This window comes from Eptatretus burgeri, chromosome 8 (assembly GCF_056783735.1).
Source record: "Eptatretus burgeri isolate ZD-2024b chromosome 8, Ebu_testis_v1, whole genome shotgun sequence".
NCBI lineage: Eukaryota > Metazoa > Chordata > Myxini > Myxiniformes > Myxinidae > Eptatretus > Eptatretus burgeri.
Window position 1 is genome coordinate 62607305 of NC_140968.1, and position 72089 is coordinate 62679393.

The 72089-nt window shown below is 42.6% G+C and overlaps 1 long non-coding RNA gene across 4 annotated transcripts; it reads right to left on the reverse strand.

Annotated features, from left to right (window-relative positions):
* Positions 1-11762: 11762 nt before the first annotated feature.
* On the reverse strand, positions 11763-37390 carry LOC147021870 (uncharacterized). Of its 4 annotated transcripts, none has more exons than XR_015060975.1 (6): positions 36856-37390; positions 35896-36030; positions 28914-29020; positions 17374-17454; positions 16921-17017; positions 11763-16519 (listed from the first exon to the last, which is right to left on the reverse strand). It is a non-coding gene; the product is annotated as an uncharacterized LOC147021870 (long non-coding RNA). The 4 variants fall into 4 exon arrangements; XR_015060972.1 differs by having other exon boundaries at positions 36852-37390; XR_015060973.1 differs by having other exon boundaries at positions 16917-17017; positions 36852-37390.
* Positions 37391-72089: the final 34699 nt, after the last annotated feature.

Below are 72089 nucleotides of genomic sequence, written 5' to 3' on the forward strand. Positions count from 1 at the left end.
TTGCTGGTTGCTTGTGACGGTTTTCCTTTGTTAAACTTAAACTTCTCTTATTTTGCTTTAAGCTATGGCAAACGGACGTTTGCACAATAGTGTGTACGAGTCACTCACTCGGAAAACTGGAGTCACAATTACTCCACCTGATGGAGTTAGTGTTGAGAACGTGGTGATGGCTCTGGGAGAGCTCGTAGGAATCGAGAATGTTCTCGCCGCTTCGAAAATGAGCCAACATGTCGTGGTTTTCTTGTTGGAGGAGCGACACGTGGCTCAGGCGGTCGAAACCGGTCTATCCGTTCCGCCGGACGTCTTCGTTAACGTTAGTTATCTCGATACGATGGCGGTAAAATTAACACTGTCCAACATCCCGCCCTTCTTCTCGAGTGAGGAGATTGTCGCTGCATTAAGCGTTTTTGGCACAGTTGTATCACGAATCTCCATGATTCCACTTCGTCTCCGCTCTGACGCTTCGGTTCGCCACATTATGTCGTTCCGACGTCATTGCTATATCATTCTAAAAAACAACGCTCAATCGCTCAATGCAGTTATGACTTTAAAAAATAAAAACCGCAATTACCAGATTTATATTGCAACGGAGACCACAACTTGTTTTATCTGTGGTGAATCGGGACATCTAAAAAGCGATTGCCCCAAGAATATATTAAGTGGAATATCTAGTGTGGTCGAACCCATTGAGACGAATAGTGGTATATCTAGAGTTGGGCACGTTGGTGACGCTTCAAACTCGAACAATCTGCCTGGGCCGTCGAGAGTCGAGGTAAATCCCCCCCTGACAGATGACGAAAGCTTCACCGTTGTTCCTTCAAAAAGGAAACATAAATTGAAGCATCTAAATGATAACAATAGTCAAGATGTGACGGCGAGCTGTGCAAAAAAGATGGCGCCGGCTGCCGAGAATAATGACTCGTGTTTGGAAGCAACAATAGATGCTCTTTTTAAAACGAAAAATCGATTTGATGTAATTGCTCCAGAGGATGATGACTTTTTTGTCGGTGGGGTTAGTGAACATGAGCAGGAGATTGGTTTTGTGCAGCAGGGAGCACACGTGACCACTCCCATAGTCACAGGCACCTTGGATATTAACACCGAACCCACTGTAACCCCCCTCCCTGAAAAGACCAACAGTGAAATGTGTACCGTTTCTAAGTCACCAATAACTCCAAACCTGGTTGAATCAGGGTGTAAAGCTTCAACTAGTGAAACACCAGGTTCATCTCAAGCGGAATATAACGTTCCTTCCATTAGTATTCTTCCTCCTCCCCGTTTTCTTCACCCTCCCACTCCTCCTCCTCCTCCCCTCCCACTTCTAATCTTCTTCCTCTTCCCACCCCTCCACCTCCCCTATTCCACCTCCCCCACTCCACCTCCCCCTACTCCACCTCCCCCCACTCCTCCTCCCCCCACTCCTCCTCCCTCCACTCTTCCTTCCCCGACTCCTCCGACTCCTTCTCCCCCTTTGGAAGCGGAATGTGAGGCTTCCCTTATTAAACCATCAGCTCCATCTTTGGAGCATAACGATAATGTAATGGACACCAATCAGTACTCGGATTATGATTCAGACGGGGACTCATCACTTGCTTCTTGTGGCAGTGCTGAAGCATGGAATGATCCAGTTTCCCAAGATTCGGAGAGTGTTACCAGTATTCCACCTGCTGATATCATAAAGTTTCTTCATGACACCTTTCGCAAGAAACATGTTAAAATTAAAAACTTTTTCCCTGACTTATCCGGCTTTATAATCTCTGCGAAGCTTTTGCTCCTCAAAGCCGGACAGCTTGGTGTGACGGAATCACAAGTGTATCGACTCCGGAAATGCATCCTCAAAGCAAAGAATGAGCTGCAGACACAGAGAGACTAAGTTTTTGACACACCCTAACTCTATGTTAGCCTATGGCCTTCTCTATAGCGAGTTTAAATATTAATGGGGGACGCTCCTCCATCCGTAAAGCAGAAGTTAAACAGTTTGTTGAGACAAATCACATTGATGTTTTGCTTTTTGCAAGAAACAAGATGCAGCTCCTCTTGTGCAAGTGAATGGCAAAGAATAATGAGGGGAAAATGGTTTTTTAGTAGTCTGGAACACCCAAGGGCTGGGGTGGCTGTTTATATACAACCTTCCTTTTGCAGTCCAGTGTTGTTTTTAATGAGATTATCAAAGGGTATTTGATTTCACTCACCTTCACACACAATGGCTTTAAACACACCGTACTGAATGTCTACGCACCGAGCGATAGCACGGAGAGACTCGCCTTTTACACACACTTAGAAACGTCTCTTGTACACATTGATTTTGATGGACTTGTCTGCTTGGGTGGAGATTTTAACTGCACGATGGACCCCACCATTGACCGTAATGGAGAGGAGCCACACCCAGCAAGCGCAGCGCCTTTGTTGAGAGCCTTGTCCAAGTTTTCCCTGGTTGATGTGTGGAGAATCCGCAATCTTTCTCTCCGCCAATACACGTGGAGTCGGTGTTCAAAAGGCCACCTATCACTTGCAAGATTGGACCGTTTCTACATCAACAGTACCTTTTTAAATGTTGTGAGCAATATGAACATTATTCCAAGTGGCTTCTCAGACCATCACATGGTCGCACTTCGGATTCACCAACCAGTTCGGAATCGTGGTGCTGCCTACTGGACCTTCAACGCAAGCCTTTTGGATGACCAACTGTTTGTCGATGCCTTTGGTGTGTTCTGGAGAGCCTTGCTCCAACGTAAAACTTCCTTCCCCTGCCTTGGAAAATGGTGGGACAACGTCAAAGTGCAAATAAGATCCTTTTGCCAACAATATGGAGCCTACCACACCAAATATGACTCTGCCCTTCAATCCTTGCTTGCCAAAGAAATATTATATTTGCAGATCAACCTCTTGGCCTCAAATCATGAAAGAACCAACCTCTTGCTGGCGAAGAAAAAAGCTCTTCTTGCTGGACTTTGTGCAAAGCAAGCCAGAGGAGCGCTGATTCGTCTCCGACTGGAGAATTTGTGCTACCTGGACACCTCCTCGAAGTTCTTTTTTGGACTGGAAGATCAAACAAAGAGAAGTCAGCAGATAACTTCAGTAAGGACAAAGGAAGGAAGAATAACACACAATCAAAAAGATGTCAGAGCCTCACTCAGACACTACTTTACTGAACTTTATCATGCTCCGAAAATCGACAACAAAATGGTAACAGTGCTGACTTCTTCCTTACCTACCTTGTCAAAATCTGCAGTTCTACAAATGGACAAGGAAGTAACTTTGGAGGAACTCCAAGCTGCTCTTCAAACTCTACCCTCGGGTAAGGCCTCCGGCCTGGATGGAATTCCTGCGGAATTTTATAAAACCTTTTGGGACCTCCTCGGACCAGAACTACTTGAGGTTATAATCGACGGTCGACGATCAGGCTCACTGCCATTAAGCTGCCGGAGGGCTGTCCTCGCCCTTATCCCCAAAAAAGGAGACCTTCAGCAACCACACGACTGGCGTCCCATCTCATCACTCTGTGCAGACTACAAAATATTTTCCAAGGCCCTTGCCAACCGCCTTAAAGCCATAATTAAATCGAGGAGATCGTACACCCAGATCAGTCTTACTGTGTCCCGAAGAGGACAATTCATGACAGTATCTTCATTGTGCGTGATATAATTGACATCTGTTCTCTTGAGCAAAGAAATGTCGGGTTGGTGTTCTGAGATCAAGAAAAGGCCTTTGATACCATTGATCATTTTTATCTTTTCTCTGTTTTACGGGGGTTTGGTTTTGGGGAAAATTTTATCTCTCATGTGCAGTTACTGTATAACAACACTTTTAGTCTCTTAAAGGTTAACAACATTTTATGTCCCCCTTTCCCGGTTAATAGAGGCATTCGTCAAGGGTGCCCTCTTTCTGGCCTCCTGTACTCTCTTGCGATTGAGCCTTTACTCGTTCGGTTCCGTGCACGTCTTCTTGGTTTCCTTCCTCAACCAATGGCGAACCCGTTTAAAGTGATTGCTTATGCAGATGATCTTTGTGCAATCGTTCGCTCGAATGAGGACGTCTCAGCCTTGGTCCGTTGCATTCATGAATTTGGTTTGGCAAGTTCCACAAAAGTGAACTGGGGAAAAAGCAGAGCTCTCCATCTTGGTCCACAAAATGGCGCCATTCCTCCGACTCTTCCCGAGAAACTTAAATGGGAAAGGGATGGAATTCTTTACCTCGGCGTCTTTCTTGGAACTGAGAACTTCATTTTAAAAAACTGGGAATCTCTAATAATTAAAACTGAGAGACGTTTACGAAAGTGGAAGGGCTTACTTTGTCAACTCTCCTATCGGGGCCGAACCCTCATTATAAACAACCTTGCAGCATCAATGCTTTGGCACGTTTTTATAGCACTGCAGCCCCCAGATTTGTTTCTTAAAAAATTACAATCAATTCTTATTGACTTCTTTTGGGGAGGAAAGCATTGGCTCCAACCTGGTGTGTTAAACCTGCCTGTTTCTGAAGGAGGACAGGGGCTGATTGCTATTACCAGCAAGGTGATGGCTTTTCGCCTCCTTTCGCTTCGCAGACTGCTGTACACGGACGTTTCGTGGAAGGCCTTGGCTCACTGCCTGCTTCGGCAGGCGGGGAAACTCGGCTACGATCAGCAACTGTTCCTTATTGACACCAAGAAAGTTGATATAGCATCAGTCCCCCTGTTTTATAGAAGCATGCTGAAGGCATGGCAGGCAGTCACTGTTCACCGAAATAACAATGACTACTCCCTGGAAATGTTCTTAAATGAGCCTATCTTTTTAAACCCCATTTTTGAAGGAGTCTGCAGCAATTATATTCTTGTGCAGAAGTTTATTGATGCTGGATGTACGAAGGTAAAAGATCTCAGAACTCCTTCTCCTTATAAGTGGAAGCCAGCTGCTGACGTCGCTGTGGCCACTGGAGTGAGGTCCATTCGAATTATTGGGAGAATCTTTTCTGTGATTCTGCGCCTTTTCAAGCAAACCAATCTGAAATGGATTCCACAGGTAGAAGCTAACCTTTCTTCATCCCAACATCCCTTTCCAGAGCTTTTGCTTCATTTTCAAGGTTTCACCTCCTTTAAATTGATGGAAAAATCTTCTGTTTACGCTTTGTGTGTTAAAACCCTTGTTCCCGATAGACCTGCGGAACCACAAGCACATTGGGGGAGAATGCTTCAGACCACTCATTCTACTTCGATCAACTGGCATGTTATGTACAAGGCACCCACTGCCAAGCGCTCCGGAGATTTGCAGTGGCGACTGGCACATTACATTTTACCATCCAATGTTTTATCTCATCGTATATCTCCCGATAACACAGAATTGTGTCCCTTCTGCGGTGCCACAGAAACTATTTTTCACATTTTTATTGATTGCTCAAGGTTGGCACCCCTTTTTACATTCTTATCACGTGCTATCCGGGGACTCGGCCTAACTTTTACTTGTTGTGGTTTTGTTTACGGTTTTAGCATCTTCCACCAGCGTAAATACGAGTGCCTGTTAGCAAATTATTTGTCCTCTGAAGCGAAGCTTGCTATATACATGTCAAGGAAACGCAAAATTCAAGATGTTTGTGATTCTGTTTCCGATGTTGTTTACCTCTTTAAAACCTTGGTCACAGCACGAGTGCACCTTGAAATTCATTCCAGTGATTGTACACTGTTCTCACAACAGTGGTGTGTGAACACATCCTTATGTGAACTTGTTGATGGTGTACCTACCTTGAAGTTTTAATTTACCTTGTTTCTTTGTTGGGCAATGCTCAGGCATTTGCTTGTACTGGTATAACTTCTCTTGTCACATCATGATCCCAAACAATCAAGAGGGCAAAAGTGTCTGTGTGTGTCTCTCTCTCTCTCTCTCTCTCTCTCTCTCTCTCTCTCTCTCTCTCTCTCTCTCTCTCTCTCTCTCTCTCTCTCTCTCTCTCTCTCTCTCTCTGTCTCTCTGTCTCTCTGTCTCTCTGTCTCTCTGTCTCTCTGTCTCTCTGTCTCTCTGTCTCTCTGTCTCTCTGTCTCTCTGTCTCTCTGTCTCTCTGTCTCTCTGTCTCTCTGTCTCTCTGTCTCTCTGTCTCTCTGTCTCTCTGTCTCTCTGTCTCTCTGTCTCTCTGTCTCTCTATCTCTATCTCTGTATCTCTGTGTGTCTCTGTCTCTGTCTCTGTCTCTGTCTCTATCTCTGTCTCTATCTTTGTCTCTCTCTTTGTCTCTCTCTCTGTCTGTCTCTCTCTCTGTGCGTCTCTCTCTCTCTCTCTCTCTCTCTCTCTCTCTCTCTCTCTCTCTCTCTCTCTCTCTCTCTCTCTCTCTCTCTCTCTCTCTCTCTCTCTCTCTCTCTCTCTCTCTCTCTCTCTGTATCTCTGTATCTCTGTATCTCTGTATCTCTGTATCTCTGTATCTCTGTGTCTCTGTGTCTCTGTGTCTCTGTGTCTCTGTCTCTGTCTCTGTCTCTGTCTCTGTCTCTGTCTCTGTCTCTATCTTTGTCTCTCTCTTTGTCTCTCTCTCTGTCTGTCTCTCTCTCTGTGCATCTCTCTCTCTCTCTCTCTCTCTCTCTCTCTCTCTCTCTCTCTCTCTCTCTCTCTCTCTCTCTCTCTCTCTCTCTCTCTCTCTCTCTCTCTCTCTCTCTCTCTCTCTCTCTCTCTCTCTCTCTCTCTCTCTCTCGATTTTGGAGTGTCTTAAGCAAACTCCAACTGAGATGCTGTATTTTAACACAAATTGACTTAAACCAATTATCATGGTGATGTTTGTGCCCAATGTGTCCACAAACCTTTTGTCCAGATTAATTCGATAGCTTTTTGTAGTTGGGGTTTTTTTCCCTTGTTTTTGTCCCTCCCCCACCCCAACCCCCTAATCTTTGACTGCTGTGACCTGGTTCTTGGACCTGCATCTACCAGAATTTAACTCACCAGTTTCATTACAAGTGGTGTAGTAGAAACAAGTTCACTACTTCCTATTTAGATTAGATTACATAAAATTTGACCATTAAGCTGTGACCTTGACTTTTGCTTTGGACCTAAACTAAAAGCAATTTCATAGCTGCATGATAAGGATTGCATTGGGTGTTTTGCCCTTGCTTTTCCAGTAGTAGTCAGGGCAGGAATTTTGCCAGCTCGTTGGAGACAGTGTGCCAACTCTTCGTGAGGACGCTGATATTTTACATGGACAACTAATACCACCAGATGGGATGCCTATTTTAAAGTCCATCTAAAAGATAATGCAGACATTGAATTTCCCTACCTGCCAAATATCAGGATGACAGTTTATAGCTGGGCTTGTATTTGAACTCAGAGGTTTGTTTGTTTACCTTTCGATGCTGTCCTGCCAAGTTGACCATGAAACGTATGCAGGCCATAATTGAATGGTTTTACTCTTGGCTGTAGGCTGGCAGGATTGCCTAGGCTCAAGAGGTATGCACATTCTCCTCTGAGCTGTCTAAACTGGGTTCAAATCCTGGCCCAGCTGTAAACGTTTACTCTTGTGTTTTGTATGCTTAGGCGATTAGATCACTGTGTGCATCCTCCCTCAGATGGACATTAAACTGAGTGTCCCATTTAGCATAAGCAGGTGGACGTTAGATCACACGGTGTCTTTCATTAAGATCAGGCGAGCTATCGCTGGCAGCCTGGCGAGATTCCAAATTCCTACTCCTACAGGTTACACTGCATTGTCAACACCATTTCCCTGTGCAACCGCGATTCACATGCAAGTAACTTTTCTGAGAATTGTTACCTGCATTGATTGAATGAACGTATCAAACATCAGGCATTTTCAATCGATGGCAAAATACCAGTCTTTAATAAGAACATAATATTTTACCAAATAAGTGTGAAAATGCAGGGTTAAAAAATTAGGTTGAGACAATCGTGACACATACGAATGAACATCGATTCCTATTACTATTCGTTGTTTTGTCATTGGCTTATCCGCCTCCATCTGGTTGAGGGTCATGTTCCATTATCTTTTGTCATCCAGCTCTTCCATGAGCCTTCAAGAGTGGCAGAATCCTGCTGAGAAAGGAAGGTGGATGTGGAGAAAGTGGGTTGGGGGTGGGAGTGGAGGGATAGATTGTGTGTGTCTGTGTGCATGTGCACGCGCAAGTGTGCCAATAGAACTACAATATGAATATTAACTCATTCCGACAACTCTGAGGGTCATGAATAATACTTTATTAGTCATTGACCAATTGCTTAACAAACGTGTTCGTTAAACACGTTACCCCATGCATCGTTCAAACATACACTTCAATTTAAATAAAATAATTATTTTAAAGATAGTTTAAAAATTCCTGAAGTTTAGCACTATTGATGCAGTGTCTCAAACACCACCTTATTTAACATGTCCAAGCACTGCTAAACTGAAAGGTTTTGAAATTGCAAAGAAGGCAATTTGTTTTCTCATGTTCAAGTATATAGCTTAATTTAATAAAAAATAAATATTGTAAAAGTCATATAAATAAATTGATTCCGGCATTTACAGACGTTGATGCGGTGTCTTATACACCAGCCTATCTAACAAAGTTACATTAGTTCTTCGTGCCTCTTGTTTGTGTCCTTTATGATGTCCTTAAAAACAGTAAGTTTCTTGTTTGGAATGATTTTCAATTTCGTTTCACTGTCAGGCAGGCAGACTAAAAAAAATTATCTCACTCCTTTGTGTGCTTGTGCAATTGGAAGAATTCAGAGACAAATTCCTGCGAAACTGCATGGTTATTTTCCGACTTGTGTTCAAAATATAACACTCAATTTAAATTAAGCTGTTCCTTTATCATAAACTGGCATTTACAGGTGGATGCACAGACATGAACCAAATGCTTAACCCCGCATTTCGCTTCACGTCCGTGGGGTAATTACATCTCTATGTATGGGAAGGTTCATTTTTTTTCTCTCCACTTTGTCAATCCCCTTCTCTGCTTGTTATTTTAAAATGTCATTATTCTTTAGCTCCACCACCTAAAGTGGATGGAAGTTATGTTTTCACTCCTGTCCTTGTTTTGTCTGTGAGCACGATTTATAAAAAGTTACAGATGGATTCGGACGAAATTTGGGGGACACGTTGAGCGTGTGACAAGGACGAATTGATTAACTTGAAGATGCGAAACCGGATCCGGTCCGATAATAATTTTTGAAGTGATTCTTTACAATTGAGAGATCGGGTTAAACTGATTTAAAGCATGATATCTCAAAAAATTGTGGGCGAGTTGTGGTAAAACTTGGACGGTTTAGTTAGGTGATGAGAACAAGCTGATTAGATTCTGGTTCAAATCCAGATCCATCCTATCAGTGGATACAAAACGTAAACTGTTCAGTCCAGTGGAGGTATACATTTTTGCGAGTGCTGTTCGAGTTCTCTCTCGTGTTTTTCCTGAATGTAGCTTCAGTCCTGCCAAAGCAGCTTCGTGGCAAGCATTGCACGAGGTGGTTTCCCTTTGCCATCCCACTGGTACTGGAAGTACCTCACATACTCTTTGTGAAAAACATTGTAGTGGCTTTAATATCCATAAACCAATGCCGGAACATGGGATGCCCAGTTTAACGTCCATCCGAGGGAGAGCACACACATTGATGAATCACCCTACCTGTGAAACTCCAGGGTGAGAGTTTATAGCTGGGTCGAGATTTAGACCTAGGATAGACAGCATAGAGGTGAATGTGCATACCTCTAGGTCTTCCTGTCAGCCTAAAGGAGAGATACGTAGTCGTAGTAAAGGAGTGTAAGCAAACAAATGAGGAAATAGTGAGGTTGTCCATGAAATTCCGTAGGAATTTGATGCCCAAATTAAGTTAGGGGTGGATATCGCGTCTTTAGGATATAAGAAACACAAAAATGGAAGGTGACAATTTTTTTGACCCTGTTGAGGGAGTCATGTGACCCCTTTATGACCTTGACCACAGCTATATTGATGTGGAAAATGGACATATTACAGCAAGGCATTATCTGATTGAGAAGATCTAAGAAAGTAAACTTCAAGTTTTGAGGATGCCAAATTGATTGAGACATGTTCCAAGGCAATATGAATTCAAGGTCATGCCTGAAGGTCAAGGTCAAACCCAAAAACAGTTGTTTGTTTTTTTCAACATATTACAGCAATGCATGCTCTGAGAATGCCTAGGCATGTAAACCTACAGTTTTTAGCATGCCCAATCAATTGAGGCAGGCCTTCCGAGGTCAAGGTCACCCATTTATGTCAAGGTCAAATATATCGGGTGTATCCCAGCAATGGATACTCTGAAATGATCTAAATATGTGAACTGATAGTTTTTAGTGTGGTCAATGCATTTAGACATGTTCCAAAGCCTTTTAAGGTCAAGGTCAATATACATATGTAGATATATATATATATATATCCAAGTGAATATCTCTAGTACACTGAGTCAAGACCACTGCCTTCAATGAACTTTGCCAGGGTATGCAGAGCAGCTGAGAATATCTACAACTCACCAATAAGGACCACCCAATTGGTCTTGCCTATGGACTGCTGTATCTTGTGAGCACACTCATAGAGGTCAACATGCAGAGTGATGACAGTCTTCCTGGGTGAGCATAAGAACCGTATACAGAGTAGCAAAGTCTGTTGGCGACTGCTCAAATAAAGGAGCAGTCACTTTACTTTTTCTTTTTTCATTTTAGTCCCTCTTGCAGTATGGATAAAGGAGTTTGTTGCAGCCCATGTTGGCATCACATCTTGCTTTTCGGTCTATTCTGACTTTTTGCGATATTTTCACACTTTCAGAATACAATCCCTCTGGCCATTACATGGAGCACCACTTTTCTGACCATCTTTGAATGGAGAAAGATCTAAAGCTGCATGGACTCATTTGGATGAGAATGAGAATAGAGGCATCAAGCGCTGTATTGTTAGAGAGCATTTGGTCATTATCCGGGACCTGGTTCGCGAGAGTTGTGGATTGTTTTTTCTGGTTTTTGAGTTTGCACATTGCCGAGGTAGTTTACTAGTGCCCATATGTGGTCTTTATGTATATACAGTCAACAAATCTGCTCTCGTCCATGATATAGGTATCAACCATAACTAGTAGTGGAGAGCTGATGGGCTCATCATGGGATACTTCTTCAATGCAAAGCATGGTTGTGGCTTCAAGGTTAAATTGGCTGGCTTAAGCTCTTAGGGTCTTGAGTTTGAGCCCCTGTCATTCCTTTGAAATAACACCAGATCGGTTGACTCAACCTGTCATCCTTCTGAGGTCGGCAAAATGAGTACCAGCTTACTGGTGATGGTGTAATATTACCGGGAACCAGTTGGAGCATCTTCCATGGTCAGCTGCACAGCTGTGCTTCCAGAAAATGATGCAACCAGCAGCCACAGGCTGCATATGAAACAACAACTTCAATGCATACTGGTGATGGCTCATCCGGAATGCCAGTCTGTCGTTGAGAGGCTCTCCATCCTCGTTCTCCTCTTGGTTGATCACAACCAGACTTCCATGAGGGTGTTCTGCCAATATTCAGTGTCTTACATTAAGTCGATGTTGTCAATGGTGAAATATAAGGACTTCGTCTTCTTTAGGAATTGAGGCAGAACATAACAACCTGTCACCTTCATTCTCTTTACAACAACATTCCACCCTCTTTTCAAGATGCAACACAGTCATAATAGATACATAAGCGCAGGTCAGACAAAAAGGTAAATAGACGCTTATCAAAAAATTTATTGGGAATAGTAAGAGGTAGACCCAATGACACACGTGTTTCAGCTCTTTGAACAAATCCTGTATCATTCTTTGGCTTGTGCTTGACTTGACGGTTCGTCTTCACATTGTGTAAAAAAAAAAAAAAAAAAAAACCTGAGATAAAAGATCAACGGTTTTGCAGGGATCATCATTCCGTTGACCTGTAATACCTGTTGGCATAAGGACCAAACAACACCTGCTTTAGAAGAAATTGGAGTATCGGAGGACTATCAAAATCATCAAGCTTGACTTTGAACGTCCATTTGTCTCTATACTCAAGTTGTTCATTTCGCAATGTACAAGAATATTTCACAATATCATCAATTATGGCATTGGTATCCTGCTTTATGGCATAATCAACAGCATCTCCAACAGAATGGGAAAGCATCACATTTTACTGTCATTGTGACGGGGAGGCTGCACCAACTCCACGTTTGGTATGTGCTTCACTGTAAGAGTCATCAGTTATTTCTTCTGATTATCAGATTTGTTGATTTTATTTTCACACAAGATTGCAGCATGATCATTGTTTATATCAGTCATGCTCAGCACAGCCCTGTCCTCAGAGAGGGAAGATTTGACACACATGAGTCGCTGAATGTCGAGATACACTGCCTGATTTCAAGATCAGTTTGGGTCTCATCTTCCCCAGAAAGTGCACGTCATCGCATCTTGCACACAGCTCGAGTGATACCATTTTCCTGTGCTGAAGCATCACCGGGGTCATTCAAACGACACAAACCTGCTCTAATACAGTCATCTGGTGTTTTAAGCTTTTATCTAAGAATGTTTGTCCTCTATTTTCACTTTTCATGAAGTGACGGTCCTTTTTACCCTCATATAGACAAGGGGGAAAAAAAAAGCCAATTTTTATCTTGCCAAAACGAAGTTTTGCAAGATGTTAGTCAGTTTGTATGTTTTTTTTTGTTTTTTTTTTGTTTGTCTGTAATCACGTATAAAAAATTCTGCAGAGCACAGTTATCATCGGAAATTTTTGTAACTTTGCATATCAGAGGCCTATAGAGGTCCCTTTCAGTGCACAAAATTTTGAAGGTCAAAGGTCAAGGTCACTTTGGCGCAAATCAGGGGAGTCGACGAAACCCTTATTTTTTGAGTAATTTTGATCGGATCGTCTTCAAACTTCATGGGAATATAGTTCATGGTCTGGTGCTCAGATGATTAACTTTTGGTGGTGATTGGCCTTGACCTTCATGGTTAGCGCCTGAGGTCAAACATATTTAACCCCAAGGTCAAATTTTCAAGTTTTAAGAACCATATCGTGTAGTACCTCAAATTGAACACCTCGATGAGTGCTTTCTAGATATGTCAAGCTTGAGACATTATGACGTCATTTGGTGACGTTATGAGGAAAACGCATATTTTTCATGGTTACTCTGTAGAACGATACTCATCGGAATCTCTCGTAGGCAGATATTCCTCAAGGAGTCGCTCCTCGCGGATAGCAGCTCTGTTCACCTCAGTGTGACCTTAAAGAAGTCACACGTGGTCACCTTTCAGCAAGATACAGGTCACCCTGCGGGTGACATTGGTTTATTTTTTATCTTGGGTTTCACACCACAAACACGCTGTGGATGACCACAATCGTGAGAAACAGATGGCCAACCAACTTTTGGTGGACTGTCATGCTAGTAGGAGAACAGAGCCTCCTTTTTTAAAATTCTCGTTCAACTAACAGCCCGTTTACCACTTGTTTCCTACAACGTCAATGATAAGTTACAAGGCTCAGCTTAGCATATGATAAGCTTGCCATATGGTCAGCAAGAACCATGCAACATATTTCTCAGCATATTCCTTGATCAGGAGTATCTTATCAAGACCAGGATCAGGCACTAGTTGGTCGGGAGATCCTTTTTCTTTACATATGAGACATATCAGTGAAATATTATTTGCCATTCTTCTTGATTTCTGTGATTTCTTCTCATATGAGATGATAGATGATTACAGAGGATTAAAGATGAGGAATCTACGAGGTTCTTTGAAGATCTGAAAGAAAATATGTATCAAATTGCAGTTATGAGAAGAAAAAAATGTCTCTCTTTGGGTTTGACATTGACCTTAACGCATGACCTTGACCCTGTAGGGCCTGACCAATTTGTGTAAAGCAGAAGATGGAGAGTTATATAGACACATCCATGTGGTGAAGGAGTAAGTGAAGAACCTCAAGGAGGTAAGGAAGCAAGCGTGTGAGAGCATGGGGGTGTTTGTGGAGTAATGGTGTGACAGTGAGTGTGTATGAGGGAGGGGGATGAGACATGCCGACGTGGACACACTTGGGATTCATTTTCTTTGAAGTTCATGATTATATTGGTTATGTGACACAGTAAGCTTGGCAAGTGTTTGAGGTTGGGCATAGTAAAGAAAAGTGGGTTTCTGAAAAGGGCTCAAACAATCTAATTAGGTCAGGTAGGTTACAAATGCTTGGCTTTGCAACTAAATTGCACCTACCTGTCAACACAGCTTTTAAAGTGTAGTTTCACAAATCTTAGTTTGCAACATCATTTGGTTTTGCTCTTGGTAACTTCTGCTTGCAAAAATTGACACAATCTCTCTAATTGTAATTGGACTGATTTGAATGTTTTTGTGTATATCTATCTATCTATCTATCAGAGAGTGCATTAGTTCTCTCTATGTAGGTAGGGATGGCATGGAAAAAATGTCGGTCCCACCCGCTATGTATACAAAACTAAAGTTGAAACATCTTGTCTAAAAAGTCCCTTTGGCTACATATGAGAGCTTATCTGGCTTGTTCAGATGAGTATTTAGGCAGAGGTCATTTTTCAGTACACAAGAGCATTGCAAAAGCAAAAAAAATCGACATCGGTCAAAACTATCATAATCATAATAATCGTTCATAATAATAACAATCTTCAGACAGCGTATTTCTGAGCTGCCTTTCTCAATGGCAATGACTATGGTACCATTTGGCAGAGTTTTACTTGGTGCAGCATCCTTTGCCATCGTAATTTTAATAGCTTGAAAGTATTCCACGAAAAGTACACAAAACTGCATTCCTTTGTAAAGGAAGAGGAATAGAACAGAGGGGTGGGTGGGACTATGACTGTCAATCTACCTGATGGGGGCAGGGCCACTAGACACATTTACCATTGGCCCAATCAGACCGATATGGATGTCGTTAATGGTGGAATATTACCGGGAAGTCGGTGTTTCTTCTCAATGTTTTGCTTCTGAATCAGTTTTGTAAAAGAGAAAAAAAAAAAGGGGGGAAGATTTTTTTTTCCATGGCAGCCTATGCCACAGTTTGGAGAGGAACTTTGGCCATGGCAAGAGTAAGACCTACTTTTTATTTTCCATGAAGCTAACAATGTTCCCTAGGTGTGTGGTAGCTTATGTACCTGATAAGTGCCACCATTATGAATTTTGTGATGGTCCGATACCGGCAGTGCGTGCAGTGAGGTGTACAGTGAGGGATACTTTCCAAGGGTGATGACGTTCATTTTATCCATTTTTAGTTTTTTGGGGGTCTGGGACATATTAACGTTATATTGCTTATATTTTGTGTTTAACGTGATAAACTAGACATTGGTGCACATTCAAACAAGACAATCCTTAACCTGACGTGTCCCTACTTACTACATTGAGATTGGCTAACTACTCATACATGGACATTGCTACTCTATACATTTGTATCTGTTCTGGGAATGTCTAACCCACCCCACAAATGTAACCCTATTTAGAACCACAAATGATACAACAGCACCTTTTGATATATATGATACAGGAACTCCTAAACTTTTGTGCACACCATCAATACACTTCAATGTGAGCTCCGTTTATCATGTGCAGGACAGCAAGTCAGTACACGAGTTCTTGCCGTGTTTGGCTCAGCATGTTTGCAACCACCAGTGCGCATGCAGCTGTAATCTGAGAATGAAGATCCTGCAGATTAGCCACCTTGGTGTTGCCGACACCATCTTTGGCAAACCTCCACAGAAAAAAAATCAAGGTTGGTTATGTCTGGTAATCGTGGGGGCAAGCGGTTGGTCCTTCTTGGCCAATCCAGCGTCCTGGAGATTTTTCATTCAGGACGGCTCAAACGGCCAATGCCCAATGAGGGGGGAGCGCTGTCCTGTTGAAAAATGATATCAGGTTGCAGGTCTTTAATCTGTGGGAAGGTGAATCCTTCCAACATGTTCATGTAAATTGTTGAGGTCACTGTATCCTCCGCAAAGGAATACGGACCCACCAAGTGGTCATGGAGAAGGCCACACCAGACGTTGACCTTTGAACTGTTGCGTATATGTTCAATGACCACGTGGAGGTTTTCAGAGCCCCAGATCCTCACATTGTGCCAACTGATCTTCCTCGATACATGAAAGCAAGCTTCCTCTGCAAACATAACTTTTTTCAGGAAATCTTCGTCATCCTCTATGCAACTGAGCATCTCCAAGGCAAATGCCTTGCGTTTGAGTCTCTCATTTGGTTGGAGTTCCTGCAGAATCTGCACCTTATAGGCATAAGCTTGTCTTTTTTTTGCAAAATCCTGTGCAAAGTGGTCTTTGTTAGTCCCAGTTCTCTGGATTCTTGTCAAATTGATTTTCTGGGACTTTGTTGAAATTATTCACACACTCGTTTAACGTCTGCTGCATCAATGCTTGGTCGACCGGTACTTTTCTGTTTCTGACAACTTCCAGTTTCCTTCAACCTCTTGTACCACTTTCTGATATGAGTCTGTGATGGCAGATTCCTTCCATACCTTGTACAGAAATTACGCTGAACTTGCTTGAAGGATCTCGTTTTGATTAACCATTCGACGCACTTTGCTTTCTCGTGTGGAGTCACCATTTTCTTTTACATTAAACCACCAGTCCTGAAAACAAAGAAAACTTTATGCATTTCTGTATCATATAAAACAAATGGTATCGTATAATTTTTTGTATGAAATATAATAACAACCAAAGTTGTCCATGTCTTTTTGGAACACCCTGTTGCAGTATATCGTTTTTGGCCCACCTCTCAATGATGAACAATCACTTAAAAAATTATAGTATCCAGATCTGGATCCTTACCAAACTTACTCTAATCATTTCATCCTTGTCACACACCCAAACTGTCCAACAAATTTCATCTGAATCCATCCATAACTTTTGAAGAAGTCCTGTTCCCAAACAGACAGACAACCAGACATCGAGACAGGGTTTAAAACATAACCACTGTCCACATTCGTTCTCCAGAATGTTTTGGAGGATGGCACAGAGGTAACGTACTTGCCTTTCAGCTCTGTATCGCTCCCAACAATGGTGCTTTTCAGGCTGGGTATTATATTGATGAGTGTGCCGTCCTTTGAAAGGACATTATGTTGGCTGTCCTGCAAAACAGTATTTGCTTGTGAGCATTGAAGATCCCAAAATATCTTTCAAAAGGAGTAGACTATTGTGTGCTGATGTCCAAGCCAAATCGAAATTCTTGCTATGAAAGGAATGTTAAGCAAGGAGCTGATACTCGAGGTCCCCCACCTTTTAGGTGGTATGAGGAATAGATCTGTGTAATCTTGAACGTTTTTTGAAATATCGAGTACACAAGCCAAATTACCGAGATGGTTGCCATGGCAACATAATTCAGCCAATCACAGCCGTGATCTAATGAGGTTGAGATAATGTCATTAGGAATAGATATCTGCAATATGAAAGCTAAATGTTGAACGGTTTTTGAAATATCACATACACAAAAGTACATAGACAGATGATCGGTCCCAGTCGGTTGGTCGGACGGACGGAGCTCATTTTAATGTCCCTCGTCTTCGACCTTGTCGGGGGGGGGGGGGGGGAAGAAAAATAAATGTAAAGCCTTGACTACCACTCGGAAAATCAATGTAAATCTCTGCTAGTGCATCTCTGCCTCATGATGATACATTAGATTTTAGAAATAGCATTGCCATGAAACTAGTGTCTGGCTACATGCTAAGGGTTTTTGTTCATGTAAATGCATAAGATAGTTCCAGAAAATTTAAAGAGGATTAGCATACACTGTGAGTGCATTATTTATTTTCCAAAAATCAATAAATAAAGAAACCAAAAATCTGCACCAACAGCCAAAGCCTGCTCTCTGTAGCACTTGTTAACCTCAACCCAAAAATATAACCTGAAGAATGAATAAAAAAATATAACCTGAAGAATGAATGAAACCTAACTGGAAGAATGAATAAAACATAACCTGAAAAATGAATTGTTAACGTTTGAAGAACCACATCCTGTTATATCTTATCGGATACACTAATTATTCCACATCATGAAGGTGATGCGGCAACACAAACCAGTAAGGGTTCTTAGCCAATAAAGATGAGAGGACCAGGATCAAAGGCCAACTTGTTGCAATACTTTCCGCAGGATTTTAACTTCATATTGCAGATAGGAGCTTAAAAGTCAGCTTAACATCCCTTCTGCCCTTGTTGACATTACACTTGCATTTGACTCAATTAGAATCACTACCAAGTCTACAACTCAAAGTGAGCATGTCATTGCAAAGTTAGCCAACCACAAATGACCGTAGCTAGTACAATTGATAAGAAAGATTTTTGAAACAGGTGAGATTTCATACTACATAAATGCTTAACCTAGACACATCTGGAAGATGGGAAAGTGGAGTCAGGGCAGGGTTTGGGGTGAGATGGAGAGGATGAAGCAAATGAAAATAAGAAGGTAAAGCCATTTGATTTTTAGAATGTCTTCAAAATTGTGAAACGTATCCCATCTGGACAATCTGCGAAGGTATCGAGTTTGGAGAGACAGAAGGGTTTGAATTACCATGAGAGAGAGAAGTCAACATTTTTCATTTTGGAAGAAGTGACAGGTGTAATTACAGGGAAGAACTGTAATAGATTTGGATCACAGACTTTCGATGTGAAAACAGAGTTAGGACACTCGTGTCCTGCTCTGGCAGTTTCAAATCTTTTGTTTTCCTTTCAAAGCAAAGGAAATATTTCAGAAATTAAGTCTCCCTGGACACTTGACAAGATAGTAACTCATCTAGATCTCGTGTAATTACCGGTTGAAGCTGATTGTTTCATTATGCATCGGAATAGTAAACGAATGTTTTCTGCTCCGATGAAATGTTTACTGTTAATATGCACTTAAGTTGTCTACTTCTAACCACGTTATGTTTATTGTCTGAAATATTCCAATAGTTGCTGCTGTCATTTTCCACATTTAATACATGGTTTTAAAAAAATTAAGATCATTTAAGTTGGATGTTGCAGCGATGCAGCTGTTCTTATAAAACGATGTCAGTTTATTCTCAGTTCCTTTTTTTTTAATGTAAACCAAGTAATTGCCAGGGGACTAAAAAGAAGGGTAAGGCTCATAGTCATTAATAATGACCTCTTGTAAACAAGAGAGGGGAATAAGAGTCAATTCTCCAATATTTCCAAACACTATATATATATATATATATATATATATATATATATATATATATATATATATATATATATATATATATATATATATATATATATATATATATATATATATATATATTGTTACGTTTGAGGGGGGGTATGCATTCAAAGGGTAATTAGGATGTTTAATTAGGTATGCCATGCTGTTCGAGTGTACCAGGATCTCGATGTAATAAGTAGCAATTCAGTGGCGATAAGTTGTCTAGTAAATGCCCATTTCTTCAAGGGGGAAATGATAATTGTCACGTAATTAGATAGGGATACGGGATAGGGTAAGTGTGTCTGCGTAAACCCCTGTTAGTATTCCCTGGAGGCTTGCCGTGACGTCACAGGACAGTGCTGCGGATGGCTCCGCCCCGTGATCACGATTGGCGGAAGGCGATGGCGGAGGGCCAATAAAATGGCTCGATTGGAAGTGACGAGCACTCGAGGATAAAAAGGCTCCGTTCGGGGAAAAGGCGAGGAGGAAGAAGATCGGGACAGAAAACCGTTCTGGAGGAGGCTGTTGTGCTGGGAGCGTGCTGTGTTGTTGCGCTGATTCGATCCTGGTTTCATCGTGTTTCGTGGCCTTGCTGTGCCTCGTGCCTCACCTCGGTTGGCTCTGGGGTACTGCTGGCTCGGAGTACGGGGTCGAACGGCGGGCGGAACTGCCTCCCTCTCCTGCTCGCAACTTGGCGCCAGAACTGTCTTCCTGGCGGCTGTGAGCGGACTTGCGCCGACACCAGGAGGTCGACAGCACCACGGTGTCTCCTGCACCAGACGAGCGCAACGCCAGCTCGTCCAACGCCAATCCAGGGACTGTTGCGTCACCACCACGGGCCAGCCTGACCACCAGGACCAGCTACGTTGTGTGTGTGTGTGTGTGTGTGTGTGTGTGTGTGTGTGTGTGTGTGTGTGTGTGTGTGTGTGTGTGTGTGTGTGTGTGTGTGTGTGTGTGTGTGTGTGTGTGTGTGTGTGTGTGTGTGTACCTGGCGCCTTAGAAGGTTTGAGATTGGTATATCCATTGGAATTGTTTGTGTTTTCCCCATGCCTGAACCCACACCACCATCCCGTCGAATCGCCCCGGATCCCTCCTCTTGCCATCTTGTTATTTCTGGTTTTTTTTTTTTTTTTTTTTGTATACCTTGGTCGAGGCTCGTATGAGAGCTAACACACAACTCACAGCAAGGAGGCATGAGACAAGAGGGGCGGGAGTGGAAGGGACAAAACAGTGGGGAACAGACACATTAGGTGAACTGTGGAAGGGAGAGGGATGGGGATGGGACGGGGAACATGGCGAAGAGAAGATGGACATTACAGGGACTTTCAGGAAGGAAAGCAGGAGAATTGAAGGAAGTGGGCTTGGGTGGATTATCGGGGGTAGAAAAGATCGAGGATTTGGATGGGGGAAGATAAGAGGTGGTGGTGAACAGCTGTTTTGAAAGCCTGGAGGGAAGAATGGGAAAGAATAGAGTGAGGAAGTTTATTCCAAAGGCGGGAAAAAGAGGAATGAAAGAGTGAAGATGAGCAGTGATTCGTGATTTTGGTAGTTTTACCAGAAGGGGGTTGTTGGCGGACCTTGAGCGCCCTGTGGAAATGTGGTTGGGACAAATCGCAGAGAGAGCAGGGGGGCAAGGCTGGAGAGGAGTCGGTAGAAGACAGAAAGACCACCGACCAACCTGCGGTGATTGAGTGAGAGGCCCAAAGACTCAGCTTCATTGCGGGAGATGCCAATGATCTTAAAAGCCCTGGTTTCGACAGCGTGAAGCCGAGAAAGGTGGGAGGCAGGAGCACCAGCCCAGAGGGGAGAGCAGTACTCCATCAGGCTACGGACAAAAGCTTTGTAAGTAGTCAGGAGCTCAAGAGGGCCGAGGAAGGACTTTGCACGACGGAGGATTCCCAGTCGGCGACTGGCTTTTGAGGCAAGGTTGGAAATGTGACTTTCCCAGGAAAGGTCATGGCAGATAGTGAGACCCAGAAGCTTGAAAGAAAAGACTTCTTCCAGAGGATTGTTGAGAAAGTGGATGGGGGGGTTTCTAAACGGTCCTTTCGAAGAGACATAGTGAGAGTGTGAGATTTGTGTGGATTGAAAGACATGTTCCACGTGTTGGACCTGTTTGTGATTTTATCCAGATCTGCAGTGAGCGAAGAAGCTGCTGCTTGCCGGTCTGAGGGATGACAGATGGTACGGCAGAGGGTGGAGTCGTCGGCAAAGAGAAATAGAGGATTTTCCAGAGAGTCCGAGAGATCATTGATGAAAACCAGAAAAAGAACAGGGCCCAGAACGCTACCTTGAGGAACTCCAGCCTGCACAGGAAGAGGGGATGAAAGAACTCCATTTAGGGCCACACGTTGACTGCGACAGGAGAGGAAGTCTGCGAGCCATGAGTGGAGATGGCCTTGAATACCATGGGAAGAGAGTTTGGTGAGTAGTGCAGGGTGCCAGACTGTGTCAAAAGCACGTGATATGTCCAGGGATACGGCTCGGATTTCCTGTCTGGCATTGAGGACCTCCATCCATTGATGGGAGAGCAGTAGCAGCATATCCAGGGTAGAGTGACCTGGTCTGAAACCAAATTGATGATTGGAAATCAAGCCATTGGAGAAGAGGAAGGATTTCATGTCTGAAGCGATGATGGATTCCATAACCTTGCTGATGATTGGGAGAAGGCTGATTGGTCTGTAGTTACAGGGATCTGTTTTTGCACCTTTTTTATGCAGGGCAGTGATGTTAGCAGATTTCCAAGTAGATGGCAGATGACCTTGGGAAAATGAGAGGGTGAATAGAACAGAGAGAGGGTGAGCAAGAGCAGAAGAGCAGGCTTTGAGGACACGTGGGCTGATGCCGTCTGGACCGGTTGCAGAATCTGACTCGAGGTTTGAAAGCAAGCTCTCCACCTTGTCAGGAGAAAAGGATACAGAGTCCAGGGACAGTTGGGTGCGACTGGGTAAAGTGGGTAGAGATAGTGATGGGTTTGGGACACAAGATTTAGCTGCAAACACCGAGTTTAGACATTCAGCTTTATCACGTGTGGAATCAGCAGTGCGGCCATTTGAGGTAAGGGAGGGGATGGGGCAGGGAACATCCACCAGAAACAGATTTGATTAAACGCCACCAGGATTTTGAGGAGGGAGAGAGGTTTGAGAGTTCAGACTTGAGATGAGAAAGATGTTGTTTTCTGGCTCTCCTGAGGGTAGATACACACTTGTTCCGAGCTTTGTGGAAAGAACTGAGATTGCCCTCAGTTGGGTTTGCTTTCCATGAGGCAAAGGCAAGTTGTTTCAGGACAACTGCCTCACCACAAGCTTCAGTAAACCAAGGGCGGGAGGAAGGGTAAGACAACTGAACACGAGAGGGGATAAATCTGTGCATGAGGGAGAGCAAGTTTCTTTGAAAGAATTCCCAGGATGAGTTGATGTTTGAGAAAGTAGTGATAGGAGACCAGTCTGTAAGTTTGATGGCTGCTCGGAGACCCTGCCAGTCGGCTTGAGTGAAATGCCAGACTCGACGGCGGTGAGGTGGTTCTCTGATAACAGCCAGAGAGATGTCCACTTTAACAAGGACGTGGTCAGAAGAACCAATTGGAGCGAAGGAAGAGCAGCAGATATTGTCAGGGAAATTTGTCAAAATCAGATCCAGAAGAGATGGAGTACCATTGGTTGAGATCCGGGTCGGGAAGTTGACCGATTGAGTCAGTCCCAATGAGTCACAGAAAGCTTTTGCTGATGTCCCATGGCAGGTGAGAGAGGTACCCACACCTAGCCAACTGGCGTGATGACAATTGAAATCGCCACATAAGAGGAAGAGAGAGTTTGGATGAGAAGATAGAAGATGGTCCATGTTTTCGGAGAGTGAGGTGTAGATGGAGTCATCACTGTTCGGTGGACGGTACAGTACACATATAAACATGAGGTGGGAGTGGAGTGGAAGCCGAAGCCAGAGGTATTCCTGGGGGTGTGGGGGAGTGAGAGTAGTGCAGGGAGAGTGAGGAATAGAGTCTTTGATGAAGAGAGCAACACCTCCACCAGGACGAGGCTCAGGTCTGTCATACCGTAAGAAGGAGTAACCAGGGAGAGATACTTGGGAGTCAGACACGTCTTGGGAGAGGAAAGTTTCTGTTAGGCAGATAATGTCTGGTTTGTCAGTGGCAACCTGTAGGGAAAGATCTGAAAGGTTTGAGCGAAGGCCCCGGATATTTGAGGTCCACACTTTTAATGAAGAGGTAGGGGAGGAGGCTTTGGGTGCAGGAGGTGGAGGGGCGGGGGAGGGTAGGACGAGGGACGAGGGGGAGGTAAGGAGGGTTGCTGAAGGAGTGTGGGGTATTGCAGAATAGCGAGGGGAGGGGGCCGAATGAGGAGGAGAAAAGGCTCTGTGGTGCTGGGAGAGAGGGGGACAAGAGACAAGGAAGATGGCAGTTGAGGATTTGAGGAGGTGGAGTGAAGAGATGGAGGTGAGAGGGCAGTGGAGGGAGGCAGGTTGTTGGATGAGAGGGGGCAACTTAGAGAAGGAAGAGTGAGGGGGATGAAAGGTGGGAGAAAGGTGAGGGGGATTTTTGAAAGAGGTGAGAGGGAGGCTTGGAGGGAGAAGAGTGGGATGGTTGCTTTGAGAGTGAGAGTGAGGGGTGAGGGGGTGAGTTGGCACTGAAGTTGGAAAAAGAATGGTTGATGGAAAGCGAGCATCCATGGCAAACTGTGGTTTTTAAAAGTTTTAGGTCAGAGATGCGATTTAACACAATTCTTGATGGATGCAATGAAGGCGAATTCAGAGCATGGAGAGAAGAAGCGCTGTAATAGTTGGATTTTTTAGGCAAGGAATGAAGGAGAGGTCGAAATGAGAGCAGTCTGTTAAAATAGCAGAAGAGTAGTGCATTGTGAAACAGTAAAGAGTACCACATGTGTGAGAGAGGAAGATGAAGCATTATGAGATCGTTTTTGTTGTTAATATTAATGTATGAGAGAGTTCAACAGATTAGGTCATGGAAGTGTAAAAAAAAAGAAATCGAGGAAGACGAGGAGGAAGTTAAGAGGAAGAAGAAGTAGCAGAATCGGGAGAAGGTGAGCGTGTTGTTGTTGTTGTTGTTGGGTATTTTTTTTTTTTTTTTTTTTTTTTTTTTTGAGATAAGAAAGAGATTAGTTGGGAGAATGGGGGATGTTTGGAAAGTGGGGAGGATGAAAATTGAAGGTAATGGGGAGGATAGAAATTGAAGGTAATGGGGAGAAAAAACAAACAACAACAAAAAAAAAACGATCGAACACCGAGTGGAACCGGTAGGCCTCAAGCCTAGGACTAGGCCTCAAACACCAAGTAAGAACGTCGACATAAATACTCACAAAATAGCACGATTTTTGAAACAAAACCGAACTAGGAACACACATTAACATGTAGGTGAGAAAATTAAACAGTTAAAACGGGACAAATAACAACCGGAACTTAACTTTGAGAACATCAGCAGGGAGCCCCGAAGGAGACCTCTTGCCGCTCAAAACCGGAACCGGAAGTCAGATTCAATGGTTATTGAATGGTTAGAGATGGTCAGATGGTTAGAGAAATAAACATCATTAACTCAGTGAAAAGCGACTCGTGCCACCTTCCTCATCCCGTTTGCGGTAGAGCGATTAGAACCGCCATCTTTGGGTTGTAAAGGATAAACTGCCTCCATCGTTTCGGCTCATTCTACGTTGGCGGGACTGTTCAAGTCCCGTGGACGTCACAATATATATATATATATATATATATATATATATATATATATATATATATATATATATATATATATATATATATATATATATATATATATCTCCTATATATCCCCTTAATGATTGGCAGATACTGATTTGCAATGGTTTGTTTCTTTTCTTGCTCAACAAACCCTAATGAGGAGAGTGGTTTTGCTGTAAGAATAAGTGATGCTACAGTTTGTACCAAGGTTACACACAGACATATATCCGTACTATAATTCAGGGACCGGTGTTTGTGTGTGTGTTTGTCATGCTACTCCTCCTACAGTTCTGGGCCAATTACACCCATATTTGCTACAGAGGATCAGCATGACCCCAGTTAATGTATCGTGCTGTTTTTATCTTTGCTGTGATCTTGGAGGGTGAGGGGGAGGGGGGGGGGACACAAATTCTCGATGTAAATGTGTATCATGTCGATCACGTGCTGTTACCTCGTCAATTAACACAGGTGGCTTTGATTATCAAATAAATTAACTCCTATCATGCTCTTCCAGCCAAAGTAAGCTGCATAAAAAAAAACCAAGAAAAGCTACACAAGGTGAGCCCTTTGCTGTTTCAAAGTCTACCGAATAGTATGTAAATGATAATCCCAATTAAATACACCCCCCCCCCTCAACTACCGCACCTGTTAAATCACTTGTTGGCAAGTAATCAGCAACAGCGGAGACAGAAACGCACATCACCTAGGCTCCCACGCATGTACTACATGCAATGTCAATAGCAGTCAACATTTAAATAACAAGACCCAATCACGCCTCTCACCCATAATTGCGGGGAATAACCAATCAGCTCTCTTCTTGGACAGGTTGGGCGTGTGACAAGGATGAATTGATTCGATTTTGCTGAAGATCCAGATGTGGATACTGAATATTTTTTTTATTTTTTAAGTGATTCTGCACCATAGAGAGAGGTAGTGCCACAACTACATAGGGCATGATACTGTGACGGTGGTTGTTCATGAATAACTCCAGACAGCACATCAAGGCTTTAAAGACCATGATCGTCTTCCATACCGTTACGTTAACCTGGAGCCAGCTTCCAGGTCCAAAGTCATGTTACTGTGACCAGTGAGGTTACTGTTCCAAATGGGCATCGTACCGGCAGTTATGTGACAGAACTTACCTGATCAGCTGAGCGTGACCACATTACATACTGCATTCTTATATAGTCCAATTACACTAGACCAATACATCATCAGCTGTTATGTGCCACCACCAAGATGAGCAGGAAAAGTCAGGACATGGATGTGTTTTATAAATGTAATCAAATCTGAAACATATTGTTACGGAAATGGCCCTTATTGGACTACTAAATATAGGATTAACTCAGATCCCTCATTAAATGCATGTTTAGCTAGGTTGTATGGTAAAATTGACGTTACATGTGTGTTGGGAGACGTAAAAGGCTGTTTTATTGTTTGTGCGGTGGTGGTGGAATGAGAGCTCCCTCTTGTTCCTTCCCCATCCCGGACGAGGCCGCGCCCAGTTGGCTGAGAGGGTGTGGCCAAAAAGAGGAAGTGAAGTTAAGGGGAGGAGTTTGTCGGCTTCGCTGAGAGAGAGTGCTCATGTGTCGAAGGAGCGAACGAGAGAGAAACGAAGGCTTCGTAAAAAGGTTGAGTTTGTGGAAAACAGTCGGGTTTTCGAGACGTGCTCGGGTGGCTTCGAAGCGAGTGAACGAAGGCTTCGTAAAAAGGTTCAGTTTGGCAGAAGTACAAAACTGCAGTCGGTTGAGAGAGTGCTCGTGTGCCGAAGGAGCGAACGAGAGAGAAACAAAGGCTTCGTAAAAAGGTTCAGTGTGTGGAAACAGTCGCTCTCGAGGCGTGCTCGTGTTTTCGAAGCGAGCGAATGAAGGAGGCACAGTGTTGGATCTGCCGGGAGAGACGCTGAACCTGCTTGCACGTCGAGTCTGCCTTTTTGGGGCAGTGGGAGAGGCGGCTGTACTCATCATGGTTTCCTTTTGAGGCGATGTTTTTATGGCCGGATGCCCTTCCTGACGATTTGTCTTGCTGTGTTCGATCGAAATCGAAAGAGAAAGAATGAAGGGAAAGGTGTATGCTTCATGTGTGAGGAGTACGATGATTTATGGGAGTGAGACATGGGTACTGAACATGGAGCAGCAACAAAGCCTGGAAAGGGTGGAAATGCGAATGGTTCGGTGGATGTGTGGAGTATCGTTGAGAGAGAGGAAGACAAATGATGACTTGCGAAAGATGATGGGAATAGAGTCTGTGATGGAGGTTGTGAAGAGAAACAGGTTGAGATGGTTGGGTCATGTGTTGAGGAAGGATGAAAGTGACTGGGTGAGAGGAGTGTTGGAAATGAGTGTAGTCGGAAGTAGAGGACGGGGAAGACCGAGAAAAACTTGGCTAAATGTGGTGGAAGAGGAAATGTGGGCAAGGGGATTAAGAAGGGGAGATGCAGAAAACAGGGTAAAGTGGAGAAGATTGTCATGGGGCCCGCAAGGCTAACCCCCGCTTTCGCGGGGAAAATGGCCTTTAAATGCTTGTGTGTGTGTGTGTGTGTGTGTGTGTGGGAGAGGCGGCCTGCACGTCGAGTCTGCATTTTTGGAAGTAAGAGAGACGGCCTGCACGTCGAGTCTGCCTTTTTGGGGCAGTGGGAGAGGCGGCCTGCACGTCGAGTCTGCCTTTTTGGGGCAGTGGGAGAGGCGGCCTGCACGTCGAGTCTGCCTTTTTGGGGCAGTGGGAGGGGCGGCCTGCACATCGAGTCTGCATTTTTGGCAGTAAGAGAGGTGGCCTGCACGTCGAGTCTGCATTTTTGGGGCAGTGGGAGGGGCGGCCTGCACATCGAGTCTGCATTTTTGGCAGTAAGAGAGGTGGCCTGCACGTCGAGTCTGCCTTTTTGTGGCAGTGGGAGAGGTGGCCTGCACGTCGAGTCTGCCTTTTTGTGGCAGTGGGAGAGGTGGCCTGCACGTCGAGTCTGCCTTTTTGGGGCAGTGGGAGAGGCGGCCTGCATGTCAAATCGGCGATCGACTCTTATGAGGAGGTGATTCTGCCGTGAGAAAGACGGCAGCCAGCTTTGAGAGGCAAGCGTGGAAAAAGAAAGAAAAGGTGATTCGACAGAGAGAGAAACTGAGAGGACGGAGTTGAGAACTCGGGCTTCGAGGTGGGAAGGCAAGAGAGGAGACGACAGAGCCTCTGATGCAACCTGCTCACACCAACGGCTCGACACGTTTGCCAATCCGCTTGCCGGAGCCCGGCACCTCGATTTGGGCCTTGTCTGGTGATCAGGCCAGGCCTGGATTTGTATGCTGGATCGAAAGAGAAATCAGCTGAGGCCCATCGTCGACCTTACGCGGGGTCAGAGCGCGCGGAGACTGCGTGCGGTGCGGAAAGGAAAGAGTGCGGCGCCGTCATCTTGCCACGTGGCGCGTTCGAGCTGGGGCTCAAATCCGTGGACATCCGCCTGTTGCGAGCGACATTCGTGCTTTTGACACTGTCCTCTCGTCCATGAAACATCACCAAGTACTCTGTCTTGTCTTGCATGCATGCTGTCTGTCTGTCTTTGTCTGCACGTGTTGTATAAGGCATATCTCGGTTTGGACCCCCTCAAGACATGTAGTCCGTAGTTCCCTAGTTAAGAATGGGTTAAAGATTGTTAATAAAAACGTTATCGTGAAAGTTTTGCTTGTGTCGTATTCTCCTTTGTAATAACTGAACGATGGATCAAAGTACAAAGTGCAGACATCTGGTGTGATATTAATTGTGTTTTTTTTTTTTTACAAGAGATCGCAGTTTCCCCTTTTTGTGCGATCTGCTTTCATTTAGGATGTTATTTCATTTCATTAGTAGCTTGGAGCGATGTTATCTTCTATATAAAAGTGAATGAGACATTTGTTTGTTTGTGACACGACTCCTCTGAGCTCCCAAGGTTAATCACCACAATACTTATTAGGATCACATTTTTTACAATGATACACCTCACTCCAGTGTGACCACTCCTTGGCTTTTTTCACAAAATCTTGGCTGTTCATTGTTCATCTTGGTATCTTGGTTTTCTATAGGCTTTCTTGGCGTATAGGTTTTCTATTATCATCGCTTTTCTGAAACCTTGTGAATTATTGGGCTCACCTTGGCATTTATGAAAATGAGGAGTGGTCACACTGCCTCACTCAGGGTTTCAAGCAGTCATTTCTTCACAATTTATAACTTGTAAACATGCAAACCACCACCTGTCGCTGGGAAGGGGTGGGAATCCAGAGGGGCGGGTGGGAGAAAAGACCCAGTGTTGCCCAGCAACGGCGGGTACCTTTGCGAGCATATACAGTAAGACCCTGACATTTACGGGGGATATGTTCACATTTATTGAATGCTGCGTATGTCAAACCTGAAAAATGCTGTGAATGTCAAATCCACAAATGTCAGGGTTCCACAGTATATAAATATACATATACAAATCGAACCCCCTAACTTGACGAGGCAGCAGGGTACATATGGAGTCCCATCACAGCGCTTGCTGCACAACCTGCCAGCAACAAGTGCCGCCTGCCATGCGAGCATATTGTCTCTGCCCTGCTGATCACCAGTCAGGAGGTTTGCAACCAGGAACATTAAATTCAGCAAAAGAAGTATGTTGACTATGATGAGATGATGACATCATGTGCATAAATTACACAAACACATCACATCCAAACTAGGAGGCATCCTCCGTATGGTCCTCAAGCTTTTGCAGACTGAGAATAAAGCCTGTGGTCATGAATAGACGAAAGCAGAGATGTCAATCTAGATTTCGCCCTTGTGGGCTCATCAGGACAACAGCGAGATGATGGTCTCACATGAGCATCACATTGACAAAATCTGTGAGATCAAGCAGTAAGTAGGTAATTGGTTAGAAAAGAAATACTTTCTATTGTAAAGGAAACAGCAAATAATTTCTCAACATGCAAAGACTTGGAAGAACAAAAGCTTTATGCCATGAAAAAAGAAAACTGAACAGCCCAACATTCCATGTCATGTATGCTCTCCTGAACATAATATCTGGGTTTTTGGAGAATATAAACAATCACATATGACGACAATCAAAAAAAATATAACATACAGCGACACGATAGACGATGTTACAATGGATATTTTGTGTTGATGCCAGCTTGCATTGGTTAGGCTAGTCCTAAAGCTATCCATCAGTGCGACGAATAGGAAACGACTTGAGATGGCAGTGAAATGCAACATTGAAGCATTTGGAGAGAAGAGTGTGATTGGACACAGGGAAACAATTCAACAGGCAGGAGAAAAGAGCAGCATCGTGCAGGTGAACAGAGAGCCCAGATTCTGGAAGATTCACAAGGAAGGGGTTGCTGAGTGAATATGTTCATTGTCTCAGGGTTGGCAGATGGCAGGAAGGGTAGGTCGTGCTCAACCAGATCAACTGATGTTTTGATGATGTTTAAATAAAATATTGGTGCTTAAATCGTGAAACCACCAAACTTTATTCCGTTGATGCGATCAATTGATGATCAACAATTGATGTTTAAATCGAGAGACCACCAAACTTTATTCCTTAAGACAGCAATAGGCCCTCCCCTTTGTTCTCTAGATGGGTGATAACAAAGATTTTCAGGGTTTGGGTTTATACAATATTCAGGAGTGAGAGGTGGGATAAATTGGGAGCACTTGTCCAAAAGGAAAAGCAAGATCCATTGTGCTTCATGCAGGGCCACCTTCGAAATGATGAACCTTTTATTTGTATTGTATGCTGGTGAGTATGTGTAATTATTAGCATCAAACATCACATCATCAATCAAGAGAATCCTTGTGGAGAGGTTATTCAGTGCCTTTTTGTTTAGTCTGCCATTGTGGAAAAAAAAAAACAGTTGAGACTACTGGATTGGACTTCAGTCAGCATTCTGAAGTCTTTATCTACATCTTAATGTTCAGATATAAAGGCATATTATAATCAATGACTTAAATGGTGTTGTAAACAGAAAGAAAGTTAGGTGTTGTTGTTCTAAAAATCGATTTGTGAAGTGGCACTGCATAGGAAAACAAATCCTCATGGAGGAGACAGCCCTCAACCTCATCTTAAAAATATGACATGAAGATGTTACATTTACTTAAATAATAAATAAATAAATAAACAAGAAAGATGTCGTGCACAGCACGATATTCACAAAATCCAAATCAACAATACTAGCCATGGAAACAGCAATTTAGCAATTTTTGAAAATTTGACATGTCAAGTGTTTTACATGTTGATTGTTACGTACAACAAATTTGGTTGATACCTTTTATAATTGAGGCCGAATAGGTGTTTTGCATGTTTCGGATGGCCTTGACCTCCGACTAAGTTTGACCAAGTTTTACTTGCATACTGTATCCTACACATATGTACAGTACAAACAAATAAATAAGCTGCGTAAGTTTAAAGTTGATATCTTGAAAAATTATTGAGGTATGGTAATAATAAATTCACAAAAAGTCCCATTTGAAAATATAATGGGGGTGAAATTGCTGTCACAGAGCTGATGCTCGCGATTACAGCCAGGAGGAATGATTAATGTTTAAATGATAAATGTGGTGATCATCGTTTAGATATTTATACGGTATGCCGTCATGATGAGGGTAAATATTCCCAAATTCAGGATGGCATTCCGTTGAAGTCATGGGGACTCACTTCGACGAAGGGCTCCAATTGTATGACCATACATTCTGGTCCTTCTGGATAGGATGTATGTGTTTGATTGACCATGTGCTTCAGCCTTTGTGCTGAGGGGCATGTGTATGCCAACGGGACAGTCTTGTTGGACCGTGTACTTTGGCCATGGGGTCAAGGTGCATGTCCAAAGCTGTTTTTATGTTTTGAGGGTTTTTTTTCACCTTTTTAGATAAAAAGGTGCCTTCATAATGAGGATAAATAACCCAGAAATCCGGATCGGTGGCACCACTTGATGTTTAACCAATGTTGACCATAAAATCTCTGTCTTTTTGACAAGTTCGCCAGGCTGAGGCCTCCGGGTTGGAGGTGACGCTTTGGTGTACGACTGTATGTCCATTGGAGATGGGGGAGCACTTCTCATGATGCATTTCAATATTATATATATGTGTATATATGTATATATTTATTGTATTGTTGCAGACACGGGATCGGGGGTGAAGACCACGAGGGGTGAACTACGTCGGGTTCCCAGCAGACTCACCGGAATTGCAGGCAATCGCACACGTATAATTTTATGATGCGGCAGGTCGCTAATTGACCGCGAACACCAATAACTTGACCACATGACTTAGGGTTCTCCATTTAATACCGTTTACCTAAAGCTAACATGATCTAATTACCGGGGTACATGCCTTCAGTACGCACTTGCTTAAACCGGATCACCTTACCAGATCAGAAGCAGCTGAGCGGAACTGCCAAGCATGAAGTGGCTGTGAAACAGGTCGTTGGGGAATAATGTCCTGGCTAAACTCAGGTGCGGGCCATGCTGGACCAATGAAAGAAAACACAAAAACGAGTTGGGGACATTTCTATACAACACATGTGTTTACAACCAAGCGAGGAATGGTATGTGGCACAGTGAATGGGGTTTTATTTTATGTACAGCAGGGGATAAGCAAGGAATTTGTGGGGTGTGGCAAAAGACAACTTACAAAAGCGGACACAGAGCAGGATCATCTTGACTATCTTCTACAATCTTACTTATGCAAAGACAGGCCACATCACACGAACACACACACACACACACACACACACACACACACACACACACACACACACACACACACACACACCGAGGAAAGTTAGATGGCAAAGAAAGAGAGAGAGAAAGGTGAGGATAAGCACCCTCAAAATACCTGGTGTGGTCGGCTGACCAACGCGGCCCAGGACACTTGAGGAGTGGTAAGTGGGAAAGATACTGGTGTCTATGATGTGGGAGTGGGAGGTGTGATGTATGCGACATGAGGGGTGCCGTGCAAGAGGAAAATGTGATTGCGTATCAGTAACGCATTCTTCTTTGTGCGTCAACAGTAGAAGGGATAGAGGAGTGTATCGTGAGGGAAGACTAGATGTGTGAGAAGGAAGATCCCTCACCTAACCATGTAAACATCTGGATATGGGGGGACGCTCCATGGGATGCTCCGCCTGAGCATTCCCACCTCGTGAGATGGCACGTTATCTCCTCCTTATTTATTCACCTGGACTCATGGCAATGTGCTCTTTGCTCTTCCGTCTGTGGCCAATGGTGAGCTCATCTGGCTTTGTGGCGGTGGCGGCAGGTCAACAGCATGGCAGGGAGTCCACTGTATGTTCTCGAAGGACGGCAGCCACACTCGAATAATGTTCTCAAAGAAGAATCTCTTTCAGGATGGCAGCCTCACACGAATAATGTTCTTGACGAAGCTCTCCCAGCGGCTCTGTGCTGCTCCCTTTTATAAGCCCTAGGGGAAGGATAGGACGAGGACCAGAAAGCAATGTGCTATGGCCCAAATCCTGCCCCTCCATTAGGCCACAGCGGCTCTAGCCATGTCCCACCAAGTTCCGGTACCGGAAACAGACTCAGATGCCCACCAGCCTCGGCAAGGTTTGGAGCTCCGGGCCTAACATGGCGAGCATGCTCCTTGAGCTGGCACCCCAGGCCCGAACGTGCACTGAGTGTAGTTCATATGTAGGATGGTAGCGGACTTTCTCCGCTACCCATGGGCTCCTTCACAAGCCACAATGCACATTCGGGACCCGAACCAAGTCCCTGGATCGCTCTTCCCGTGACCCCAACTCATTGCTTACAGTGTTGTCATGGTCTGATGACTGGATGAGAGCTGTGATAATTCTGGACACTCACCCAGAACGTTCCCGGTGAGATGAGGTGGAGAATAAAGTGTCTGTCCCATGGTCGAGCAGCACATGACATCAAGAACAATGGCCGACGCCGCATGCTGCTCAAAATAGAGTGGTGAATTGTGGAAATGCAGAGGTACAAGGGGTGCGGGAGTATTTTTCCCATGTGCAGGAGGCATTTGTGGTCACAGTGGTGAGATTTGGTGAGTGAGGTGAGGAGTAAGATGAGGTGCCGGTTGGGAATTGGCACACAGATTTGAATAGAAAATGGCGCGCAAATTCCCGAGGAAGGTTGTCTTGTGTGCAACGAGGACGATCCGGGTCACTGGAGGCATCACAGTGTGCCTATTAAAAAATTGTCCATTGAATTGTGTGTGTGCTTGCATGCTTGTTGTGTATTATGGCTAAAAGGAAAGGGTCAGAGTACGGATCAAAGAGTTATTTATTAAACCTAACTACGAGTCTCACGCAACACAATTCGTCCCGTTTACCCACTAGACATGAGTGAAGGACTAACTAAACGAATACTAATGAAATAACTGCCTGGGGATCACTGTATGTTGGGTGCCATTTCATTACAGGCATGCGGTTTTGCAGAACCGCAACAGTATGTAATCAATCAGATGCACATTGATGATTTATGACCTTGAGCTTTGACCTATTGACCTCAAAAACAATAGATTTTCAGCTTTTGACTCGCTCGATCAGTTGGTTATGTTTCATGAAGATTGGTTTGGAATTGCGACCTGGAGATGACTTACAAACAAACAAGAAGGCGACAGGCGATATCCTGACAGGTATGACGAAAATTATGCAAATGACGTCACTGTCACCTTGACCTTTGAACATGGTTGCAATTTGATATCTGTATCTTGAAGCGTTTCCGAGTAATCGTATTTTTCGTCCCTAAGAAAAACCCCTATATTTAAACATGGGTGACTTTGTTGCCATGGAAACACCAATATATGTCAACAGATTGCCACCATTTTGAAAATGCGTCATCTGTCCCCCATCCCCTGCATAAATCTTGCGTTTTAATAACGATTGGATTATCAAATCTACTTGGAATTTGTAGGTGATGTTTGCCAACTCATTTGTGTCAAGTTTGACGTCACATACCGCAAACACTTTTAGTCATATCTGTTTTATGCAAATGATGTCACTGTCACCTTGACCTTTGACACATATATATATATATATATATATATATATATATATATATATATATATATATATATATATATATATATATATATATATATATATATATATATAGTCCAAAAATATTGACATTCTCACTTTTATCCTTCAGAATCCTCTGGTAAGGTTTGACGAAGACAGCTGAAAGCGTTCAACTCACAGACAAACATACAAACAAATGAGACCGACTGACATATTGTTGTGGTTGTGTGGTTAGATAAAGGAATTTAATACTGAAAGTTAGGACTGAATCGAGTTGTTTGGTCTGTGGGCGTGTAGGAGACATCTCGATGTAATTAAGTAAGGAGACTGTGAGTTTGAGTGTTACGGGGGTGGGGGGGTGCAATGTGTGGTGTTAATTAGATAGGGATTAAGCATAAGTTCCCCTAATATTGATGTGTTGATGTGTCCATGTATTTGTCCTAGGGTTTGAGAATAAACCCCCCTGTCCAGTGCTTCACTGTGCCTCCGTCCATCCATCATACGCCCCGCCCCTTCCACGCGAGTTATAATCTCTGAGGATCAACGTGTCCACCTCCTAATAAGGAAAAAAATGCTCAATCCGGGCTGGTGGTGTTTACCGCTCGTCAACACAATTTAGGGTAGAAGGTTTAACCTGGACTGCTAGCACTGAGACAATATCATGAATTTTTCAATTTTCCTTATAACAATAACTCAGGAAATGAATATACTGTACTTATGAATCTTCAATTTCACAAGTAGTAAATATACAAGTCGTGGGGATCGTAAAGTGTACATAAATAAATAAACATTTCAGGCTGGTAAGGAGGCAGTGGAGTTGGGAAAGTATATATAAATAAATAACCGAAGGTAGCAGGGAAAAAGTATAAAAATATAATTAAAAGTGTTATTTGTCAATAGTGGAGATAACAGCTCGGTTATGGATAATTTTCTTTACATCCATTTAAGAATTGCCTCAACAGTCTGATAAGAACAAAGAAGACCATTTGATACCCCTTTAATCTGATTGTGCAACAAACATGGAGAACTTGTATCAATTGTGTGGTGCAAGTAAAATGTAAACTTTTCAGTCTCAGAATTTAATTTTCCAGTGATTCTTACAAAGGTCTGCTTGAAGCTTCTCTGTGAATTGCAGGGGTTCTTGTCCTTGTTGGGGAGGCAGCTGCTTTTTGTTGTGGCATTTTTAGACCAGACCCCGCGCCACCCTGTCTCACCACACGAGTTTTACTTCTGCACCTACGCCAGACAGCGTGGAGCCGGATAGAGTCAGGTATGATGGCCCTGTTATAACAAGCCAGGTCCCCTCAAAACATTTTTTTTTAAACTCTGACGTCACACATCCTTTACACCCTTGATTATCAGGATAAATATTGGCTTGCAAAGTTGCACGTGACAGAATAACATGCAATGGATAAAGCATGATGTGGCATCTGTCGGAGCGAAAGAAGCATCGAAGAAACCAACGTATCGGGTTGGCGTTTTGGAGATAAAGATGCATTGTGTTCGTTGTTGGAATGTGCCAATAAAAGAAGAAAAATGTGAAAAGTAAATTCTAGGGTACACTAAAGTAACATTGAATTAAGAAGTACGTGCTGCGGTGTAGAGTAAGGTGGGGAAAGGTGCCCCCTCTCCTTTTGCATAACGTGGTGTTGCATTTGGTATGCAGAGCATCCGCATCAGAGGGCTCTCTGGCTGACCTTGCAGCGGAAAATTTAACGTGGAAAAAGTGTTCAGGATACCGAACAAAATGTCTATCATCCCATCCTTTCCGACAGGGACATCTTGCACCACCTTTACTCTGCAAATGTCACAGCAGTGTCATGCTGCAGCACTCATCATATAAGTAAATGCTATTGTTTTTGTTTTTTTGTGAATCATTGAGACTGTGGACGTATAAATGGAAAAGCGATGTAATGAACAAGCACAACACTTGGAAAATTTCCAAACATCATATCACAGAGTATTCGAAGTGAGACTATATGCAGGTGTAAACGATGTTATGTGGAAGTGCCAAAGTGACATATGGTGACCGAATGGTTGCAACACGTCCAGCGTACCTGCCTCTGTGTTTGTGAATCCGTGCTTAAAGCACCGAGCGTCGAGGCCATCACGGCCCACAGCACATGGGATGCGAGAATGCTGTGCTGGAAACGTGATCTCTCGAGTGGCGTTTATGCAAAGCTGCAAAAGCCGCTAAGGTTTTGTTCACCAATCCAGGGGCTCGGACTCCTTATGCACCTTCTTGGTCTAAAAAAGCCCCTTTGAGAGACGAGTGGTGGGAGGGCCCGCTGCGAATTAGAGGATGTTGGACAGACAGCCTCCGGCCATGCCTTTCATTCTCCTTGGCCTTTTCATGTCGGTGGAGGGAACTGGAAGGATGGGTGGGTTTGGCTTTTGGGGTGCTGTTCGTAAAAGGAAGGCTGAGAGGGAGCGCGATGAGAGTAATTACAGACCAAGATGACGCTGGCTTCAGTCTGATAGGCAGGTCAAGGTTGGCAATTGCAGGGCGGCAGGTCTTCAGACGACATAGGCTTCTGCCCGCATGACCCCTTTGTGCCTGCTGTTCGCTCCAGTGTCTCTACCTGGTTCATCGTTTGAAGCTTCGCTTGTTGATGTAAAGAGAGCTCCTTGCCCCGAACGGCGAATTAAAAAAATATCAGCTTTCATCTCTTGAAAGGTCCTTTTAGCGATGGTTATCTCTGTGTTTTTAATTATCTCTTGGTGACGTCGCTGTTGAGGCACCGACCCAGCCGTTTTGGAGCCTGGAAGGAGAACCCATCTATCAGTAACATCGTGTTTTAGCCAAAACCTCTATCTCAATTTATCTTTGAACTCATGACAGATGCTTTGTAACAAGGGCATCAAAATGGCCAGCTGGGACATCCTTGTGAAGTTTGCCTTTCTTTGCGAATGGCTTGTGTTCCTTGGCAAAATGCACAATTGCGAAGCAGTTGCAAGTTATGATGATACTTTCGTTTATTAATCTGTAATTGCCATTTCATATGAGCTGCAGGATATCTTTGAAGAAAGCTACAGATCTTGCTTTGCATTTCTGTACAAGGGGCATCCAAAATGTTGATGGAACAACATACTCACAATATCCCAAGACATGACAAGGTTTTGTTTTTTTTCCCCCCGATATACATATGTATAAAAAATATATATATTTATATATTGACACCTCCCATGTTCCTCTCATCGAAGAAGTTGCATAAAGCAACCAAGAAGGCCGACACAAGGTAAGCGCTTTGCTGTTTCAAACCCTTCCCAGAGTTCCTCCACAGCTCTAAAGACATACACAAATACTGCACACATGATAATCACAATGTGCACACCCCCTCAGCTGCCGGACAGGTTTCTCCACTTATTGGCGAATCATCAGTGACAGCACAGACAGCAAAGCATAACAATGAGGCTCCCCAAGCAGGTACCACATTCAAATGTCAAAAGCAGTCATTATATAAATCATATAGACCCACCCACATCTCTTCCCTGTGAATGGAGGGAATAGCCAATCAGCTCTCACCTAATCAACAAAACCAAGGTGGCTAGGATTATCTATCTATAATTCCAGCAATGTGTGTGCATGCGTGTGTGCGTGCGTGCGTGCGTGCGTGCGTGTGTGTCTGTGACCGCTGTTTCCCAACAACCACTGGTCCGATTTAATTGAAACTTGCCAGGTATATTGCTGGGGCCAGGTATATTGCAGACAAGTGCTTCCCAAGTTATGGCCATTTATTTACCAACCAATGACAAGACACGTTGCTGCCTGGGCGTGGCCAATGGGGGAAGGGAACCTCAGCCGCGTTCCCCATTACGGGTTGCAACGTACGGACTTCCGGAGAGTGATGACTTCGTGTCTTCTAATAATTTCATTTATAGATAAACACAATGCCCCAAGTTATGATCGTTTTCATATTAGACGGTGTATAAATTTCGTCAACATCAGAGTGAGCTGGTATGCTCCGAACCAGGAAGTTAAAAAAAAAAATTTGCACAAACGTTTTTTTTTTCTTCTTCTTCTCTTCTCTTTGTGTTTTTCCTTGCGACGACATTGAAAAAGGCAAAATACGTTGGCGCTAATTGAATAATTGGCCATTAAAACGAATAATTTATCAAAACGTTGGCAGATCCAGCAGCCTCCGCATTCTTGCCCTGGACGAGGAAACAAAGAAGCGCCGTTTCCTCAGCGATGTTGTTTATGAAGAGGTGCTAACGAGATAAAGGTGTGTACAATGTACATGGAGACAATTTTTATTATTATTTATTTATTGAAGAAAAATTGTTCCGAAAATAATTTATCAAAAAAAGTGCACAAGATTTTTTTTTTGTTTCCAATTGTCAAAACGGTGTGGCCTCTGGAAGTGATAAGGAATTCAGCTCCACTCAACATGCTTGGCGCTTGCCAACGAAATACATCTCACTTTGGTGGTAAAAACGATTCACAACGACGGGTTTCCTTACTCATTGCTCTGCAATCTTCATTCTACCCCTTCATTTGTCATCTCATTGACCTCATTTCATCTATCTATAATTACAGCAGTGTGTGTGTGTGTGTGTGTGTGTGTGTGTGTGTGTGTGTGTGTGTGTGTGTGTGTGTGTGTGTGTGTGTGTGTGTGTGTGTGTGTGTGTGTGTGTGTGTGTGTGTGTGTGTGTGTGTGTGTGTGTGTGTCGTTTACGAGAGTGAAGGAACGGCCTGTGTGTTTGTTATTTCTGTCACGCGGTTTGAAAGTTTTTTTTATTTTATTTTTGCACCTACGGCCACACACGAGTATAAATAAATTGACATCTCCCATGCTCCTCCAACCGATGAAGCTACATAAAGCAACCAAGAAGGCCTACCCAAGGTAAGCGTTTGCTATTTCAAACGCTTTCCAAAGTTCCTCCACAGCTATAAAGACATTCACAAATAGTACACAAGTGAGAATCCCAATGCTACACACCCCTCAGCTGCCGGACCAGTTCATCACTTATTGGCGAATCATCAGTGACAGCACAGACAGCAATGCATACCAATGAGGCTCCCAAGCATGTACCACATACAAATGCGCATGACGTAGAATGCTGTAATTTCACATGCCAATGGACATCAAAGCCGATACTCCAAAAAAAAAAAAAATCACCGAACCATCGGAAAGTTTCCATAAATGAAAATATAAACTAGAATGCACCCGGTGGAGAGCATACCCCCGCCAGGCTGATTAGTTTGTTTTGTATTCCACCGAAAGGCTGGAACTGGATTTCGACCTGAACTAAAATTCAATCGGCTTGTTCTTCTCACCTAACCAACTTACCCACCTAGTTTGGTCCGAATCCCTCCATAACTTTTTGAAATATCGTGCAAGACATCGTTTTCGCCCTGTCACTCATTGGTGAAGAATCACTTTAAAATAATATCGGATCTGGATCCGGATTCGGATCTACACCAAAGTCGAAACAATTCTTCCTTGTTACAAATCTGACATGCCCACTAAGTTTCATCTGAATCTGTCCCCAACTTTTTATGATATCCTGCGATATGTCGATTTAGCCCAATCACTCAGTGGTGAAAAATTAATCACTCAGTGGTGAAAACTCAGTTAAAAAATTTTGCATAAAATTGTACATCTGGATCCGGATTCAGATAGTCACCAAAATCTAATCATTTCGTCCTTGTCACATACCCAAGCTCGACACAAAATATCGTCCAAATCCGTCACACAACTTTTGAGATATTTTGTTAAACAAATATACAAACAGACAGACAGACAGGGATAAACATTCGGTGGTGGAGGTAATAGATGAAAATATATACGTGCAGGTGAGCGACCCAGGACAATGGGGAAGCATACAACTCTCGTATGTATGTATATGTATATGTATATTTATATATACATATATATATGGATATGGATAAATATCTACGAATACACACGCCCAACAAGGGGACGTAACGACCCCCATAAATGTCGGTCTTCCGCTTTCTGCCAACATTCATGTGGGCTAAGGCCAAACTCGTTGGCACACTGGCGTAACCAAGAAAGTCTTGGGCGTCCTCGAGGACGGCACCAGGTTGGATCGGGTCGCTGACCATGGTAAAGATTAGTGACATATTCCAGGGAAATATGAGCCAGAACATGTTCATTTAAATGGCAGATGTGTCCAAACAGAGAATAGCGTCTCCTTGGCATATTGAATGTGATGGGGGCCTCGTCCAGTGATCTCACAAATAGTCCTGCTTGAAACTCGGTCATACCTTCGTGCCCCAAGGATGTGATGTGACGTTGACATCACATGTGGAAAGCTTGTAAAGTGTATTGGTCCTTTTTCAAAAGAGTCCATGTCTCACAACTATAGGGAAGAACAGGAAGGACACATGTTCTGTAAATGTGGAGCTTTGATGGTAAATGAAACCGTTGCTGTTTCTCGACAGGGTCTAGTTTCTCCATGACAGAGCCAGCCATACCGATTAGTCTACGCACATCAGGGCTACAGTATCCAGATGAATGAATATTGGAGTCCAGGTAGTTCAAATGGTCCACTGACTCCATAACTACAACAGAGATAGGTACTGGCAGTGGAGAAGGACCAATGGTAACATTCTTTACTTTGGTTTTTTGCCATGAGGCCTTCGGCCTTGGCTTTAAGCAACCGATTCAAAGCGGTTGAACACAGCCGGCCAGTAAACAGGGTCTCTCACAAATGGAGCAGCATCTTCTGCATCAAGTAGATTGGTGATGATTTCTCCGCTGACACTGATTCCAAGCTGATCTGTACACCTTTCATTATGCAGTCCATGACACAGCAGAAGTGGGAGGGAGCAAGGACACAACCCTGACAAACTTCAGAAGGCGTGGGGAAAGGGGATGATAAATTGGTGTCCACTCTGACACAGGCTGTTGTATGTTCGTGGAGGTTCCAGATCAGGTTGATAAGTGATGATGGAACTCCATTGCCTCTCAGCATCTTCCTCAAGGATATTGTCAACAGAGTCAAACGTGGCCTTGATGTCAATGTATGCCACAGTAAAATGGATACTGAAATTTCAGATGAAGTTCTGCAAGAATACGGAGGGCTAGTACGGCATCCGTTGTAGACCTGTTTGGAGTGATACCAGATTGCTGGGGACGTCTATGTTTTGCAGGAGGGGGGGGGGGAATATGGTTCAAGAGAACATGAGCAAAAACCTTCCCAGGGACTGACAGCAAGGTGATCAGGCGATCGCTACTGCAGTTGGTACGGGGGCCTTTGCCTTTGTAGATGGGGATTATTATGCCATTTTTCCACTCGGCTGGAACGTCCGCAGAATTCCAGACATTTATAAAAAGCCAGTGTAATACATCACAAATTGGAGTCTCCACACATTTCAGCAGTTCAGCGGTGATGTTATCACACCCAGCATCTCGACCATTTTGAGTTTCCTCACTGCGCAGCGGACGTAAGACAAGGATGGAGGATCCATACGCACAGCGACATCATTGCCAACTATGGTTGCCTCTTTTTCCAAGTCGAGGGAGTGTGTACCAGGGGGAAAGTTAAGCACCTGCTCACAATGTTCTTTCCAGCAGTTGAGGATTTCCTCACTGGTATGGCAGGGGGTGTCGCTTGCCTTCCTGATTGGAATGCTGATTTTGTTTTAATTTGAATTTCGACCAATACGCATGCGCTGGATTGACCCGAAGGCAGGTCTAAAGATGTTTTGATGAATACCTTCCTCAGCTTCATCAGCCAGGTGCCCATACCAAGAGTCAAGATATTTCTTAGCCTTCGCCCGAGAGACAACTCTCAGGCGACTTCTTTCTCGGATGATTTCTTGAAGTCGTGCTTGCATCTTCATATCAATGACGGTCAGGATATCAGCCAACAACCAGGGCCGTTTCTGTTGCCCACTAAATCAAACTGTCTTGGATGTTGTAGAGAGGATAGTGTCACAGATCAGAGGACAAGACTTCTCAACATCATCTGAGAGTTTGCCCAAAGCATCAAAACAGTTCTGAATGGTGATGTTATCTTGACAGCTCTGGATCATAAACCACAGCTTCCACATTCAAATGTCACCCAGGTCTTGCCTGATCATGGGTGTACAGAGTGCAGACATATATCAGCCACAACTAGTCTGTGGTCAGTGTTTGCCAGAGCTTTGGCGCCTCTGAAAAAACGATACGATTTGACAATTGAACGATCCCGTGATAAAATGTGATCCAGTTCTTTACGGGAGTAATCATCATGAGAGATCCAGGTGAATCTGTGTACGTCTCTCCTTCTGAACCATAAACCCATAATGGATAGGTTAAGAGAGGAGCAGAGGGAGATCATACGAAGAGAGTTGTCATTCAAGTAGCCTGATCCGTAGCTCCCGATAACACTTTTGAACCCTGTATGATCAGTGACGGATAATGCATTCAGGTCACCGAGAATCAAAAGTTGGTCATAAGGGGAGACCGATGCTACAAGAGACTACAATTGCTCATAGAACATGTCTTTCTCTGAACTTGCAGAGACCTTGGTAGGGGCAAATGCCACAATCAGAGAAAGGGCACCATGCCGATGCTTTAAGCGAGCCATAAGTAGACGGCCTGAGACAGGGAGCCATGACATCAATGAGCGGCTCATAACATTTGCCAATAGTGGGGCTTCCCCATAAGTTGCACTGTGACCCTCCTGAATGGATGAATGTGTAGTTACTGACGTGCTGCTGTCCACTTCCAGGTATTCTTGCCTCGGACAGGCCTGTGACTGATATTCGGAGCCTTGTCATTTCACACACCATAGCTAACGGATATCTTAATTGGGCTAATGATAATACATTCCATGTAGCGACACTTCCAGTATGTTGAAGATCAGGAATTGGTGGAGCCGAGGATGCACTGCATCTCAACCTATCACCTCCCCGAGAAGGGGTTAGGGTGGGAGGCGTCATACTCGCTGGAGAACCAGCCCTGGGTTGTCCTACGGGTCCGAGATAGTCAGGGGCTCTCACCTTGGTGCTATAAATACCTACCATCATAGAACAGTGTGTGTATGTGTGTTTGAATTTTTGAAACAAACGTATAACAGGTGGGCTTTAATAATCTAAACAACTATATACAATTTCTGCCCCAGGACCGATAGAAATTCAAAAGGAAAATTGTGTGTGTGTGGGGGGTTGACCCTTGACACTTCATTCCCTTGGGACAGGGAGAACATGAAGTACAATGGACAACCAGTTCTTCATAAAGTTGAGTAATGTGTCTCCATCTATGTCAGCCATTGCCATTGATCCCAAAAGGAATTAATGCGCCAGTGAGTGGCTCAAGGCATCGCTGCTGCCCGGTGCTGGGCTATTTAACCCGTAGCTAGTGATTTTAAATCGGAGTTGATCTTCTCCAAGGTTGGCTGCCATTCAAGGCTGACAGGCCCCACCTGCCCGAAGCAATCTGGTTTTGCGGAGCAAAGAAACCCACCTTTAACACTTCTGCCATCTGTTAGAAATGGGGTCAACACGAGAAGCTAGGCAGGAGGAGTTTGGTAAGGAAAAGCTGCCAGAGACGCTGACGATATGGGACATTTCATAGATGGGGAGTGGCTCAACTCTCCCAACCACCCCAGTCAATCCTAACCCTTTGATGATTATTTATATATATATATATATATATATATATATATATACATATATATATATATATATATATATATATATATATATATATATATATATATATATATATATATATATTGTTGCGGTATTTGCGCCCGCCGGCGTGCTGACGGCCACGTAACTCGAATCGCGGCACGTCGCCCACCGGACGGACAATCCAGTCGTGACCCTCTCGGACTAACGCCGGGAACCAGTCACGGGTGGACCTTTCGGTCTCACCGCGATCGAGCCAATCAGCCCCCGCGTGGGATAGGGTTGCTCGCCAAATTCGACCGACCTAAGTACCCACGCGGAGGGTAGACCGGGCGATCGCACCTCGCCGCAGGTCGACTTCGGACACGGGCCACTTAAGCGACCCGTTCCGTACTATCAGAATAACCGAGCGGTGTTATCGTCGACCTCGACGGTTCGATTAATTATCGGGCGTATTCAGCCCACTACCAACCCTTTATGTGAAGCAAGATGAGGATTCAATGGGAGAAATGACGAAGCGAAGCGGGAAACAGTTCAACACAAAGCACATTTATTCGCGGCACACGGGAAGCACACATATACAATTCCACCAAAAGCACACAGAAAAAACACAATTCCATTTACACAAAAAGCAAATATAAAAGCGAAAACACAATGCAGAGCTAATACCGACTACCGAGCACACGGCAACACTTATACAATTCTACCTCACAGACGGCGCCGACAACACATACCCAAAACCAAGGAAAAGAAATACCCTCAAGGATGAGGCGGGCCTGAGGCCGAGACCGGGTCGCGCCTACCCGTCTGGTGATGAGACGCGGAGCGGCGATGGCGCCCCAACTCCGCGGACCTCGCGGACAGTGTCTGGCAGGGGGTGGGAAAGGGGCCCCCTTGGTCGCACTATCTCAGCGCGGGGGGAAACAGGAGGGGGTTGCTGATGCTCGGGGTATAGAGGATCTTTATTATCCCTGGTGTGCGTCTCCACCTCGGCCAGGTCGCGCTGTCGGCCTCCCTCGGGTGCAGCTCCCTGCACGACGCGAGCACCCCCTCGTCTGGTGTCGCCGCCTTTCCACAGCTCCGTCCCCTCCGTTCCGCACACGACGAGCAGCTCCACCGCCCGCGAAGTCTTGACCCTCTGCTTCCGACTCTCCTACTCTCCGCCTCTCCGCCTCGGGACTCTCCGACTCTGGACTCTTCTTTGGACTCTTCTTTGGACTCTCCCCTTCTCGACTCTCCTGACTGACGAACACGGTCCTTTTATCCCCCCGTAGCTTCGCCTTTGACCCCCTCCCTTTGACCTTTCACCTCGCTCCCCATTGGCCCGAGAAAAAGTGGGCGTGAAGGCTTTTTGATCCACAAATTTGCATATATCGATCGTCCTGGAGGCGGGGCCAAATCGCCCCTCGCTCACCGATTGGACGGCAAAAAGTGGGCGTGTGTCGTTTTTGATCCGTTTTTGAAGCACAAAATCCGTGATTTTGTACACGCTGTTCGACGCGCGCCCTGCATGAGTCCAACACCGGTACCCACAGCGGGGCAAGAACGGTGGCGATGCTACGGTTGCGAGGTGTGACGTGAAGGTCGTGGCGGTTGTGGTTGGTGGTTGATGTTGTGGTTGTGGTGGTAATCATGGTGGTTGGTCCAAAATAAAGATAGTAAAAGAAAAACGGCTATCCTGAAGAGTCGCAGCACGCATAAATGACATGTATTCCCACTAGACAACGGGTTCGGGCCTAACTACACATGTACTTACCGAGATACCTCACCTAAGGGACCTGAATGGTGGTTTGCGAATTTGGTAACCACAACAATATATATATATATAGACCACAAGGGGAAAACCAGAGATGTCACTTTTTATAAATTTCAGGGTTATTGCACCTGCCAATAGTTGGCAACATAAGGTTTCCTCTCACAATATTACTTTAACAAATAACCAGGGGTGTCACATAATTTATATGGTATAAAGTTTAGCCGTGCAATGAAAAAACAAGTGTTGTCAAAGCTGAACAAGTAGAAACCCAGAGTTGTCAGTACTTTACTCCTGGTTATCTCCCTTTCATTCATGTTAACTGTTCCACCATAATATTCAGAGTTGAAAAACTAAAAAATGAAAGGTTGTAAACCTTTCACAGCATAAACTCTGAGCACTACAATGGCCTATTTGGTTATATCATGGGTTATATCATGGTGCATATCGTGGTTCAAGCCTGGTCAAACCTTTTATTGTGACTTTTATGGGACCCATGCCATGGCTTAATGGTTAGTGCATCTGAGTACCCATCCTCATTCGATGTACCCACCGCCTAATCAACCTGGTTAGGTATATGAGGGAGTCACATGAGGTGACTTCGGCTATCGCGGGGGTGGTTTATCCTTGGTTTCCTCCCGGTTTTCCATCATATTAAGTAGTACGGAGTAAGAAATGGAGAATCCGTCGTCATATAAGCGAAATACCCTTGAGTATGGCGTTGAACACCAATCAAACAAAAAAACAATGACCGTTTAATGTTGAAAATAATAATCTGATCATCAAAGTCATGTCATGTATGCTAATAACCAACAAGCATGAATTTGCTACACATCCTGGGTTAAAATTGCATGGCAATTATTAAACAAGGGAATAACCAGTGATGTCAGTTTGCAACATTGATTCGTTCTTTGCTCTTAAATTAAATAACACAGAAGCTTGGCAAATGCTACATGCTTAATTTGATCGGCCAATGATCACTCTTCCTTTTACTGGAAAAGAAATCTATCTGAGTTATTAAACAGTCCACCAAAGTCTTGAAACTTTGTTTTTCAGTTTCTTCAAAATTGACTTATCCTGACATCTCTGGTTTTCCCCTTGTGGTCTATATATATATATATATATATATATATATATATATATATATATATATATATATATATATATATATATATATATATATATATATATATATATATATATATATATATATATATATATATATATATATATACAGGGTGGGCCATTTATATCTGACACATTTGCAATCTTTCTAGCCGGAAGCAGTCTTGGCATAACTCATTATTGTTAACTCCACCAGATTTATTCCGATGGGGATTTCTGACAGGCAAAGTTTATTAGGAACATCCAACATCGATTGATGAATTGAAGGCAAACATCGCTGCAACCATCCGCTCTATTGATCAAGAGACATTGCTTGCGGTAATGAACAACATGATGATCCGCTGTCGTGAATGCACAAATTCGAAAGGGGCCCATTTGTCTGATGTAATTTTTAAGAAATAAAGAATCAAAATTGTTTTTAAAAACTTGAAGTATGTGCCTATGTTGTATAGAAAATTTATTTTATTTGGTTTAGAAACAAAAAAGTTATAAGGATAATAAAACAGTCATATAAATGTCCCACCCTGTATATATATATATATATATATATATATATATGTCTCTATATATATATATATATATATATATATATATATATATATATATATATATATATATATATATATATATATATATATATATATATATATATATATATATATATATATATTTTGCACTGTTTTGTCATGTCTTGAACAATTGTGTGTATCTTTTATGTAGAGCCTTTTAAAATACCAGGAGTGTTTGTATGTTTGTGTATCCTTTCGAATGCGGAAATATGTGTTTTATAAATAAGCAGGTTTTCCAGCTTAAATTATGAATTCATAATGAGAGACTGCCTTTTGTCAGAAAAATGAAATGTTCTCCAGGCACATATTGGAACAAATTGCTCTCTGCAGGTTTCTCTCCTGCACTGCATGGTGTTCCCCACCCACCACTAAGTCTTCTTGTGAAAGCATTTTTCTCCATCCTATACACTGTCATTGTTGCTGTAATTTTCCACCTTTGTTTGCTTCTGTCCTGTTTGCCTTTCTCTATCTTCCTGTTTATGTACTTCTCTATTTTACTTAGTTTTTTCCTCATTATGATTTTGTATTTTACTTTCATGTTGGCAGTGGTCCATGATCCTGGAAAGGCTGGTAGGATAGCCGAGAGGTACGTGAGGTCAGCACACTCACGTCCAAGCTGTCCTTCCTGGGTTCGAATCCCGACCCAACTATCAACTGTCACCCTGGTGTTTCACAGGCTGGGTGATCATCAATGTGTGTGCCGTCCCTCAGATGGGCATTAAACTGGGTGCCCTGTCTGACGGCATTCGTTGGGAGCCATTAAAGATCCCATGGTGTTCTTTGTGAATAGCAGGGGTGTTATTGCCAGCATCGTATTAAACAACTTACAAATTCCTGTCACCTTCAGTCAAATGTCAGGCCTGGCCAATAGGTTCATGAAAAACCTTAGCCAAAAACGTTCCCTGGCTGATCCATTGAGAATATGGGAATAATTGGTGCTTTTAAATAAATAGCATAGTTGCAGCAGTAGAAGCAACATCAGCAGCAGATTGGCAGTGGTCCTGGAAGCCATTTTGTATGCATTTTCCACTGCAGATGCGTATTGCTTTTGTTTCCATTTTTACCTCCGCCAAAAAAGGTGGACGGAGGTGATGTTTTCACCCCTGTCTCCCTGTCCATGAACAGAGTATTTCAAAAAGTTGTGAACGGATTCAGACAAAATTTGGTGGAGAGGTTGGGTTTGTGACAAGGACAAAATTATTACATTTGCTGAAGATCCAGATAGTCGAATTTTTAAAGTTACTCCACCATTCTGTGAAATGGCGAAAAACGATATACAGTATAGCACGATATCTCAAAAAGTTATGAATGGATTCGGACAAAACTTGGTGGGCAGGTTGGGTATGTAACAAAAATATGCATCGATTCGATTTTGTTGAAGATTCGAATCTGGATCTGGATATGAGAATATTTAATTTTTTTTAATGATCCTTCGATCACCATTGAGAGATTGGGCCAAAAACGAAGTAAAGTATGATTTCCCAAAAAGTTGTGGACGAGTTATAACAAAACTACGTGAATGAGTTGGGTCGGTGACAAGAACAAGCTGATTAGACTTTGGTTAAGGTCCGGATCCAGATCTGGCCTATCAGTGGGATACAAACCGTGAAGTGTTCAGCCTGGTGGGGGTAATGGGCTCTACCGAGTACCGTTCTAGTTATTTGAAAGATTTGCTCCATTATAGGGCCTTGTCTTCCTCAAGAAAACAAGTAAGTAAATAATTATCACATAATAAGTCTTTTTGTGTACTTTATCATTTGGAGAATAGGAAAATGGCATGTGGAGCAAGCACGATCCAATGAGTAAGATTCCAAAAGGCTGTGATTGGTCAGAAAATGGTGTTCACTCCAGGCATCATCATACAAACCATGCATTTGCAATGTTATAGGATATATTGCATGCACATTAGTCTGTAGCCCATTTTTAAGACCATACAGTCCAGTCATTCCAGTTTTAAATTTTTTTAGATCCTCGTGGAGGATCTCAAAGTCTTACTCACGTTGTTGTTCTTCATCTTCTTCTTGTGGACTTTTTAGATCCTCGTGGAGGATCTCACAGTCTAACTCACGTTGTTCTTCATCTTCTTCTTGTAGACTTTTTTGTTTCACAGCCTACAGGCAGGTCAGGTATGGGAGCATGTGCCAGAACAGCGTGTCGTTTTCATCAAAACTTCCTGAAACTTGGCATATATATATATATATATATATATATATATATATATATATATATATATATATATATATATATATATATATATATATATATATATATATGTAAAAATACCCTGCGCAGACAGTAACCATCTCCGATTTTGAAAATTCCTTTGAGAAAAAAAAGTTATGAAGTCAAAATATCTCCGCTAATGGAAATCGCCGAAAAAATTATCTCCGAAACTAGGCAAGCTTTTTGAATTCTGTTTGCGGGAATCGAACAGGGCATTAGCAGAGATGAATTACCGCACATATGATACATCACTATGACGTCATATCAATTTTTATGACGTCATTCCTATTTTTTGACATTTTTTGTTTCACAACCCAGAGTTTTCATCGGATCTTCGTGAAACTTGCCATGTATATGCAGAAAGCCCACGCGCAGACAGTAACCATCTCAGATTTTGGAAATTCTTCCCAGAAAAAAAGTTGACGTCATAATATCGCCGCTAATGGAAATCGCCTGTACCATTATCTCCGAAACTAGGCAAGCTGTTTGAATTTTGTTTGTGGGAATCAGGCCGGGCATTAGCACAGATAATTTATCGCAAACCTGATACATCACAATGACGTCATATTCGCTTTTTATGACGTCATCATTAAGAGGATGAGGATCTTAGCTCATTTGAACTTGTTGTTTCACAGCCTACAGTTTAAATTGAAACTTCCTGAAACTTGGTGTATATGTTTCAAAATACCCTGCGCAGACAGTAACCATCTCCGATTTTGGAAATTCTTCCGAGAAAAAAAGTTATGACGTCAAAATATCTCCACTAATGGAAATCGCCTAAAATATTATCTCCGAAACTAGGCAAGCTTTTTGAATTCTGTTTGTGGGAATCGAACAGGGCATTAGCACATATGAATTACCGCACATATGATACATCACTATGACGTCATGTCAATATTTATGACGCCATTCCTATTTTTTGACATTTTTTGTTTCACAACCCAGAGTTTTCATCGGATCTTCGTGAAACTTGCCATGTATATGCAGAAAGCCCACGCGCAGGCAGTAACCATCTTCAATTTTGGAAATTCTTCCTAGAAAAAAAGTTGATGTCATAATATCGCCGCTAATGGAAATCGCCGACAACATTATCTCCGAAACTCGGCAAGCTGTTTGAATTTTGTTTGCGGGAATCAAGTCGGGCATTAGCACAGATAATTTATCGCAAACCTGATATATCACAATGACGTCATATTCGTTTTTATGACGTCATCATTAAGATTACTAGGATCTTAGCTCATTTGAGCTTGTTTTTGCAGTGAGGTGCCACTTCAACATGGCCAGAAAACCCCTACTCTCTGAGCGAAAGACCCCTGCCTTACTACCGTCCTAACTCTGCTCTTATTTACGCTGAAACTCTGTTCCCTCTCCTGCCAGTGTCCATTTTGCTGAAAAACAATCTTCTACCCCAATTTTTTCTCCACCCTTCATTATCTTAAACATCTCTATCAGATCCCCTCATAATACCCTCATGTCGAATGAGTAACATTGTGTCTCCTTCAGCCTTCATCATACCTTAGTCTAGCTCGGCCTGTGTTTAACACTCCATGGCAGTCAGTCATGTCCTTCCCCACATGTGGTGACCAAAATGAATGCAACATTCTCAACGAGGCCTTATTAAATTTCCAACACAGTGTTCACACTAACTTTTATGATTTATAATTTATCCCCCTACCAATACAAATTTATTAATATCGTTATTATTTACCTCCGCCACTGAAGGTCGAAGGAGGTTATGTTTTCAACTCTGTCTGTGTGTTTGTTACTTGCAAAAATCGAAGATTTTTCAAGTGCATTGTTTGGTTGCATGCGTTGTTCTGTTTGTCTGTTTTTTTTTTTTTCTTTTTTAATGTGTATCACCTATAGGTCACAATTTTAAACTGATCTTCAAGAAACTTTACCACATGGTAGGGTTTGGCGTAAGCGAGAAGCCAATTGTTTTTGAGGTCAAAAGGTCAAAAGGTCCAAAAAATAAGTCAACAAATTTATCAGATTTATAAAATCCTCAATTTTCATCCAATTGGCTAGAAAATTTAAGAAGATTTTTTTTTTTATATCAGCTTACTGAATTCAACCACCAATTATTTTTGATGTCAACATCGGCCAACGGTAAACAACTTAGGTGAGATTTCTAAAATCCTCAATTTTCATCCCATTGACTTGAAATTTGAAGAGGATTTGCATATCAGGTCAATGAATTCAACCACAAATTATTTTAGAGGTCAACATGGACCAAAAGGTCAATGTAGATCGAATTTCTCATTTTGTCAATTTTCATCCGATCGACTTGGAATTTGAAGAGGAGTTGCATATTTGGTCATTGAATTCAACCAATAATTATTTTTGAGGTCAAATTTGTTTTATGGATTTTACAAGTATTGTGCAATGCATGACATCTTTCTTGTTACTTGGGGGGATTTGGTTTTTTTTCACAAGTATGTTGATCACCTCCGTTTGTTTGTTTGTTTGTCTGTCAGCTCTCCTCCAGCCCAAAAAGCTCAACCGATCGTTCTGAAACTTTTTGAGATTATGGTCACCGATGCTGTGATGGTCTCGCATTGAAGTTTCGTAAAATTTGGTGGACCAATAAGGTCAACATCGGCCAAAAGATCAATTTGGGCCAAATTTACTAAAATCCTCAAATTTCATCCGATTGACTTGAAATTTGAACAATATTTGCATATCATGTCAATTAATTCAACCACCTATTATTTTTAAGGTGACCATAGGTCAAAAAGTCAAGATAGGTCATCAGGTCAACCCAACAGGCCAAATTTTTCAATTGTTTCTAAAATCGTCAATCTTCATTCGATTGACTTGAAATTTGAAGACCATTTGCATATCAGCTTAATTAATTCAAGCACCTATTATTTTTGAGATCAACATCGGCTAAAAGGATAATTTGGCCCAAATTAGGCCAAATTATCTAAAATTCTCAATTTTCATCTGATTAACTTGAAATTAGAAGAGATTTGCATATCTGGACACTGAATTCATTCACCTATTAATTTTGAGGTAAACATAGGCCAAAAGGCCAATTGTGTCTTTCCTCCACCTGTAGTGAGAAAAGTATAATGGGAGTATTTTAGTTTTGAATTTGCTGTAATGCACTGTATTTGCCATAATTGGCTGCACTGATGTGTGGAAAAACACATCTGCTGGCACATATGATGTTTTAATCCTGAAACATCACGAATATGGCTGAAAGGATTTATTCTAGTGCACCTCTTTATATTTATCCCAGTTTACATTGTTGCCATATCTATCTGGGGGGTGGCGGATCGAGGCCCCGTCACCGTTCATGCACATTTACAATAGCTGAGAATTGACCCTGGACAGATCGATCACAAGGTGCTGTTGAAGTAACCCTCAACCAGGGAGGGAATGCACTCATAGAATTTTGCCAGAACACCAGAGTGCATTGGTCTACTTTTTGAAAACTGTGCCGTGGAATATTTAACATCCACAAGCCAATGCTAGTTTACAGGACACCGATTTGAATGTTCCATCCAAAAAACTATGATGTACACACTGATGTGACACCCTATCTGTGAAGCAACATAATGGCAGTTCATAGTTGGGTCAGGAATCAAACCCATACTAGGCAGCACAAAGGTAGGAATGCTATGTCTGAGCTATACATTCAGTCCGCATTTTCCCTGTACACCTGCATAAAAGTATGACCATGCGTGGTTTCTCATAATGGATAAGCATTCTGAATTTGGACTGGCCACCCACATCCTTTACAACAACAAGAACATATTAGTCTTAGGCAGCAAAATTGACCAACTCGTCATGAATGTCCATAAGCACGTTTGCTTCTTTAAATGAGAAGAGGAACATTTTATTCTGCTCCATTGGTTTCAATTGAGAATCTATCATGCAGAGCAGCCTACAACCACGGGCCTTGCTAATTGCACAGGACAGAGAATGGCCGAAAGGCTCTGATTATGAACCTACACCTGTCTAATGGAGCGAGCTCTCTGATCGCACACAGTTTGTTCAGCGCGACTTGACTGTTGTTTGAGCTGCTCGATTAAGTGGGCAAATTACGGTACACACCAAGGGGTCCGCCTGTTGGGCACATGTGTATGGTCAGTTTTCCATTAAAGAGAACAAAAATATTACTTTAATCTAAAGCCATACATTTCATTATCAGACCCACCACTCAGGTTTTCATTTATACTTTTGGCAGTGCAATGGTTGGAGCGTCCCATCAGAATCTGCGATGTCAGCGGTTGGAGCCCCGGATGGCCGAGTCATACCCAAGACTTTTTTTCAAATATGGTATGTGCTGCTTCTTTGCTTGACGCTCAGGATTTTAAAAAGACTGATAGGGATAAACAACCATCTGTTTGCAACCTGCTCGGTGGGCCGAATAGCCTTTTCCTGCATTTGAAGTTCCTTGTGGGGGAACTCATACAAGAAAGTGGAAGCAAATGTAAATGTTGGAAAAGTTAGCTTTGCTCATCTCGCTTGTATCGCCTCCCATGCTGCGTTCAAATAACTACCGAATAGCAGCTGAAAAATCTTACAAATGACATGGGTGGGAGGGAAACAACAGGTCACAATGAATGGTCATGCAGGAAAACAACTTTAGGGAAGCACCAAAGACATTATGTTTGCAAGAAACGAGAAAACAGAGACTTGAGGATTCAGAAAAGGGTGCTTAGGGTGTTTGGGAAAATTAGGAAAGGAAGTTGGAAAAGTGTGCTTCAGATATCATTAAGGAGAAACCAGCTGTTGTATCTAACACACACACACACACACACACACACACACACACACACACACACACACACACACACACACACACACACACACACACACACACACAATGCCTGGATGGCAGCCAAATCCCAATCACATGTTCAAAGGTGTTTGATGTGCACAGATGCACAAATACACATTCAAAATCACCCATACATGATATTTGACACCACAATGACTCTATAATGAGTGCCCTGACGTTCTGTACCATAAGCCGAATTTAATAACATAGGTTAATTTAATCCATTCCAAAATAACAAAATATATAAAAAAATTAAGCATTTTATTTTATTTTTTTAAAGTGCAGAAAGAAGAAAAAAAAACTTTTTAAAAATGTAAAAACATAGAGGGATGAAATCTCAAAAAAACAACCAAACAAGGTAGGAATGACACCACATTGCAATGCCACAATACGACACCACACTCCTCCTATGGATTACCATCACAATATCTTTTGACATTTTGCTTTTGTTGTGGGATTGTGATGGATGAAGAAGAACAATTAAGAAGAATAACAATGAAGAATGATAACACATTACGATGCCACAACACGACACCACAATCCTCTTCTGGTTTAGCATCATGATATCTTTTGACGTTGTTCCATTACAATCCCACAACAAAACTAAAATGGCAAAATATATCGCGATGGTAATACACAAGAGAATTGTGGTATATTATTGTGGAGTAAATAAATGTATGGATGTATCATCCACTCCTCTGAGAGGATTTGACCTTGGAAGCTGAAACTTTATGGTTTCGTGCAGGCATCCTGACGTTGTGCATGGGAATTTTTTTTTGATTCAATCAAGTTTTGAAAAACTTTTTTTTTTCCACCAATCTTTGCATTTTCTTCCCTTTGGGTGGAGGGTGGGAGCAATTGGAATTATCTGAGCTATATAACCACAATGTATTGCATATATATATATATATATATATATATATATATATATATATATATATATATATATATATATATATATATATATATATATATATATATATATATATATTCTGGTGTTGGCGCAGTGGTTAGGGCAGCAGCTTGGGATCCAAAAGGTCCTGAGTTCAAGCCCCGTTGGGCCACTGAATTAATACACCAGGAGGTTGACTCAGCCTGTCATCCTTCTGAGGTCAGCGAAGTGAGTACCAGTATACTGGGCCAGTGTATACCCTGGTTAAAATAGGTGTACCATATCCCTGTGTCATAAGAGGCGACCAGGGTTGCGTCAGGAAGGGCATCCGGCGTAAAACATGTGCCAAATCACGATGCGGATCATACGGATGATCCGCTGTGGCGACCCATAACGGGAGCAGCCAAAAGAAGAAGAATATATATATATATATATATATATATATATATATATATATATATATATATATATATATATATATATATATATATATATATATATATATTGTGACGTTCACGGGACTTGAACAGTCCCGCCAACGTAGAATGAGCCGAAACGATGGAGGCGGTTTATTTATTTATAACCCAAAGATGGCGGTTCTAATCGCTCTACCGCAAACGGGACGAGGAAGGTGGCACGAGTCGCTTTTCTCTGAGTTGATAACGTTTATTCCTCTAACCAAAAATAACAAGACTCGGCAAGAAGAGGGATCCGGGGCGATTCGACGGGATGGTGTGGGATCGGGCGTGGGGAAAACACAGACAATTCCAATGAAAAGAAAAATCTCAAACCCTCTAAGGTGCCAGGTACACACACACACACACACACACACACACACACACACACACACACACACACACACACACACACACACACACACACACACACAACGCAGCTATTCCTGGTAGTCAGGCTGGACCGTGGTGTGGACGCAACAGTCCTTGGATTGGCGTTGGACGAGCTGGCCTTGCTCTCGTTAGGGGGGCAGGAGAAACCGTGGTGCTGTCAACCTCCTGGTCTTTGCCCAAGTCCGCTCACAGCCGCCAGGGAACCAGCTCCGGTGCCAAACCGCGAGCAGGAGAGGGAGGCAGGTCCGCCCGCCGTTCGACCCCGTACTCCGAGCCAGCAGAACCCCAGAGCCAACCAAGGTGAGGCACGAGGCTCAGCAAGGCCACAAGACATGAAGAAACCAGGGCCGAATCAGCGCAACAACAAGCACGCTCCCAGCACAACAACCTCCACCCCCCAAAAAAACGGTCTTTCTGTCCCGATCTTCTTCCTCTTCCTGTTCGACCCCGTACAGAACCTTTTTATACTCCCGTCCTCGTCACTTCCAATCGAGCCGTTTATTGGCCCTCCGCCGTCGCCTTCCGCCAATCGTGATCACGGGGCGGAGCCATCCGCAGCACTGTCCTGTGACGTCACGGCAAGTCTCCAGAGAATACTAAAAGGGGTTTACGCAGACACACTTACCCTATCCCGTGTCCCTATCTAATTACGAGACAATTATCATTTCCCCCTTGAAGAAATTGACATTCACTAGACAACTTATCACCACTGAATTACTACTTATTACATCGAGATCCTGGTAAACTCGAACAGCATGGCATACCTAATTAAACATCCTAATTACCCTTTGAATGCATACCCCCCCCCCTCAAACGTAACAATATATATATATATATATATATATATATATATATATATATATATATATATATATATATATATATATATATATATATATATACATATATACACACAGCTATGGAAAAAAATAAGAGACCACTCCAAATAATATTTGAATCAGCATCTCCACATGTATGGCAGCCATTCCATTCCAGTGTCTGTTGAATTCCAACACAGGCACAGCTCATTCTACTTAGTGAGGTACTGATTAGGTGATCACATGAACCGAATCTTATTTAACAAGGAAAAGTATAAAAACCACTGCTGTGGTCATCACTATCCTCTTGCAATAGGACCAGCTGGATGGCAAAAACAGTGCTAGTAGTACCTCAAAAGTAATTGGAATCAAAGAAATAACTATTGACCATGCCAAAAGAGTTGAAAAGAAAAGTTTTGAGTGAGGAAAAGAAGGGTTCAATTCTGGCTTTACTGGCAGAGGGATACAGTGAGCGTCACGTTGCTTCCATTCTTAAAATTTCAAAGACGCGGTTCATAAGAACCAGGTCAAGCAGCAGACATTGGGGACAACAAAGCTACAGACTGGCAGAGGGCGAAAACGAATTTCCACTGATCAGGATGACCGCCAACTCATTCGAATGTCACTCAACAACTATAGGATGACATCAAGTGACCTACAAAAAAATGGCAAACGGCAGCTGGGGTGAAGTGCACGGGGAGGACGGTTCGAAACAGGCTCCTCGGGGCAGGGCTGAAGTCGTGCAAAGCTAGAAAAAAGCCCTTCATCAATGAGAAGCAAAGAAGAGCCAGACTGAGGTTTGCAAAAGACCATAAGGATTGGACCAGAGGACTGGAGTAAGGTCATCTTCTCTGATGAGTCCAATTTTCAGCTTTGCCCAACACCTGGTCATCTAATGGTTAGACGGAGACCATTTTCAGCTTTGCCCAACACCTGGTCGTCTAATGGTTAGATGGAGACCTGGAGAGGCCTACAAGTCACAGTGTCTCGCACCCACTGTGAAATTTGGTGGAGGATCGGTGATGATCTGGGGGTGCTTCAGCAAGGCTGGAATCGGGCAGATTTGTCTTTCTGAAGGACTCATGAATCAAGCCACATACAAGGTTGTCCTGGAAGAACATTCGCTTCCTTCTGCTCTGACAATGTTCCCCAACTCTGAGGATTGTTTTTTCCAGCAGGACAATGCTCCATGCCACACAGCCAGGTCAATCAAGGTGTGGATGGAGGACCATCAGATCAAGACCCTGTCATGGCCAGCCCAATCTCCAGGCCTGAACCCCATTGAAAACCTCTGGAATGTGATCAAGAGGAAGATGGATGGTCACAAGCCATCAAACAAAGCCGAGCTGATTGAATTTTTGCTCCAGGAGTGGCATAAAGTCACCCAACAGCAATGTGAAAGACTGGTGGAGAGCATGCCAAGACGCATGAAAGCTGTGATTGAAAATCAGGGTTATTCCACAAAATATTGATTTCTGAACTCTTCCTAAGTTAAAACATTAGTATTGTGTTGTTTAAAAATGAAAATGAACTTGTTTTGTTTGTATTATTTGAGGTCTGAAAACACTGAATCTTTGTTGTTATTTTGAACAGTTGTCATTTTCTGCAAATAAATTCTCCAAATGACAATATTTTTATTCGGAATTTGGGAGAAATGTCAGTAGTTTATATAATAATACAAAAATCTTCATTTTACTCAAACACATACCTACAAATATTAAAACCAGAAAAACTGATAATTTTGCAGTGGTCTCTTAATTTTTTCCAGATATAGATATATATATATATATATATATATATATATATATATATATATATATATATATATATATATATATATATATATATATATATATATATATATATATATATATATACACACACACACACACACACACACACACACACAGACACACACACACACACACACACACACACACACACATACACACGATGTCTGCATGGCAGCCAAATCCCAATCACATGTTCAAAGGTGTTTGATGTGCACAGATGCACAAATACACATTCAAAATCACCCATACATGATATTTGATACCACAATGACTCTAGACACACACACACACACACACACACACACACACACACACACACACACACACACACACACACACACACAATGACTCAATAGATATATATCCACACACACACACACACACACACACACACACACACACAATGACTCAATAGATATATATCCACACACACACACACACACACACACACACACACACACACACACACACACACACACACACACACACACACACACACACACACACACACACACACACACACACACACACACTCGTGGGGTATGCTTACACATTGTAAGCAATAATGAACCATGCTTCCCCATTGTCTTGGGTTGCTCACCTGCATTTATTTATTTATTTTGGTCCGCTGCTCGTGCCCTGCCTTGCTGTGTGCCCTCGAACAAACAGGCTTGAACACCAATCAACGTCATGTCATCATCCCCAGGAACCAGGCACGCCAAGAGCAGGTCTCTAGCAGAACCAGCATTAACGGTCCAAGCGTCACCCACCATCAGGAGCCACAACTAACGGACAGCCGTAAGGAGCTGTGAGTCGCTGTGAGGCACTGTGAGGTGCTGAGAGAAGCTGGAAGGCTGCAAGGCCATCACCAACTGTCACAAACTCAACTATTGCCAGCTCACCAACCGTCTGACTGGAACTGACTGGGAGCTGAAAATTGCCGTCGCCCAGCTGTCACCAACTGACCTCCAAAAAATGGCCCTCTCTTCTTTTTTTATAGACGGCCCATCTGCGCGGAGCCTCAGGCAGACTTCAGCCAAATCCACATTGCCTATTGGTGCATCGTTGTACGTCACCAACTGCCAGCCTCGTGATCACTCCTGGCTTATGTGGTGCTGGACGAACGGCAGAAAGCAGCCATTTGCCAGAATTACTGAGCAAAAATGTGAAGCGCTCATAAAATGTCAACAACAACCATTCACAGAGCTGCCAAACGTCGATGGAAAGAGGTGGGTGTCAACGTCGGTGAAAGAGGTGGGTGTGATAAATGATCCACAACCGTATTTGACCATCAGAATAACTGTTCAGGAAAATCCCGTGGTGTGCTTAATTAAATGTGCTGTAAGTCTAAGGTGTAAATAAATCGTCCACCTCCAAGCCAATGTGTCCTGGTGGAAAGGGGGTAGACGAGCCCCCGTTGGGCTAACGGCTATCTCACGTGCATGAATGTGTCTGTCATAAAGAGAAAAAGGCCATCCCATAAGAAAGGGAATCTAATCTTTACCCTTCTCCAACGCATCAAAGTTAGAATCCCACCAGACATGGGGATGGGTCTATCCTGGACATGCATTTAGGGAAATAACTGTCTGAGGACAAAAATGTTTCTAAGCATTCGTCGGATCCGATTTTGAAATACACAACAATATATATATATATATATATATATATATATATATATATATATATATATATATATATATATATATATATATTGTTGTGGAAATGGCCCTCAGCAGGCTATTAATATAGGATTAGCTCAGATCCCCTATTAAATGCATGTTTAGCTAGGTTGGTTGGTAAAATGGAAGTTACATGTGTGTCAGGAGGTGTAGAATGCATGCTTAATTGTTCGTACAGTGGTGGTGTGCCGAGGGCTCCCTCTTCTTCCTCCCCTCTGCGGACGATAGGCCCCGCCCAGTCGGCTGCGGGGGAGTGGCCTGGAGAGGGAGATGGAGCTAAGGGGAGGAGTTTGTCGGCTTCGTAAAGGGGAGGAGCGAGTGGCTTCGAGCGAGCGAACGAAGACGTAAAAGAAAAAGGGTTCAGTTTGGGCGAACAATCGGTTTTCAAGGCGTGCTCGGGTTTGGAAGTGAGCAAACGAAAATGGACAGTGTTGGATCTGCCGGGAGAGACGCTGAACCTGAGCGCGCCGAGACTGCATTTTTGGCAGTAAGAGAGGCTGCCTGCACGTCGAGTCTGCCTATTTGGGCAGTGGGAGAGGCAGCCTGCACGTCGAGTCGGCGATCGACTCTTATGAGGAGGTGATTCTGCCGTGAGAGAAACGGCAGTCAGCTTTGAGAGGCGAGCGTAGAAAAGGAAAGAAAAGGTGATTCTGCAAAGAAAGAAACTGAGAGGACGGAGTTGAGAAAACGGGCTTCGAGGCGGGAAGGCAAGAGAGGAAACGACCGAGCCTCTGATGGTCCTTGCTCACCTCACGGCTCAGCATATTTGCCGATCCACTTGCCGGAGCCCGGCACCTCCATTTGAGCCTTGTCTGGTGCACAGGCCAGGCCTGGATTTGTATGCTGGACCTTGAGAGAAATCAGCTGAGGCCCATTGTCGATCTGATGGTCTTGTGCCGTCGACCTTACGCGGGGTCGAGCTCGCGGAGACCGCGTGCGGTGCGGAAAAGGAAGGCGAGCGCCGTCTCGCTATGCAGCGTGTTCGAGTTCGAGCTGGAGGCTCGAATCCGTGGACATCAGCTTGTTACGAGCGACATTCGTGCTTTTTGACACTTTCCTCTCGTCCATGAAACATCACCAAGTACTCTGTCTTGTCTGCATGCATGCTGTCTGTCTGTCTTGTCTGCACGTTGTATAAGGCATATATCGGTAGCGACCCCCTCAAAACCTGTAATGTGTAGTTCCCTATTAAGAACGGGTTAAAGATTGTTAATAAAAACATTGTCGTGAATATTTTGCTTGTGTCGTATTCCCCGATTTTTCCCCAATAAATCTGGTTGGTTCATATGAAGTTGCCGCTATGGATTAATTTGTGTCGCGTCGAGGAACGATCCGTTCGATTGGCATATAAAACCAAAATGGTTGCAGACTGGCAGAAAACGCTCGGCATCTGACAAAACCAGTCTGTAACCGGGGTTCTATTTCCCCAACTGGTAAGGTTCAGGATTACGTTGGTATCGCGATTGAAGGCGCATGACCCGAGGCCTGTGCTGAGCCGGCCAGCGTTATAAACCCCGGAGACGGCAGTGGTGAGGGTGGCGCCAAGAGTCGGGTGAGAATCCCGCCACCCCGGATCCGCAACAATATATAGATACATATATATATATATATATATATATATATATATATATATATATATATATATATGTATATATATATATATATATATATGTATATATATATATATATATATATATATATATATATATATATATATATATATATATATATATATATATATATATATATATATATATATATATATATATATATATATATATATATATATATATATATATATATATATATATATATATATATATATATATATATATATATATATATATATATATATATATATATATATATATATATATATATATATATATATATATATATATATATATATATATATATATATATATATATATATATATATATATATATATATATATATATATATTCGCCAAAGACGAGGGCTTGTTTGTCTGCTTGTTTGTTTATTTTCCACAAAAAAACTTTCGTGTTGTTCTCTGCAACCACTTGTCAGATTGAGACTAAATTTTCACCATTGGTGTGACTACTCATGCAGTGTTTTAATGATAATGATGACATCATAGGTCACGTGGTTTGGCAGCCATGTTTGTAAACCGGGTATAAATTGGACCTATCTCTAAATCTGCACCAAGGAAAATTTTTTTTAACTTGGAGCATAGCAAGTACTCATGGGGAATAAGTGCGATTATTTATTATGATGTCATAATTGTACATGGAGAATGCTACATCCGATCAGTATGAAAATTTTTGTTGGTCATTTACGGATAAAATGGTCCACAAAATGTTTTTGATGATGTCACCGGTCACGTGATTCAGCAGCCATATTGTTTTTGTGTTTTTTTTAAACCTTCAAAAACATTATCTGAAATGGCTGAATAGATAAAGGTGAAACTTTACACATATGACTGCATATCCATGAGGAACAAAAGGTTCACACATATGATGTCACATGTCACATAGTTTGGCAGCCATGTTGAATTTACCCTAAAACATATAAAAGTCTTCTTCTCCAGACTAGCTGGACAGATCGAGGGCAAACTTCACATACATATTCCCCAAGACATGCGTGTACAAGGTTGTTTAGGAATAATGCATAAGTCACATGGTTTTGGCAGCCATATTGGATTTAAGAAAAATATTAAATAATGTTTTCTCTGGAACTGCTGAATCAGTCGATGTGAAACTTCACAAGTGTAATCCAGTTATGATGGGGAATACATGTTTTAAATTTCAACTTGATTAAATTTCAAATTTAAATTTTTTTTATGTGGGTTTATTTATTTATTTTTTAATGAGGCTCACTTGGCTGTGCTTGGAGGGCTTTGAGGGTAGAGGAGTTGCAGCTGAAATGCGAATCCTATCCAGGTTCCTACTGATGACTTCATCTTTTGCTTTTGCTTGTTTGGGTTCCTTCTGATTACTCCAAAGGACGACTGTGCCTATTGGTCCTTCCTTTTGATCTGAGTTGAATTTATTGTAATCCCTTTCTGAATTCAATCGAATATTAATAAATAAAACGTCATGGGTCAGGATCAGGTGTCCAATCAAAGCGGGGTTGCATCAAAGTGGGACGTCTTGGTACCCGGTCATCACTGCCAGCAGTTTTAAAGTGGCAGTTCTAACTATGTCTCATTAATTATTTAACACACCAGTGCATAAACACCACACAAAACTGCACAAACACCACACAACACACCACACAAAACAAGTCCTGGTGAGGGTCTGCAATCTCTGATTGCTCATTTTCTTGTTTCAATTGTTATGAAGTATTGAGATGTTGAAATATATATTTATTTTTTACAGAAATGAGGCTCATAGAAGAAAGAGCAAGGTAGATTGTGCAATGGGATGAACATAAAGGGAATTAACGAACAGGATAAGAGGAAAGGGAGGATGGGAGGAAACACTAAAACAAACAAGTAAGATTGTTGGGTTTGGAAAGGTTAATCATAATGGGAGTAATAAAGATCATGGGACAGAATTGGGATTGGCACAAGATGGTGATGCTTTACAAATTCCAAACTTTCAGTGAATCATCAGATAGGTAAGTAAATTACATGATAGTTCAGTTGTTGAAATGCTCACATTGTGAGTTGGAAGGTTGTGGCATCATTTCCAGGTGACGATGTTATCTGCTCAAAATTGTCACCCGGTGCAATGGCAATAGAGGATGCTGCATTGTGGAGCAGGCTGACATGCAGGCGTTTTAGCCTGACATCTATTATTTATTGTGAACGTCAAAAAAGCCATGGTATCTTTCACAAAGTGTGGTCCTTCGAGCTGAATCCGTGACCAAATGTAATGTTCTCCGCATACATCAAATGGAGCAATGACGCCCTTGCCTCTTGAGGACTTGCCTGTTCTCTTACTGCAAGGATGGTGCAAAGAATGGTAAGCCCTCAATGGGAGATACTACCACATTACAACATGACAGCTTTACCGAGTAAGTGAATGTATGAGGGACTTCAAATTGTTCTTGGAAAGAGGTACTTGGTCTAGTCCAAGAAAGGCCGACATTTTATTATCTTTCAATACACAAGTAAATATAATTAGTAAGGAAATAGTTTTCTTACATGTTAAGCATACATAGCTATGGAAGAAGAAGAAAAAACGTTGGCAGTTCTTCAACTACTCCAAGCACCTCATTCTAAGGATGCATTGAACAGAGCTCACACAGTTAAACCGACCCTAGCCTAAGTTTCAGTCATAGTATTCACCCCATTAATTGTTGGTGTATATTTACGTAGACCCCATAATTTATAGTATATTGTTCTTATTTATTGTATGTATATATATATATATATATATATATATATATATATATATATATATATATATATATATATATATATATATATATATATATATATATATATATATATAGTGTTTATAAGTCAGGTGACTGTACACACAAATCCTTGCTTTGTAAGTATTTGGTACGAGAGGCCGATTATTATGGGCGCAATCTCAATTTCAATCATTGTTCGTAAGAAGAAAAGCATGGAATAAATTTGTTTGTGCGATTTTGGAAATTGCGAGCCATGGAACGGTTTAAATGGAGACGCGGGGGCTGTTCAAATTGGACATCTGCAGGGAACGGCTCGCTTATCCGGAGAAAATGTAATGCACCTGCACGTGTTGAATGCGGGCTCTGATAATTGCTTATGGCACAATTAAGGTCTGCATCATGGAGGCATCGGTGGCCTCTGTGGCGAGGCGTTAACAGAGGCTGGCCTGTTGCCCTACTGGTTTCCACCTACAAAGCCTCAAACGTGATTGGCAAAAGCAAAATATGTCAAATGTTTGTTCTTTTTCACCAATATTGTAATATATTGCCAAACTCCACCAGTCGATCATGTCCTATTTTTTTATTTCTTTTTTGTTTGTTTGCAGGAGCGTGGCTCATGGAAGAGCAAGGTAGAAACAACCAACGACAAACAATGATGAAAAGCAAACTGACAAAGGAATGAACAAAAAGGAAAAGAAAGCGAGGATGGGAGGAAACGATGAAACAAACAAGTCAGAGTTATGAAAGGTTAATAAGGATAATAAAAAGACAATGGGTCAGAATTGGGGAGGACAAGGGATGGTCGTGCATGCACTGCTTGAAATCCTGAATGTAAGAGAGAGAGAGAGAGAGAGAGAGAGAGAGAGAGAGAGAGAGAGAGAGAGAGAGAGAGAGAGAGAGAGAGAGAGAGAGAGAGAGAGAGAGAGAGAGAGAGAGAGAGAGAACGAGAACGAGAACGAGAACGAGAACGAGAACGAGAACGAGAACGAGAACGAGAACGAGAACGAGAACGAGAACGAGAACAGCCTCTGGAAGGTGGTTCCTGAGATGGGAGAAGCAAGGAGTAAAGGAATTGAGGTGCGCACTCAGTCTGGATTTTGGAAGTTTAACCAGGAGGGACTTACTGGGAGGACATGGCATCTTGGAGTTCCTGGGGGAGGGTTTAAGGACTGAGAGCACGAGAGAAAGGGCCAAAACGATATATAGCATGATATCTCAAAAAGTTGTGCACGGATTCGCATGAAACTTGATGAACAGGTTGGGTGTGTGATCATGACGAATTGATTCGATTTTGATGAAGATCCGAATCCCGATCTGGATACGAGAATTATTAATATTTTAAAGTGATTGGCATATAAAACCAAAATCGTTGCAGACTGGCAGAAAATGCTCGGCATCTGACAAAACCAGTCTGTAACCGGGGTTCTAATTCCCCAACTGGTAAGGTTCAGGATTACATTGATATCGCGATTGAAGGCGCGTGACCTGAGGCCTGTGCCGAGCCAGCCAGCATTATAAACCCCGGAATGGCAGTGGTGAGGGTGGCGCCAAGAGTCGGGTGAGAATCCCGCCACCCCGGATGGTGGCGGGATTCTCAATCCATTGAGAGATGGGGCCAAAAAGGATATATAGCATGATATTTTAAAAATGTATTGGGCCCGATATGTTCTCGTGGATCAGGCATTGCGTGGCGAAGGTATGCACTCTACCGAGTGCCCTTCTTGTTTGCTTCTTTGTTTGTCTGTCTGTGAACAAAATACCACAAAAGTTGTTTGATGAGATTTGTTGGAGAACCTTGGTATGTTACACCGACATAATGATTAGATTTTGGTGAAGATTCGGATCCAGATTTGGATCCAAAATTTTTTTTAATGATTTTTCACCATTGAGAGATAGGGCCCAAAACGACATAGAGCAGGATTTCTGAAAATGTTGTGGACGGATTTGGACAAAACTTTGTGGATGAGTTGGATAGGTGAGAACAAGCCGATTAAATTTTAGTTCAGGTCCGAATCCAGAACCAGCCTATGGGTGCGATACAAAACGTAAACCAATTAGCTTGGCAAAGGTGTGTGCTCTTCCGAGTGCCACTCTAGTTTCATTTGGGATTCTTCGGCAAGTCATCTATTGCTACATTTGATTAGGCCTAAATAGTACACCCACTCCCTTTGGGAGCAACCAGGAGGAAGGGGTGGGGTTGAGGGGGAAGGGGATCACATGTATATGCGCACTGGGTATGGTGGTTTGTTAATATCCTTATTGTTTAACGGCCGCAATTATTCCCACATTAATGTGGGGTTGGCTGGGGGAAGCTTGGCCAAAGTCCATGAACCAGTTGGCCAGGCCTGACGTTTGACTGAGGTTAAGACAGCAATTTGTAATTTGTTCAGGGTGTCCCCAATAGCTCACCTACTCTTCGTGAAGGACAATGTGGGATCTTTAAAGTCCACTAACTAAGGCTGGTAGATGGGATGCCAGCTTATCCTTTTGAACCCTGGCGGCCGTTTCACCAGCCGCCATTCAAACTTCATATACTCTAATAGCCGAGATTTTCTCAAGGCAGGGGGAGGGGGGGCAAAAGTCCGAGGAGCTCAGGGTTCAAAGGGTTAACTATCATTGAAAGTATCAGACTGTGCATGATATTATAATATGTTGGATCAGGTCATTGAAAGGATCAGACTGTGCATGACATTATAATATGTTGGATCAGGTCATTGGAAGGATCAGACTGTGCATGACATAGCATGTTAGAACAGGTAATTGAAAGGATCAGACTGTGCATGACATCATAACATATTAGATCAGGTAATTGAAAGGATCAGACTGTGCATGACATTTTAATATGTTAGATCAGGTCATTGAAAGGATCAGACTGTGCATAACATAACATGTTATATCAGGTACTTGAAAGGATCAGACTGTGCATGACATTTTAATATGTTAGATCAGGTCATTGAAAGGATCAGACTGTGCATAACATTTTAATATGTTGGATCAAGTCATTGGAAGGATCAGACCATGTATAACATTATAATATGTTTGATGAGGTCATTGAAAGGATCAGACTGTGCATGACATCATCACATGTTAGATCAGGTAATTGGAAGGATCAGACTGTGCATAACATAATATGTTAGATTAGGTCATTCAAAGGATCAGACTGTGCGTTATATGATAACGTTAGATCAGGTCAATATGGTACTCAACCATTCTCCACTCAATTATTCTCCAATTAGATCAATAAAATTAAATAGTCAGGTTCCTTGTGTCCATAATTTGACGTTCGTTGGAATTTTTTGGAGAGTAGCTAACCCCAACATTTTTGGAAAGCTTAAACAATACCAAAACAGAAAATCCATGTTTCACATTTTTTCAATGCATATAATGTGGTCAAATAGGTCGTTTGGGGTAAAAAAAAACCAATTTTTTTAATTTCAGCTCTGAAAATTCAAAATTTATCGCAAGCAAGCAACTGATGATGCATAATTGTTAACTCGAGGACAGTTCTTAATATAGAATACACATATCTGTATTTTGAGTAATGGTTGCCATGGAAACGGCGATCATTTTGTCAAATTACCGTTTATTTAATGTATTGCTTTCAAATCTTGAAACAAGTAACGCATGAATATGGTGATCAGTGAAATGTACTTATTGTCAAAGATGAGTTTGTAGCCAATTGGCATCACTGTCTCTAATGTCACTCATCATTGCCATCGTCATCATCACTATCGTGGTCATGCCGTTCAATGTTTGAGTCCTCGTCATTCTCACACGAAGTGCTGCACATGCAAAGATCAGTGCATGTTAAGTTCTTGGCCCTGTAGGAACATCTCTGTGATGAACATTCTGTCTTGCACTGGCACCTTATCATCTCGATAATTGCCTCTGGTGCAGGGAGAATGTCTGTTGTTGTCGGTTTGAGTTTACCACTTGTGTCCTTGTGGAAGCCATTCTTTAATGGATCAAGAAATGTTTGCTGAGAAATTGCTGCTTGACCCCAAACGTATGCCTGGATATGTACCTGCATGATATGCTGCCTCAGAGCACCGCCAGTTGGTGGTAACTTGTCATTCTCAGCCATGTTCTTACAGAAGAGATGCCACCGAAGTTCAGGGATGCTGGAAATATTGACACCACTCGGACAATAACCTGAACAGACAAATCTTGCTAAAGTTGTGTATAGGTCCTCTGACAGTTCAGCATCCTTACAGATTACAGCAAAGGCATCTACCATGTCCTCATCGTCCTTCAAGTAGCACTGGAACCACTTTGCCTTACCATGTCGATCGAACCGCCCAGTATTATCGGCACCTGTGAATGCGTGGAAGGCTGGCAATGCCTGGGCTCTCTTCTCACCTCGGGCCTTCCAGATTGGCTCGATTGTGACAATGCGAGATGCCATTGAGATAGATGTGTGTCTTGGCAGGAGATGATAGTTTGCTATGGCAAGAACCAGAACATCCGTATCAGGTGAGAATATCGTCAGCTCAATATCTCCCGTGTGTTGCTGTGATGCAGCTATTGCTTGTAGTGGGGCAACTTAGCATAACAATTGTGCATTTTGTGAGGAAAGCACCAAATTTGGCACACTAGTAGCCTATCATATTATGAACAGATTTGGATATTGGGCCCTCTCAAAATTTTTGATGGCAGTGGAAAATGGCTGCCACAGCCATCAGCGGCTGAATTTGAGATGGCCCAATATCCAAATCTGTTCATAATATGATAGGCTACTAGTGTGCCAAATTTGGTGCTTTCCTCACAAAATGCACAATTGTTATGCTATATTTAGCTAAGTTGCCCCACTGGTGGGGCAACTTAGCATTACAATTGTGCATTTGTTTTGGTGTCCATGCCAACAATTTCACCCCCATATAATATAATGGAATATTTTTGTGATTTAAATTTTGCCAAACCTCATCAATTTTTCTACATTATAAGGTTGAAACTTACAGGTTATTTGTACATGTGTGTAGTATGTGTGAATAAAATTTGGTCAAAATTTGTTTAAGGTCAAGGTCAATGTCATCCAAAACATGTGAAACATGGCATTTAGAAAATGTATCAACCAAATTTGTTATCCACAACATTCCATCATGTAAAACACTTGATAGGTCAAATTTTCCAAATTACCAAATTGCTGTTTCCATGGCAACTATTGTTAATTTGAATTTCGCAAGTATCGTGCTATGCATGGCATCTTTCTTGTTTGTTTGTTTCTCTGTCCACACATAATGTGCCAACGTTGACCACGATTTTTACATGTTAACTTTTTTTAAACTGAGTACGTCGATAAAGTAAGTATGTATAATTAGAATGTGAGTATGTCAATAAAATAGTAGTATGAAACCACACAAACAAGTCCTGGCGAGGGTCTGCAATCTTTGATTGCTCTTTCTAGTTTTTTTTTATTTTTATTGCCGGGTCAGTTCTAACTTTAAAAGTTTACCTTTTTGATTTCAATGACAAATGGTCAAACTTCGGCAACTCTGGTTTTTTTTTTTTTTTTTGGGGGGGGGGTTCCAGAAAAGCCTTCAAAAATCTTCTCTGAAACGGCTGAACAGTTTAAAGTGAAACTTTACAGGTATGACCACCGATCCACGAGGAACAAGAAGTTCTCCACCTGTGATGTCATAGGTCACATGGTTTGGCAACAATGATTTTTTGAAGAATAAACCTTTAAAAATTCTCTCCAGAACGGCTTGACAGATCAAGGGGAACTTCACATACATGTTCCCCAAGCCTTGTGGATACAAGGGTGTTCACGAATAATTAATCGATCACATGGTCTGGCAGCCATATTGGATTGAATGAAAAACTTAAAAAAAAATGTTTCTCTTGAACCGCTTCATCATTCAAACTTCACAATTATGATCTAGTAGCGATGGCATAAATGTTTTAAATTTTAACCTGATCGGATGCATGGCCTTGCAGCCTCAAATTCAATATATTAAAAATATATTATTTAATATTTTGAATCTGGATTCAGTGATTTAAAAAGCCTGGTGTTAGCTTAGTGGTTAAGGTGGCCGAATTAGGACTTTAGTGTCCTGAGTTCAAGCCCTGTTGGCTGCTGAATTAATGCCAGGTTGGTTGACAAAATGAGTACCAGCGTACTGGAAGAGGGGCACAGCATCAGTGGCACAGCTGTGCTTCCAAGAAATGATAGCTACCTGGCAGCCAAGCTGCCATATGCAAGAACAGAACAGAACAGAAGTGATTGAAAATCAAACTTAGTGCAAGTATGTGTAATGATGTAATAATGTGGGTGGAGGCATATCTGTTGAAGATTGCCCTTGTAGTAGTCTCCATTTTTGTGTTTCTATTTTTTTCATAAAGCAGTCACAAAAGGCATAAATAAATATTATCCAAATGATAATTTCAGAAATACATTTTGCATTTGAGGAGTGTTCAAAAGTTCCACAAGTAAGACACTCACAACAGGCAAGACAGGCAAACTTTTTATGTTTCAATGTATAATTGTATATAATTAGCAGGAAAAAACATTTTTCTTACTCGTCATCATGCTCGGAGAAAAGTAATAAAAATGTTGGCATGTATTCAATAGCTGTATCTTGTTCGCATAACCTTTTGAAAGCCACACATGTAAATATGAATCAAACTGCAGTCCACAGGATGAAAGCCAAGGCTTTTTTGCAAAACAGCTACACTTACTCAGTCTTTCTCTTTTCCTTTTCACATATTTTCCAAATGGCAACCATTCTTTGTTAGATTTTGTCCTGGCAAATTTTCCATCCAGACTGTCCTGCTCTGCTGCTCCTTTTAGCTCTTTTGCTCATGTCCTTGTGAAAGTGTTTGTCTCCTTGGCAGTCTGGAGAGAGCACTGACGTGCATGGCATTTAGGC